Source organism: Mytilus galloprovincialis, chromosome 10, assembly GCF_965363235.1.
Source record: "Mytilus galloprovincialis chromosome 10, xbMytGall1.hap1.1, whole genome shotgun sequence".
Classification (NCBI taxonomy): domain Eukaryota; kingdom Metazoa; phylum Mollusca; class Bivalvia; order Mytilida; family Mytilidae; genus Mytilus; species Mytilus galloprovincialis.
In genome coordinates, this window is record NC_134847.1 from 50,060,839 (window position 1) to 50,132,927 (window position 72,089).

The following is a 72,089-nucleotide window of genomic DNA, read 5'->3' on the forward strand; positions in this document are numbered from 1 at the left end:
ACAGCTCTGAAAAAGAAACATCATGTCGGAGTATGTGCAGTCAAGATCAGCATGTCTCCAATTGTCTACACTGTACGACTAGCCAAACTAAGAAGCCATCACCAATTGACAACACTTACATCTTTGATCAAAGAGTAACACCAAGCGGTATGTCAGAATTGCAGAAAACATCACATAGGAATTCAGACGTGGAAAAAAATGACAGCATAACAAACATAACAAAAGAGAACAGGAAAAACGAGACAAATGATTTTTCACGGAAAACTAACACCTGTACTACATCATCTGAATACGACAATTCTGCTGCTCCTACATGCAAAACACACATTACAAAAACCTGGGAGATCAGAGCCGCTTTAACAACCATCATTATTGCTTTCCAAACTATAGCATTGACAGGACCTTTTGTGGCGTCGTATTGGATAGAGATTTTTTCTAGCGTAGAATTAACATTACAAGCACGACTTTTACTTTTGATCCCATTTCTGATTAACTCGTTTTCAAATCCCTTTATATATGCTTGGAGAATACCCGAAATTAGACAGGAGTTTAGGAGACTTTTCAGATTACTTTATAATGGTTGAATAGCTATACAAAAAGCATATACCTGGATTTATTTCCTCCCTCATTTTTAGAGAACGTTCCACTGCGCTATTCCAATGGTTGTCCGTACATTTCAACCATAGTTTTTGTGTAATTGGTTGATTCAACAATACTTGTTTCAATCTTAGGATTAATCATACAAATTATGTTCCTAAATATGCTGACACCAAGGGCGTAGATTATAGAATAATGTTAATTCCAAAGTGAGAAAGTCTTCAACAAATGAAAAACTAAAAGCAGCGGAGTTTTTTTTTTATATTGTTCATTGTTTATTTCATTGTCGGTTCCTATTGAGACTAAGGTTAAAAGTAACGTGATAGATATTATTTGAATGGCTTCAGCCTATAATATAATAAAAGAGAACATTGATTTATGGTTTGTTATAAAAAAGAGGGTTAACATTGTATGTATTTTTTTTTTTACTAAACTCTGCACTAGGTATAGAAACATTTGCACAGTAATTATGTTACTATGAACCTTATGTACAAAATATATAAATTGATGTGTATCGTTTGTTTAAGCATCCCCTTTTTCTGCCGTTCAATTTCCGTAAGGAACGTTCAATCATTGCTTTAAATAAGTAGTATTCCATATCATCTTCAAGTAAATTTCTAAACAAATATCATGTTACATTCTTACAGCTGTCCCCTAATCTCCAGACTCCAGGCTGTGAATACTGTCATGCTTTTTCAAGATTATTTATTTAATAGAAAATACAACTTTTTTTACTATACCAAAACTTCGGGTTGGCAATCTGAAACGCACATTTTCTTTTTTTCATTTTGAACCAGAGAAGTAGATATAATTGGTACCTTCATTGAACTGTCACTGAATACTTGGTAACAATGGGACTGATGGTCTGGATATTATTACAGAAAAGGAAAATGTGAAAATACTGCATTCAGATTTTTTTTTAACAAAATCGAATAGAGAAAATGAGCCAAAACAAAAAATAAGAATAGAGAATAAAAGTGGTGCTAAAATAAAAAAACAAAGCAGCGAAAAATAACTTGTAAAGTTTATATAATTGAATGACCTCCATCAAGATTTTCGAAGACTTGTAATAAGTCATGCTTTATATTTTATGATTTTCTGTAATAATATGTAATTTGTGTTTGTATTGATGTTGTGGTTCTAGTTTAATTTTGTAATAATTCTCATCGTTTGGATGACATTAAAGTATATATTTGAATTTTATTGGTTTATAATGTTTTTTTTTGTGGCTTTTGTAATACAAACACAGAACAAGTATTTCATCTGACGTACGCGTTTTTAACACAGAGATAAAACAGAACCCAAACAATGCATATCGTCTTTCGACATGCAAGAAATATATACTATAACTTCATTTAAACAAAGGTAAAATCACTAAAAATACTGAACTCCGAGGAAAATTCAAAACGGAAAGTCAAATGATAAAACACATCAACAAAATGGACAACAACTGTCATACTTCTGACTTGGTACAGGAATCCAAATACTTATCGGTGAGGGAAAGAATAAAACAAGAGGTACATTGTAGGCCATACTCACGTCATTACAACTTCAATTGTCTATGTAGATTATTTCACATAAAACAAACAAGGAATGCCATGCAAAGTATACATTTACTATTATTCGTGGTGGTGTCATTGGCATATGTATATATCAGAAATTTTCAAATATTTTAGTACATAAAATCTACATATGTTTATAGTATTTCATGATTTAAAACGAATGTTTACAAATTCAAAAGGCTTTATATTGGAGTAAAGAGAGATGAAAGATACCAAATGATTATAGAAAATCGTAAGTCGATAACAAAGCTACAATGTAATGGCAAATAGAAACGACAGAAAGACAAACAGAAGTACTCAAAACACAACATTGAAAACTATAAACTGAGCAACACAATCCCCATAAAAATACAGCATACCCTACTCTCTTTGAGGTTTTATTCAGGAACAAACTTAGAGAAGTTTGAATATTATAATACATTATTCGAAGGTTGGTCAGAGTTTATTTTTCCAGGTTTTTTTTATTACTGCTGTTTGTCATTTGATCTTTGTATTTTTTTTTGTCATGTTTTGTCAATTTAGTGTCGACTTATGCGTTTGGATTCCCCTTTGGTATATATCTTTTGAACAAATTGTGCCCCTCTACTTGCCGATTTTTTTCATTATTATTATGAGGCTGACTTCATGCTGGAACTTCTTAGGAAGAAAGACAAGAAGTTAGTAATATCCTTTAAGGTGGCACGGTAGTATTTCCTGGCCCATAAGGGATAATGATAGCCTTTTTAGAATTTTCACCACTTTCTAACACTGCAAAAAATTCTACATTCACAGTTAACTGAAGTACTTTCATTTTACTATTCAGAAATGAATTTAAATATGTATCATGACCGTTTACTTTTTTTTGCTATTTTCAAAAACCTAATGCCACTAGTACTTTTAGGTCTTTTATGGTGCAGTGAATACAAAATTTAAAAAAATTCTCAAAAATTCATTTTCATCTGTATGTAAAATTATTTCATATTTTTCTACACCTGATTCATCCCTCAGTTTGGGAAAGTATGTTCAGTCGATACTGTATTTTTTGTCCAATCACACTGTTTAGATACATTTACCTACATATGGTACACAAAAGAGCAACCTAAATTTTGGAATGCAAATACTACCGTGCCACCTTAACTCTACTTTCCGCTATATAGATGATGTTCTTTCACTAAATAATTCAAAATTTGGTGTATATGTGGAACGCATCTATCCCATCGAACTAGAGATAAAGGATACTACAGATACAGTTAAGTCGGCCTCATGTCTTGACTTACATCTAGAAATTGACAATGAGGGTCGGCTGAAAACAAAACTTTACGACAAAAGAGATGATTTCAGCTTTCCAATTGTGAATTTCCCATTTCTAAGTAGAAACATTCCAGCAGCACCTGCATATATGGTATATATCTCCCAATTGATACGATATTCCCGTGCTTGCATTTCCTATCATGAATTTCTTGAAAGAGGGTTGCTGCTCACAAGGAAGCTATTAAACCAAGAGTTCCAAATGGTGCAGTTGAAATCATCCCTTCGTAAATTTTACGGACGCCATCACGAGTTGGTTGACCGTTATGGAATAACTGTTTCACAAATGATATCGGATACGTTCCTTACGTCGTAACTACAATCCCCTTCCCTTTCATGAATGTGACTACCGAATTAGAATATTTACCGGATTTGTTATCACATAAGCAACACGTAGCGCAGGATTTACCCTTCCGGAGCACCTGAGATCACCCCTAGTTTTTGGTGGGGTTCGTGTTGTTTATTCTTTAGTTTTCTATGTTGTGTTATGTGTACTATTGTTTGTCTGTTTGTCTTTTTCATTTTTAGCCATGGCGTTGTTAGTTTATTTTAGATTTATGAGTTTGACTGTCCCTTTGGTATTTTTCGTCCCTCTTTTGCCTTTTCTTAAAAAAATAAAACCGGTCAATCTCAAAGTGAAGAAAAATATAAAAAAAATACATCAATTTCACAGATGTATATGCAGCATGGGTTTTACGCTGATATGTTAACATGATATTTCCCATGTACATGTATCTGCAGTTTCACTGGAAAAGAAATAAAATAATTCATCAAGTGATATCTGCAAGACGACTTATTCAAATTTAATTTAAGAAGGTTTGATGATATGTCAACTTTAACCACATATGGAGTATGCTTTTCTCAACTCATTTGATATCCAAGAGATTGCAGCTGCTAATCAGACTTTACAAAACGTCGTGTCTGAGTAAAACATCAATGATTCAGGGTTTAGTCAAATAACGTTAATTCGAAATACAAAGACCTGATAATTAATCTTATTTTCATTCTACGTCTCAAACAGGTAAGTACATAAATTCATAAAGTATATAATTGTTAAAAATTGATTTAATTGTCAAGCAGACTTCCTGTTCACACCTTATTAATGCATAAAAATACACTGCGGTATACGACTTAATAGGCTATGTTTTGAACAACATTTTACTGCTTTTATTCAAATGTATTACTATTATATTATCCGATTTGTATACTAAGTAATTTTCTTTGGTATTTAATCTCTATGAAAACCATCTAGGTTCGTTCTTTAAATCATACGCTTGTGGTATTATTATTGATGGTATAAAGTTTGCTTTATGATGAGGATTAAGTTATTTTAGTAGCAAATGACGAACGGAAATTACAAACTCTTTAAATCTTCTAAGTTACATGGGGTGGAGATTATTGTATGATTATTAATTCAAGCAAGAGTAATTTTGTGTATTTAGAACAACATCTGTTAACAAGTATTTTGTTCTACTTAAATTATGTTATAATATCATTGGGTACTTTTTTTTGTTTCTTTCTGATATGCGACGTGGCTCTGTAGGACTCGGAGGTGCGATGGGGACACGGAAGTGCGATGGTCACGCTGAAGGGCGATTGTTCACGCCGAAGTGCAATGGTTTATATAGATATAGAACTCGGAGATGCGATGGGACGCTGGAGTGCGATTGTCCACGCCGAAGTGCGATGGTTATATTGAAGCATTATGTGTAATTATAATAAGAGGCATGCTGAATGAAAATTAAAAACAAAAACGCATAGATGCATTAATTAAAACATTAATTAAAGTTTTGGTAAATAATTGTAAATGCTAAAATATAGCTATTCCTAAAAAAATAAAAAAAGTTTGCGTTAATGTAACTTATATATTCGCGCGTTTTAACAAGTTACCATGTATGGAATTGCAGGAAGGAAAAAAAGAATTTGTTGACGAAGGCTTTGTCATAACAAACGAATATAAAAAGTTACAAACGATCCAAGTCCGGAACAGTTTTGGGCAGTGCAGGATGAAGCAAAATATAAGAACAAATCGTGGGGAGCAAAAATAATAAAGAATGCACTAGGACTTCAGATGGGAGAAACCAGTATAAGGAAATATGTGGCAATTTTTTTTATACGACGAAGAGTTGGACAGTATATTTTACAGGAGCTCGACTGTTACTGAATTTCACAGAAAGGTCTTGTCAAAAGGTGAATATTTGGAAGAAATACAAAAAAATCACAAAACTGATCATAGAAAAAGGGATACAGTATTCAAAACTCGGAGGAAGGCTTTTTTCCCAGTAGTTCGAGAAAATTTTCGTTTACTATTTAAGCTAAACATTAAATGCCAGCAGTGTCTTTCGGCAGTTGATTTTCCTAAAACTGAAAGAACAAGAAGGCCAATTCCAGCAACCTATCCAAACAGTAGATGACAAATGGACCTCAAGAAGATGCCTCCGTCACATGGTTACAACTACATATCGTCGCTGGGCTTCTAAAATGTCGTATATGACTTTTTTTGGCAAAAAATACTTTTTGACATCAATGGTCTGGGCGGGAGGAAATCTTTAGTATTACAAAATAGCATGCAGTTAGACCAATCAAAATGTGTGAAATAAGACATATTACTAGCACAATTTACAAAATGTCAGTTGTTTGTAAAGTATGCTTCTAAAATGTTGTATGACAACTTGAAAAGCGTTGTAAAATGGCTTTGGGAAAAATTAATTGTACATTTCTTTATTTCTGTGAAAATAATTTAAGTTCTTAGATAATCCAAAAATGTCAAAGTTTTTATTTCACTGCTATTTACAAAAATGTTCAAGTTCACATACTACATTTTGGAAGCATGCAATTTGCCAAAATTTTCAAAGCCTGTTTTTGAGATATTTTTTCTTGAAAAATTTGTAAATTACAACATTTTAGAAGCCCAGCGACGATATGCAATATTGTAGATTGCTACAGCAGATTTGCATTTGGTCGGTGCATTAAGCACAAGACGGCAAAAGAAGTTGCTACAGTGATTTTACGATTTATATACATTTTTTGGACCACCTAGAATTTTACAAACTGACAATGGACAGGAGTTTAATAATGAAGACTTAACAGAAGTTATGGCAGAATTTAAAACAAGAAAAATTGATGGAAGACCTTACCATCCCCAATCACATGGTAACGTTCTGCATTTATTATTAATTTTTTGAGAGGCATTCATAATGTTTACTGAATAAATGGTGATAGATGGGTAATTAAAATAAGGATTAATTTAAGTTATTTTTAATCATGTTAATAAACAAATTATTTTTTTTATGACTTGATATTAAATAAATTTAAGTACTAATAATATTATTGGTTTTTTTTTTTTGCTCACCTGGCCTAAAGGGCCAAGTGAGCTTTTCTCATCACTTGACGTCCGGCGTCTGTCCTCGTTCGTCGTCGTTAACTTTTACAAAAATCTTCTCCTCTCAAACTACTGGGCCAAATTTATCCAAACTTGGCCACAATCATTATTAGGGTATCTAGTTTAAAAAATGTTTCCGGTTACCCGGCCAACTAACCAAGATAGTCGCCATGGCTAAAAATAGAAAATAGGAGTAAAATGTAGATTTTGGCTCATAACTCTGTAACAAAAGCATTTAGAGCAAATCTGACACGGGGTAAATTGTTTATTAAGTCAATATTTATCTGCCATGAAATTTTCAGATGAATCGGACAACTAGTTGTTAGGTTACTGCCCCTGAATTGTAATTTTATGGAAGTTTTTCCGTTTTTGGTTTTATCTTGAATATTATTATAGATAGAGATAGACTGTAAACAGCAATAATGTTCAGCAAAGTAAGATCTACAAATATGTTAACATGACCAAAATGGTCAGTTGACCCCTTAAGGAGTAAGTGCCCTTTATAGTCATTTTTTTACCATTTTTTCGTAAATTTTTATACATTATTACATTGCAATAAGACGTGTCACGGTACTTGTCTATCCCAAATTCATGTATTTGGTTTTGATGTTATATTTGTTATTCTCGTGGGATTTTGTCTGATGCTTGGTCCGTTTCTGTGTGTGTTAGTTACATTGTAGTGTTGTGTCGTTGTTCTCCTCTTATATTTATGCGTTTCCGTCAGTTTTAGTTTGTTACCCCGATTTTGTTTTTTGTCCATGGATTTATGAGTTTGAACAGCGGTATACTACTGTTGCCCCTATTTGTAATCTTTTACAAAAGTCTTCTCCTCTGAAACTACGTTACTGGGCCAAATTTAACTAAACTTAGGGACAATCTTTATTAGGGTATTTTGTTTTGAAAATGTGTGCGGTGACCCAGCCAACCAATCAAGATGGCCGCCATGGCTAAAAATAGAATGAACAAAGAGGAAAATTGTAGATTTTGGCTTATAACTCTGAAACCAAACCATTTAGAGCAAATCTGTCATTTGATTCGATTATTAAGTTAATGTTTCTACTTATGTCTTTCAGCAAAAAACAGCGAGATCTTCAAAAAGTAACTGAACAGCATGGTGAAGTAAACGGTGAAGTTAAAAAGAAAAATACACAGGATACAGTAAAGGGGAAGAACACAGTTTTAGTTTTGACAGTTTAAAACAAACGGTATGTCGTTTAATAACTGCTTTAAATATTTTTCTCTTATGTAAAAAAGAAAATGTGGTATTATTTCAATGACACAACTCTCCACAAGAGACAAAATGGCACAAAAATGAACAGCTATTAATAATAGGTCACCGTACGTCCTTTAACAATGAGCAAAGCCCATACCGCATAGTTAGTTTTAAAAGGCGTCGAAATAACAAATGTAAAACTTTTTAAACGAGAAAAACTAGCTGCCTAAAGAGGGGGTGGGGGTGGGTGGGGGACGAAAGATACGAAAGGAACATTTAAACTCATAAATCGAAAATAAACTGACAACACCATAGCTAAAAATAAAACAAAAAACAAAAAACAAACAAATATTAGTACACATGACACAGCATAAAAAAACTAATGACTTAGCAACACGAATCCTACCAAACACTGGGGGTTATCATAGGGGCTCCGGAAGGGTAAGCAGATCCTGCTCCCTATGTGGCACCCGTCGTGTTGGGACAGCCACATACATATAGAATGTGGCGGGATAAAACATATAAGAGAGATCCCAACCATGCTTACCTCTAACATCGGACAATCACAGTGTAACAGTACAACTGTTTTTAAGGAGAGTTTTTATAACTCTTGTACTCAAGATTGTTTTTTTTACAAAACGGTGCAAACTAGCTAATTATGTTATGCTTTTAAACTGTGTGTTCATTAGTTATAGTTATAAAGTTTGTTTTTAAAATAAACAAAATATGAAATATTTCTTAAAAACAAAATATTTATGCAAATATGGCCATTTTGGTCTAGTCGCAATTATATATGAATTATACAGCGTTTATAATTATTACTATTTATATAAATGATTTACTTCAGTAACAAGTTAAGAAAAGCAGCACTACACTATAATCTGCGCATACAGATCGGATATCTATTGTACAAGTACCAGGGTGTGCACATATGGACGAGTTATCTATTGCGCCAGTACAAGAGAGACAATTGTCAAATCAGGAGTATATGAAAATATGTGAAGACAGAAACTAGAAAAGATTGTAAGATTTTTTCCATCTTTTATATATCTTTTTGGTTTTAGTTTATCTATTAAAAGTGCATTATCAATTACAAATTTAAATTAAGATTTAAAACTTTTTAAGTATTGCTTAATTTATTATTTTTTACATTTCTTTTATAACATTTTGTTTCCTTATTTTTATATCTAATAAATATGAATAAAACTTTAAAAAATTATAAAACTTTGCATGTTTTCCCACTGAGCATTTATATACATATTTTTATGTAGGCCCCTGTAGAAAGAGGTAGTAACATTTACAATGCAACACCGTTGGCTGACATTACAAACTCACAGATGGTTCGCAACACTGATATGATGCAGGTACTTGATTATTTATTTTTAACTTGCGTATCTTTGTAACAGTATATATAATGGGGAAAATATGCTTAACATTTATAATGAAATAATGTGGATTTATTTATAGACATTGTTTTAAAATTTCAAGTTTCAAGTTTTTTAATTCAACATTAAACTTAGTAGAATACGAAACATTGAAATTTATAGTGCAATAATATATGTATTAGTAATTAATTTTTAATCTTTTTCAGACTGTAGTAAGCCCGTATTGCCGGGAAATATATGCTAAAAGATTTTTAGCCAATGCAATGCAGACCAATTCAAATAAACGGATATATTCTGATTCCAATATTTACACTGACAGAAGTAATTTTATAAGTATACAGTATTATTTTAATTCTGTTATATAAGGCAAAAACATAAAATGAGTTTCACATAGTGTACTATACATACATTGTAGTTATTTAGTTGAAGCATACATAATAATGTAAACACAAAAAATCTATTTGATATTTAATCTGTTGATTTTTTAAAAATTTTTATTGAGAATATAGCATAATAAATTGAATACAACAAAATAATGTACATTTTTAATAAAAACTAATAAGTGCAAAAAGAATTGAAAAAAAAAGAAGAAAATATATTGCAAAAAATATGTCGTTAAAATGTCAAGCAAAACATTATGTGTTTCAAATAATGAATTGCAAGTTATTTTAAAAATGAACTGAAACTAATACATGTACCGTTACTATTTTAACAGAACAGAGAAACATGGATAGGGATTTGTATCCTGTTGAGTTGTTTCCTAGGAAGTCTCAAGTGATTGAAATGCAAACGTTTAATCCAAATATTAATGACACAATAGATTTTAGACCTTAGCGCAGGAACAAATGTATTTTTATCAGGTATTGGAGGAAGGGGATAGTAATGGACATTCAGATGGATGATTATAAAGGGAGAGTGTACACAGAGAAAGACCTTGAGAACCATAAAATCCACTGTTTATCAAAATACTTAATTCATCCGAATTTCCTGTATTAAATATTCATTCATTGCATATTGCATGAATCTATGCACCTAAATTGATATTGTCTTATTTTTTTCTACTTACCTATAGCACATTGCTAAACTCGTAATTATTTCATTTTATTGAAGCAGTTCATAGATATAAGAAGATGTGGAATGAGTGCGAATGACACAACTGTCCATCCAAGCCGCAATTTTTTAAAAGTAAATCATTTCAAGTGAAAATACAGCCTCCAACACAGAGCAAAGGTTCACACAGAACAGCAATGACTAGTGTTAAACAATTCACACGAAAAGTGTGTATCTATATAAAAATATATGTAGCTTTTTAATCATTGTAACAGGCATACCATCGCATGTCAGCGTAGCAATTATTGCACTTTAGCGTATTTGTTAATAATGTATCTTGAAAATGTGACCATCACACTTCAGCGAGTTAACCAACGCACCTCAGCGTGGACCATCGCACTTCAGCGTAACCACCATCGCACGTCAGCGTAGCTATAAACAAGTTAACGTCACAATGTGACCATCGCACTTTGGCATGTTAAACATCGCACTTCAGTGTAACCTCCATCGCACTTCAGCGTAGCTATCAACAAGTTAACGTCACAATGTGACCATCGCACTTCGGCGTGTAAACCATCGCACTTCAGCAAGGACCATCGCACTTCAGCGTGACCATCGCGGTTCGGAGTACCATCGCACTTCCGAGTCCTACACTAATACACGCCGTCATTATGTTATTGTTTCATGGGTAATGCTTTTTTTTAAATATAGTTGTGTCTTGTTATAGTGATAAAGATAATTACTCAACGTAGGCAGCTGCTGTACCTTTTTTTTTAGCATTTATATCTATCATGTATGTTTGCTGTTCACACATCGTTGTCAAAATAATTGAATTGTACACGACTGTCATACAAGTGAGGGGTTTAGCTAGCTATAAAACCAGGTTTAATCCAGCATTTACTACATAGGAAAATGTTTGTACCCTGTCAGGAATATGACAGTTTATCCATTCGATTGATGTGGTTGGGCTTTTGATTTTGCCATCTGATTAAAGACTATACTTTTTAATTCTCCTCCGAGTTCAGTATTTTTGTGATTTTACTTTCTACAACTGTACCTGCATATAGAGGATACTTTTCTCAACTCGATATCCAAGAGTTTTCAGCATCTACTTTTTAGATCATTATGTAACAGACAAATTTGTTGCAAACTCTGCAAACAGATTACTTGGTTATAACTAAGTGAAATATTTGAGATAGTATAACTCAGAATGTATTTTAAAAACTATATGGAAGTTTGGTGCTCCAAACTGTTAAATACTGTGCAGTATTTGGGGTTGCATAATTATTTATGATTATTGCTATAATTTATTGAATGTTTCTATGGTACTTTTTCTCCTCTCTTTTATTGACATTGCAGGTTATTGTTCTGGAGTGGAAAATATTATTCTCCAGACGAGGAACACATAAGTGTATGAAAATCGGCATTTTATGAGGTCAGCCAACGACTTAAAAACTAGAAGAGACACTGAAAATAACGAACAATAATATAAAAACTAACATGTATTCCTTTCTTACAGTTTTGCTTACAATGACTGTCTTTTCTAGAGGTGACGTGAATCAGACATGGATACACAAAAATTCCTAAAATAAAAGATCTTTTCGAGTACTTACAATTTTAGACTCGTTTATCTTGCAATAGTATTCAAACATTTGACTTAACTTTACTTTACGAAAGTATTCCCATTCAAAACTAAATGACAAATTGGGAGAGTTGATCCTGCGTTGTGTCATAAAGAATGGCCAATGCAAGTATCTTGTCTTTTTATTGTTCTTTTCTAAAGACAAATTATCAACTCTTGCCACTGATTTTTTTAGTTTCTACTGACAAAAAAAGATGAGATTTGAGAGTATAAGGAGAAAACCTCCAGTTATTAATTTTTGCGTTTTTCGTTCTACTGTGTTTGGGATTCCATATAGTGGAGTGACAAATCAGGAAAAGTCGCTTAGTTAAGGAGTTTAATGCACCGGAATACCTCACGGCTGAAAATTCACATGAAGATAGAGTAAACATTATACTTTCATTTTAGCCCTGTCGTAGAGTTTTCCCACGGTGCAGTTTGTTGTAAAATCGTGTAAAAGTGAGATTTTCTGATTTTTTTCTTTTTCATTTTCAAACACGAGACGCTTATAATAAATTCCGGAATGAAGATATCATAAAAATATTTGGTATCAGATGAAAGAGTGATGTATCAGCTTTTATTTCACATCAAACTTTAATATCATACGAGCATATAAATTGAAAGAATTGTACGATTTTCAAATGTATGTTACATTTTTGTCAATCTTACCGTCTGTCAAAGTCTATTACATTTCTTATAAATATCACCAATAATAAATTTTCACAAAATATAGTGGAACAACCAATACTTCAGAAGTGTTGATACATACAAGTTTGATTGAACATAAAAATCAACTTTTACGAGCATTTTTATAAAACTCATCACATAGCAGTATTACTACTCAATTTTCACCTCAATGATTCATGTAACGTTCCCCTTTCCTATTTACCCCGATTATATGAAATGCAATGACTTAAATATGAAATTTCTTAAGTTTTATAAAAAAGAATATATATTTGTATCAATAGTTGTGTCGATGTGCTTGAATAAATACAGATGCTAAGTTTTAATAACTTTTGAGCTGCTTTTATTCTTGTTTTTCGAAAATACTAAATTTAAACCACAGTGGAACACATCTGAAAAATTCCGGAAAATTATTGTCGGTGCGAATTCCATTCAATAGTGGGTCTCATTGGGGTCTAAGCGTGACGCGGGATTGCCGATTTTAAGTAAGCGTGACACGTGAAAGTCAAATTATTGTGACTTGAAAACGAGAAAGTCTAGCTGGACACGGGAATTTACATTAAAAAGAGAATTGTTTACGTATACAGTGTAATGAAGCGGGATACAGGAAACTGACAAAACAGTAAGCGGGATCCGGGATCAGAACCCCCAATGAGACCCCCTTAATAAGAACGGGTAAAGTAGCTCAGATCATGTTATTAAGCCTTTACATGTTCAAGAAGAAAACATGATCATGCATTTGAATTAGTGAGAGAGATTCTCAGAAAAAAAACAAGCGTGAAACGATGAATCAACTTTCGTTAAAACACGCTTCATGGCATATTACAATGACTGGCCTGGTATAAAATGTCTATTCTAGAGACAAAATGCATACAACAAGCTAAGCAATTAAGGTATGTTGAGTCATTTGAGCGTGCCAATATTGTTTACTTTTAAATGACGCAAATTATCAGGCAGGGCATCTAGTGGACAGTTTACTCGTAATACATAACTTCAAGGACAAGCCGCCTCGACATTCAGCATGCATTGTTAACTATTTGATGAAATTTAAAAAAATCATTTGCTTCTGATGTTTTAAATTAATCGGGACATGATGTTGCTTTTCAAATACTACTGTACAGCATGTCTACTTCATTAAGTCTACAGGATGATATGTTAGCGAAAGAAAGAAAAAATCATGTTCGTTGTCGTATAGTTTGTACCATTTACATTTGTTTACAGATATTGCATTTTGTGAAAAAAATTATGTGAAAAGCTGTTTATGATCGTTCGAGATTTCAAATTATTTCTATCTTTACAATGAATTCGAACCTCTCTGGTAAATATTTTGCCTGGTTAGTAGATGACATTTTTTTTTCAAATGAATAATGATTACAATGCACTCTCGTTTTGATACTGAACGGAAATGTATACTTAGGCTGAGTGTGTGATATTCCTTTATGAAAAACCAGTACTCCCCTGATAAAAAAATATGGTATTGGTATTGTCCAGTGTCTTTATGTAAAATGGTACAACAGTAATTGGGATTTGGCCAATGACTGCTTTAAAACCATAAAAAAAAAATTGTGGTATTGGATTGCGAATTCGCCACAAAAGACAAAAAATTACACAGTCATTTACAACTATAGGTTGTACATGTTTTAAAATCTCGCGTTTAGCTTCTTCTATCGACACAATTGATTCGCCGCCACCTTTTCTAAGCATGCAACCTTTGACGGCCTTCAACAGTAAGCAAATCCCTTACCGCATAGTCGGCAATAAAGGGCCCGAATTGACAAATATAAAACAATTCACATGAGAAAAAACAACACCGACCTAATTAATGTACAAAATAATAAACGAACAACAAAAATGTGATGATAACCACTGAATAACAGGCTCCTGACTTGGATAAGCCACATACAGAATGTGGCGAGGTTATACATGTCAGCTGGAGCCCACCGCTCCCCTTACATAGGACATTGTATATAAAAAGAATATGTGGTATGATTGCCAATTGAAAAACTCTTCACAAGAGACCAAAATGACACAGATACTCACAACTATAGGTTACCGCACGACCTTCAACAATGAGCAAATACCATACCACATAGTCAGCTTTTAAATGCGTCAAAGAGACAAGTATTTTAAACTGTGGTAGATCCGAATTGTTGTTCAAGTCATTGAATGCAGATCAAATAGGGATTGTAAGAAATTTTTTTGTGCACCTGAAAATAAACATGGGTTGATAAGATAGGAACACTACAACTATATATATATACACTATCGCACTACAATGGTTTTGATTTGGAAGAACATGACGAAATATTTCTAGCGGGATCTTTTCACCATCTATAGACTGTGAAGCAATTTTGTGAAGATTTGTAAGTAACTGAAGTGGCCGATATAAGAACTATTTGTCATTCTAACTGGTTCTTATATTGACACATATTTTGCAGTGAAAATCACTTCCCCGTGTTCACCGCGGATCAAATTATCCCAGAAGCAATGGTCAATCAGTAGATGGTGATCTGAATAAACTCATAAGTATTGTCGGCGCCATACAATGACATCCTCTTTTTTTTCTAGTATTCCGTTACCTTTTCAAATTGATGTGCATATTGATGTCTAGGGAAAGTATATTATAATTATACATTGACAGCAACTTTTGAAGCGTAATATCCATGTGAATATTTATTCACATATATATCGGGCTTTCAAGTTTGCTATATATTTCATTGTTTATAGATATAAGAAGATATGGTATTAGTTCCAATGAGACATGAAGGTCATTTAACCCTTAAAGGCCAAAGTACGGTCTTCAAAACGCAGCCTTGGCTCGCACCGAACAGTAAGGGCTCCAAAAAATTGACTAGTGTTAAACCAATGCATTGGTATAATCTATATAAAAACGAGAAACGAGAAACATTTATGAACCAAATCAACAAACGACAACCTTGTCTGTTATTGTTTTATATAAAATTTAAAAAAAGGGGGGACATATCTTATCGATGTGCAATTGGTCTAGTACCGATTTATTTATTAAAATAAAAACAAACTTCATGTACTATAGTTTCATGAACATGAGGTCTCATTTTTATAGTTCTTACATCCTTTTAAGTCTAAATAATCAGAAAAGAATTTCATAATTTTTTTCCATAACACCATGGACAGAGTGTAAACTTTACAGTTCCTATTTCTCCTCTGTTCTTTATGGTATTTTAACAAAACTTTCCCAAAAATACCTTTATATGTGGCCATATATTATTGCAAAGCTAAATCTTAATTATGAACATTTTTTGTCGATTATTTCCGTAAATAAAGATATTTGTTTCATTTTCGTACATGTTGCAAGCGAGGGTACGTATCACTTATATCTGGTAATCAGACATTAATATGACTAGCTGTATTTGTGGAGCATTCTAAGCGCATGCTTCCATCGAAAAAAAATCTCAGTTAACATGAGAGACTACCGAGAAATTGTCCAAAATGTCTAAAATTTGCAATTTTTTAAAATCCCCCCTTTTGACCTTTAATCGCAATTATCAAAAATCTGCACCACTTTGGCATTCGACGACATGCCTTACTAGAAGGGTATTATATTTATCTTCAAAATAAGACCAAAATTAGCCGTGAGGTATTTCGGTGCATTAAATTTTTAAATTTACCTTAATTGTCACCGTACTAATAACCACATTGCGACTTTTCATTATGTTTGTAGTAACTGCTTTATATCTATAATTAGCTAAAATATGCGATGTCTAAGAACTTTTAGTTTTGTTTTATCTATGTCGTAGCTTACTAGCTGATTTCGAGTATTTTAAAAGCAAACAGCGTAAGAACATATAAAAATCATTTTATCATATTAAATAACAATTCGATTTATTACAATAACAAAATACGATATTAAAACATTAAAACAGTAAATAAAAATTGTTTGTTAACATTTACATCTTAATATCGATCAAATGCTATTGTGGATGTGCATTGTTAACATGATATGCCCTATCGACAAAAACGAGTATACAATCTTGTAACATGTTTAAACATTAACTACGGAAAACACTAAAAAGGAAATTTTTGAAACTGTATTTCTTCAAAATGTACGCCTGACTTAAATTGTTAGGTAGATATGCAAATATATTGAAAAAAATACCAGAGATTGCTTAAATGACAATGAAACCTTTCTTGTATTTCAGTGTCAATGTTGCTAACAAATATTTATGATAATTTATAATTAGTTACAAATATTATAAAAAAAATCCCCCCCCCCAAATTGCATTGAAATAAAAACTTATGGGGTAGATTGGTTAAATAAGTCCAAACCTTATTTGCTGAAAGCCTTGTTACCCCCTTTTTTTACCACACATGCTCGAAATATTTAAACTTTTGACCAAACTTTTTTTTTACCTTCAAATGGTCGAAATATTCAAATGTTGACATTTTTTATTGTAAGGACTTGGGACATTTTACGAAACATCGATTTAACCAATAATTTTGCCTCAAACTAAAATTTGAAAATGGTACAAATTTGAACATCAATCTAAGAAATAAGGGAACTTTCAATGTAAACCAACTAAGAGAAATGAATCAATTTATAGTTTGATTGTTTCTTTACAATATTATTATACTGACCGAAAGGTCTATATATATACTATAAGCCTTAACCTGTACACGCTTGAACATAGAGTCAAAGTCACACATTTCCATTCCTGCTGATGAAAAGAGCTGGAGAAACTTTTCTGTTTTAGATTCACCATAGATAGAACTTAACAATATTTAAATGAAGTAATTTCTTACAGGAACCTTTTTGTGTTGAGTCACCGTAATAATTTGTATGTTTTATTGTTGTTTTAATCATGTCTGTTATTTGTCGTTTTGCTGTTAGAGAATATATCAGGCGTCTTTCAATTGTAAATATATTGTTAACTTTGTAATTTTGTCAAAATTGTGGATAACTGTATAATGTAAGACTAACAGCTGTGTCATTTTTAAACTGTTGATGTTAAAGTGTTTATCCTAAACAGCCTTCTAAACTCTTCTCTAATTTCCGGTATTCTCCAAGCATAAATAAAAGGATTCGATAATGAATTGATCAGAAATGGAAATAAAAGTATAATTCGAATTTGCAGTGTTAGAGGTGTATTCGATAACACTTCTATCCAATACGACGCAACAAAAGGTGATGTTAAAACCACAGTTTGAAAGGCAATAATGAGAGTTGTAAAAAATGCTCGAATCTCCCAAGACTTTTGTAAATGTGTGTTGACATCAGTAGGTATAGCGACATCGTTTGGTGTCGTACAGCTGTCGGTGTTATTTCTAAAATCAATCATTCCATCATTCAAGTTCTCTTCATGCACCCAGTTATCTTTCTTTGGTGATACTTTATTATCGAAGTTTGTGTTAGCTTTCGAATGATCTACATGAATTTCTATATCTCTTATTATACTGACTGAAGTAGCATCTACCCTATTTAGGTTATGCTTAATGTCAACAGAAACGTGTTTCGGTGAAACAGCGGGACTTTGTCCTGTTGTTGAAATAGAGGCCTGCAAATGGCTAGTTATGTTTTTCTCCTCTTTCACAACGCCCATCGGGGCAATTGTTCCTTTAAAATATAATTTCCATATAAGAAAACTAGTGATCGCTGACATTATGAATAATAGAATTATAATAACAGTTATCGGTAAAAGATTAACAATTACGAAAATATAAAAACTGTCCCCATATACAACAGGAGGTCTACAAATATGCATGAATTCGTCATGAGGAGTCAATATCGTTCCACAAAACGAAACTATAAGTATAAGGCACAAAGATCCTCCTATGTATTTGTATTTGTTTTTATCAAATGTGTCAACTATTCCAAAGTTATACGACCTCACAACCAAATACCTTTGTAAACAAAGAAGGAATATCAAACAATAATTTGATTGCAGACCGAATGTAACAATAAATATCTGTAGAAGACACGAGCCTACGTGTTCATGTTTTAATACAGTTCCTAAGGAAAACATTGTTGATGAAATCCCTAAAGTAATATCGCTGAAAAACAACACCAAAATCGTAAGATGATGGAAAGTTTTCTTGAGAGCCTTAAAGCAAACAATGATGTAAGTGATGTCGATTAAAACCGACACTGCTGCTAATGATGTGAATAAAACTGTAACTGTAGTACCAACTTCATCATCCTGAAGTCTGGTATCTGTTTCCTGAAAAATCAAATAAAAACACGTAACTACCATTTTACTTTGCATATATGTCCTAATTCGTATGTATTGCGTGTATTTGCACGTGTGAAAGGTACGTATATACTTTAATGAATGTCATCAACATATAGCTACATATAAGTTTATGCAGTAAATTCCATTTACCTTAAATTCTTGATTCCTGATATTTATCAATATAAAAAGATAGTACATAAGTCAAGATTAATTAACTAAAGGTGTTTTATCGCATATATTTTTTATTTTGCTGTTTAACTTTGGTTCCGAAATTATGGAATACGTTCAACAAAAAAAAACTATTTCCACGGTAACACAGTATTGGAATACGACTTACATTTACTAAATGATTTAATATTTGACTTATTTGTCTACATTAATATTTGTGTTCCAATAGGTCTGTTTTAAATCAGTAAAAGAGGGACGGAAGATACCAGAGGGGGAGTCAAACTCATAGTTTGAAAATAAACTGACAACGCTAAGGCTAAAAATAAAAGACAAAAGACAAATAACAGTACAGAAGACACAACTAAAAACTAAAGACTAAGCAACATGAGCACCACCAACAACTTGGGGTGATCTCAGGTGCTTCGGACGGGTAAGCAGACCCTGCTCCACATGTGGCTCCCGTCGTGTTGCTTATGTAGTTATAAATCTGGTTAATAGTTTTGAGTAACCATCCTTTATCTAGGCAATTAAGATAGAATAGACAAGCTAAACATTGTGCAAACAGGATCGATTTTGTAAGTATATACACAAAAATATCTTTGTTTAAACGTATAATAAACTGAGCGATAGAATATTAAAATAAGAGAACATAGCTTTTTAAAGTGCTGTCTAAAAACAGAAAAAAAAATGGGTCATCGCACTTGCATTTGTTTACTTGCTATATCCTATAAGCTGTATTGCTTTCGGAATAAAGTATTATTATATAGCAAGGTATGTTAAAGAGAATTTTTTTGAAAGGTCGACGTTTGTTCCAAAATTTCATGAAAAGTTCTTTTAGGTAAAGAGTATATCGGGAAACTATGTAGAACTATCAAACAAATGCAAAAAAAAAATGGTTTCACTTATTGAAATTTCCTCGTAAAGATAAATTTGAGTAATCGACCGTGATGATTCAAAGTGTAAATATGTTGAATAAAGAAATAACGTGTCCTTTTATAAAAAAAACCCCACCAAGTTACCATGAGACAAAACTATTAATTAGATCTAAGTCTTTTCTGCATACAAATTGCAAATTTGGGTATGTTTGGAATAGTCTATCTTATTTAAATAACAACGCTGTATTCTGTGAATGACTGTTCAGTACGTGTTGTTATTGTTTGTTGATGATCTGACGTAGTGTTCATATTTAATGATGACAAATCGCAATATTTGGAATTGTTTAAACAATCAGTTAGTTAGAAATTAAGGCACTACATATGCATCAATCTAGTCCTGTCAATTTTTTTGACTGTTTGTACTTACATTCATAGTGTACTAGTAACTCTGCTTTTTTATAAATTCTAATAGCATTTGTCCTGAAAAAAAATGTTATTAATTAGTTCTTGAATAAACTAAATTCAATTTGGGTATTCATCATGTTTTTAAAGCATCTGCAATACTACACATTTTATTCAAAAATGCTTATCTTTTCTGTTTCAGATATATCCCAACATGTAACTTATAAGTTGAAGGATTGTTTATGATGTGGATTATCAGTAATAGTTGAGCTTCATTCGCTTTCTATTGGCTTTTTTTTTTAACTCGAATTGTTATATTTATAAATCAATGAGAAATTTTTATCCGTTATGCATGATGTTCCTATAGAAGTAAAGAGGCTTAGTTTTTCTCGTTTGAATTGTTTTACATTGTCATATCGGGGACTTTTATTGCTGACTATGCGGTATGGGCTTTGCTCATTGTTGAAGGCAGTACGGTGACCTATAGTTGTTAATGTCTGTGTCATTTTGGTCTTTTGTGGATAGTTGTCTCATTGACAATCGTACCACATCTTCTTTTTTTATAAAGATGTACAGATTGTTTTTTTGGAATGGACATTTGTAAAACGACATAAGTAATATGCCAGCATCATGATGTTATATTTGAGTTCGTTTTCAATATTTCAAACAATATTGTTTTTCGATATGATTGTGTTCAAAGAAAGTCGTCAATAAAAAAAAGCTTTGGATAGCAAGTTTCAGATTCTTATTCTCCAATAATAATTTTAGCAAACTGTACATCATACTTAAAGAATCCATAATACATTTTGGACAATGATTTAATTTTGGATGTAATATGTCTTCTTATTGGCCATGAGAATTTAGTTTATAAGTCATTTTATATTATCATGTGACCGTTATGCCATCAACGATTTATTCATGATTTACTACATAAGGATGTTTCCTCCTTTTTTATTTTTTTTATTTTTTACCAGATATTCGGAATCCTCTTGTTTATTCCATGCAGTACTATCAAAAACCTTTTCTCACAATGCCCTACTTTTTCGTTCCATAACTTGATAACATATAGTTTGAAATGTCATTTTTAAAATCTTATATAGTCCATGTTCATTTTTTTTTTATCATTTAAAAAAAAGGAGCCAATGTTAAGTGTGAGAAAAATCTAGAGAGAATTATTTCCCGCTAAATTTTTAATGGCTTTTATCTCAAAAACAAGCACACAAATCCCTAATTTAGTTCTGCTATTTTGGATTCTTTATTTATATTTTATCAATTTATAACAGTCTTTTAAAAGCTTGTTATTTTGATACAGAGTAGCGAACATCCTTAGAAATGGAATTTAGAATTAAACTATGAGGCGTGATTGTAATATGTTTTTCTGTCTTTTCTAAGTTATATTAAACATTTGATGCAAACTTTAATATCCGAAAACCCACGTTATTTGGTGTGTACTACATATTTGATGTTGTTTCAGCATAGACAGTAAAATGTATGACAGTAATACCTTTAACAAAACAATATGATCGAAGTTGCCTTTTTTTCGCAATGAACACTGTCACCATAGCAGCAACTAATAAGTTCAATTATTTTTGTTCTTGCATTGAAAATAAGGTAAAATATTAACATTGTCAACGTAACACAGGTTGAACAGAAATTGTCACAATTTGCTGAAGACACTACTTTGTTTTGATGGGAGTGAAAAATCCAAACAGGAATATCTTTTATATTAGATATAGGAAGATGGGGTATGATTGCCAATGAGACAACTCTCCACCCAACTAACAATTTATAAAAGTAAACCATTATAGGTCAAGGTACGACTTTAAACACTTAGATTTGGCTGACATCTAACATCAATCTATAAAGGGCCCAAAAATTAGACTGGTTTGCAAATTTTATGGACTGAACATCAACTTCACAAACAAGTTAGTAGGTTTGGAAGCTTAACATATAATCGAGTTATATTATGTGCTGACAGAAATCTGTCTCGGGTGTAACTACTTTGAAATAACAAGGTATCAGTTTTGATTTAGATCTCGATAAAATTGAAAAAAAAAATTAATTTGGAAAGAATTGTACAGATTAAAGATACTTTAAATTAATGGACTAAAAGGAATTTAAATGTAATAGGTAGAATAAACTAAATATTTTTAGAGAATGAATGAACGTATTTATAAATACATATATATCTTACCTATACATAGAGTTACGACAGATATTTTAATCAAAGATTATTTTGAGAGAGGTTTAAAAATGCTTCATTTGAATATGTTTAGAACTGCACTTAAATATACAAGGACAAGAAGGATTTTGCAGAGAGATAATACTATCATTGCAAAATATTTTCGTTTCAAATATAGATAAGAAAAAGTTTTTTCAATTGAGGTTTTGATGATATTAGATAAATTTATATGACAATATAAACACATTGTTTTGAAAGATGTACAACGAACCTAGAAAATAATAATTCAAAAATAAAGAAATTTTACTTATGATTCATCTTTATCAAATCCATTGAGGCTAAATGATAACATGAACAAGAATGTGTCCAAAGTACACGGATGCCCCACTCGCACTATCATTTTCCATGTTCAATGGACCGTGAAAATAGGTTAAAAATATAATTAGGCATTAAAATTAGAAAGATCATATCATAGGGAACATTTGTACTAAGTTTCAAGTTGACTGGACTTCAACTTCATCAAAAACTACCTTGACCAAAAACTTTAACCTGAAACTCGCACTTTTATTTTCTATGTTCAGTGGGCCGTGAAATTGGGGTCAAAAGTTTAATTTGTCTTTAAAATTAGAAAGATCATATCATAAGGAACATATGTACTACGTTTCAAGTTGATTGGACTTCAGCTTCATCAAAAACTACCTTGACCAAAAACTTTAACCTGAAGCGGGACAGACGGACGAACGAACGAACGAACGGACGGACGGACGGACGAACGAACGGACGAACGGACGCACAGACCAGAAAACATAATGCCCCTCTACTATCGTAGGTGGGGCATAAAAATGGTCATAAATCAGTAACTTACCAAGACTGATTGAAAAGTTTATACGATTTGTAGATGATCTCATAGACCAAAATGGATGGTATATATGTCAATGTATGTATAATTCTTTTGATCAATTTAAGCAAAACTTTAACATGAACACAAATTTTCTAAAACTAAACTGTGTTATTTCGGCAATGAAAAAAGCATCTACTATAATACATTGGAGAGTAGGATAGTTTTTATAATATATAATAAATAACTGAATTTTAACAATGTTTATGCACTTTGAAAACCTGCAAATGAATACATGCTAATAATATAATTACTTATGACTATACACCAATATTTTTTTTTTAAAAACAAAATATATTGCCATGTTAAGTCTTTGGTCGGTGTTGCAAGCTGCTACGAAGGAAATCTGTATAGTGAATTTAACTAACATTTTTCATCATGACTATGTTACATCTATTTTCTTATTCTTCCTGATAATTATGATTATTTATTCATCTATTTATTTTTATAATTTTTTAACCTTTTTCTTTTGAACTCTATATGTCAAATATATCCAATTATGATGTAAATATGATAATGACATTGCATACATCTTATTATACATGTATTATATTGTATGTATGCCACGCATATGTTTTAATTGTAGGAAAATAAAAAAAAATTTAATAAAAAAACCCATGGATAATTTGAATAACTAAAAAAAAAATGGTAACATAGAAAGTGATTATAAAAAAAACATGGATCGGTATAAAAAAAATTTGAATGCAAACAATGTTATAAGTGCAGTCAGGAGGACAGTATGTGTTTAATTATTGTACGGGGTAACACACAGTTATCAGTTTAATAACGCAACCGCCACAATTGTAAGCATATCAAACGCCAAAAAAAAAAAACGACCAATAAAGTCACAAAAATATTGAGACAATATCAGAAAAGTGAAAATTAAATTACTCGAACCCACAACATATCTAATTGAATTACCTCAGCTGGTTAGAAGGTTGTATGGTCCGAGAAATATAACATTTACATGAGACAAGACATAGCAATTGTCATACTATTGAATACTGTTAATCAGAAATTATTGTGATGTTTTTTTATCGCAAAAAAATACGACATGGCTATCATTGCAATAATTAGATTTTTTTTTTAAATGAATTAAACAGGATTTTTCTCAATATCGCAAAAATTAAAATCGCAATAATAAATGAATGCAATAGTTTCTGAATTTTAAGTACATTTGTACTTCCAAATTATTAATTGCAAAATCCAATGTCTAGCATAAACTACAAACTGAAAACTAGAAAAAAAAAAGAAATTTGCCATTAAATCAGTCTTACCTCAAACAATGTTAAATTCATACACGTTTTGACCAGGCAGTACATGTAAACGTATCTTTTTTTTAACTTTGATTATTGATACTAATTAACAATAATTCTGAACAATCGTATATCTGTATTGACGACGTATGTATTAGCAGGTGAATATAACTAATAATTGTATATAAAGGTGACTATACAAATGAACTGGTAAATTGTTTTTAACACCCTTTTCATCTCATTGCTATATTCAATAGCCAGTGATACAACAGAAATTAACACCTCATTAATATCATGTCATTTTTGTTATTTTGCATGTTTATATTTATTCAATATTAACCGATTTTCAGAAAATGTCTATTTGTGTATGGTACTTACAAAATACCTCGGGAATGTGAAGTCTAAATATTTTTTGTAATATTGATTTTTGTGTTTTTATGCATTCAAATACAGCATTTACGGCTTACATGTACATGAATAAATTATGCATTCCTAGATTAACTGTACACACAAAAAACTTAATGGTTTACTGATGTCCAATTGTCACAAAACTATTACGCCGATTGATTGATTGTTGGTTGCTTATCGTTCAGTGGTCTATTACGACGATATGAATCAATATATAAAATGAGGCATTGACCTGACGTACACAGGGAACAGGACAGGAATAATCGATTTTATTTCGTATGCAGCAAATATCTTGCCATCTGATTGGTCAATTACCCAAGTGTGAATAGCAGTACACCCTTGGTCATCCAGGGATAAAAATATTGCCAAAATTCCGACAAAAATAAAAATTTGCCAAAATTAAGAAAAATAAAATAGGAAAATATTACGCTTCAGAAGAAATACATTTGTTACCTTTGTGTAATCAGGGGTGTAAGTAATCTAACACCGCTGTTGAAAATGTTAATCAGAAATTATTGCAATATTTTTATTATCGCAATAAATTCGACAGAGCTTTAATCGCAATAATTGAATCTCGTATTATGATTTTTTTTGTATGAATTAAACAGGTTTTTTCTCAATATCACAAAAATTAAAATCGCATTTTAGTCTAAAATGACAAAATCGCAATATTATAAAAAGAGGCAAATGTTTCTGTATTTACAGTACTTTAAAATTATTTATTGCGACATTTAAGGTCTAACATAAATTACAGACGGAAAACTAGAAAAAAAAATATTTGCCATTAAATCTTACCTTAAACATATCATTTAACAGTAATTCAGAACAATTGTGTGTCTGTATTGATAAGGTAGGTATTAGCAGGTGAAAAAAAAATTTGAATGCAAACAATGTTATAAGTGCAGTCAGGAGGACAGTATGTATTTAATTATTGTACGGGGTAACACAAAGATATCAGTTTAATAACGCAACCGCCACAATTGTAAGCATATCAAACGCCAAAAAAAAAGACCAATAAAGTCACAAAAATATTGAGACAATATCAGAAAAGTGAAAATTTAATTACTCGAACCCACAAAATATCTAATTGAATTACCTCAGCTGGTTAGAAGGTTGTATGGTCCGAGAAATATAACATTTACATGAGACAAGACATAGCAATTGTCATACTATTAAATACTGTTAATCAGAAATTATTGTGATGTTTTTTATCGCAAAAAAATACGACATGGCTATCATTGCAATAATTAGATTTTTTTTTAGTGAATTTAACAGGATTTTTCTCAATATCGCAAAAATTAAAATCGCATTTTAGTCTAAAATGACAAAATCGCAATATTATAAAAAGAGGCAAATGTTTCTGTATTTACAGTATTTTAAAATTATTTATTGCGACATTTAGGGTCTAACATACATTACAGACGGAAAACTAGAAAAAAAAAGATATTTGCCATTAAATCTTACCTTAAACATATCATTTAACAGTAATTCAAGACAATTGTGTGTCTGTATTGATAACGTAGGTATCAGCAGGTGAATATAACTAAAAATTGTATAGAAAGGTGACTATACAAATGAACTGGTAAATTGTATTTAACACCCTTTTCATCTCATTGCTATACTCAGAACAGAAATTAACACCTCATTAATATCATGTCATTTTTGTTATTTTGCATGTTTATATTTATTCAATATTAACCGATTTTCAGAAAATGTCTATTTGTGTATGGTACTTACAAACTACCTTCGGAATGTGAAGTCTAAATATTTTTTGTAATATTGACTTTTGTGTTTTTATGCATTCAAATACAGCATTTACGGCTTACATGTACATGAATAAATTATGCATTCCTAGATTAACTGTAAACACAAAAAACTTAATGGTTTACTGATGTCCAATTGTCACAAAACTATTACGCCGATTGATTGATTGTTGGTTGCTTATCGTCCAGTGGTCTATTACGACGATATGAATCAATATATTAAATAAGGAATTGACTTGACGTACACAGGGAACAGAACAGGAATAATCGATTTTATTTCTTATGCAGCAAATATCTTGCCATCTGATTTGTTAATTACCCAAGTGTGAATAGCAGTACACCCTTGGTCATCCGGGGATACAAATATTGTTGCCAAAAAAAATAATTGTTGCCAAGAAAAATAAAAATATTGCCAAAAATAAGAAAAATAAAATAGGAAAATATTACGCTTCAGAAGAAATACATTTGTTACCTTTGTGTAATCAGGGGTGTAAGTAATCTAACACCGCTGTTGAAAATGTTAATCAGACATTATTGCAATATTTTTATTATCGCAATAAATTCGACAGAGCTTTAATAGCAATAATTGAATCTCGCATTATGAAATTTTTTGTATGAATTAAACAGGATTTTTCTTAATATCCCAAAAATAAAAATCGCATTTTAGTCTAAAATGACAAAATCGCAATATAATAAAAAGAGGCAAATGTTTCTGTATTCACAGTACTTTAAAATTATTTATTGCGACATTTAGGGTCTAACACAAATTACAGACGGAAAACTAGAAAAAAAAGATATTTGCCATTAAATCTTACCTTAAACATATCATTTAACAGTAATTCCGAACAATTGTGTGTCTGTATTGGTAACGTGGGTATTAGCAGGTGAATATAACTAATAATTGTATAGAAAGGTGACTATACATATGAACTAGTAATTGTTTTTAACACCCTTTTCATGAACTAGTAAATTGTTTTTAACACCCTTTTCATCTCATTGCTATACTCAGAACAGAAATTAACACCTCATTAATATCATGTCATGTTTGTTATTTTGTATGTTTAGCAATGTCTAGCATAAACTACAAACTGAAAACTAGAAAAAAAAAGAAATTTGCCATTAAATCAGTCTTACCTCAAACAATGTTAAATTCATACACGTTTTGACCAGGCAGTACATGTAAACGTATCTTTTTTTCAACTTTGATTATTGATACTAATTAACAATAATTCTGAACAATCGTATATCTGTATTGACGACGTATGTATTAGCAGTTGAATATAACTAATAATTGTATATAAAGGTGACTATACAAATGAACTGGTAAATTGTTTTAACACCCTTTTCATCTCATTGCTATATTCAATACAACAGAAATTAACACCTCATTAATATCATGTCATTTTTGTTATTTTGCATGTTTATATTTATTCAATATTAACCGATTTTCAGAAAATGTCTATTTGTGTATGGTACTTACAAAATACCTTGGGAATGTGAAGTCTAAATATATTTTGTAATATTGATTTTTGTGTTTTTATGTATTCAAATACAGCATTTACGGCTTACATGTACATGAATAAATTATGCATTCCTAGATTAACTGTAAACACAAAAAACTTAATGGTTTACTGATGTCCAATTGTCACAAAACTATTGCGACGATTGATTGATTGTTGGTTGCTTATCGTCCAGTGGTCTATTACGACGATATGAATCAATATATTAAATGAGAAATTGACTTGACGTACACAGGGAACAGGACAGGAATAATCGATTTTATTTCTTATGCAGCAAATTTCTTGCCATCCGATTGGTCAATTACCCAAGTGTAAATAGCAGTACACCCTTGGTCATCCGGGGATAAAAATATTGCCAAAATTCCGAAAAAAATAAAAATTTGCCAAAATTAAGAAAAATAAAATAGGAAAATATTACGCTTCAGAAGAAATACATTTGTTACCTTTGTGTAATCAGGGATGTAAGTAATCTAAAACCGCTGTTGAAAATGTTAATCAGAAATTATTGTAATATTTTTATTATCGCAATAAATTCGACAGAGCTTTAATCGCAATAATTGAATCTCGCATTATGAAATTTTTTGTATGAATTAAACAGGATTTTTCTCAATATCGCAAAAATTAAAATCGCATTTTAGTCTAAAATGACAAAATCGCAATATAATAAAAAGAGGCAAATGTTTCTGTATTTACAGTACTTTAAAATTATTTATTGCGACATTTAAGGTCTAACATAAATTACAGACGGAAAACTAGAAAAAAAAAGATATTTGCCATTAAATCTTACCTTAAACATATCATTTAACAGTAATTCAGAACAATTGTATGTCTGTATGAATTACGTAGGTATTGGCAGGTGAATATAACTAATAATTGTATAGAAAGGTGACTATACAAATGAACTAGTAAATTGTTTTTAACACTCTTTTCATCTCATTGCTATACTCAGAACAGAAATTAACACCTCATTAATATCATGTCATTTTTGTTATTTTGCATGTTTATATTTATTCAATATAAACCGATTTTCAGAAAATGTCGATTTGTGTATGGTACTTACGAAATGCCTTAATAAACTTGTATATTGTTTATCACCCTTTTCATCTCTTTTCTATGCACAGTTGCCTATGATACAACAGAATTTAACACCTAATTAATATCATATCTTTTTTGTCTATATTTATTCGATATAAACTGATTTTCAGAAAATGGTAATTTAGGTATGGTACTAACAACATGCATTGGGAAGGTCCAGTCTAAATTGTTTTTATTAATATTGTTTTGTTGTTGTTTTTATACATTTAAAAATAGTATTTACGGCTTACATGTACATGACTAAATTATGCATTCCTAGATTACATTTAAATGGCATCGTCAGCATGTATAATGGAAGGCGATAAACACTTTAGAATATACACCACCTGCTGGATATTTTTACCTGGGCAAATATCTTATAACGTAACAAGTATGAATGTAAAATTCTCGATATGGTATATTCAGGCGAATATACATGGTATCTCTGGACTGGGGAATTTAAGATATTTTGATCTCATAATGTAACATGTAAATTTATTTGTGCAAAACTTCTTTAAAATGAGTTGACTTTGAGCATATGTTTATTTTCAAAACCAGGGACAAATAACTGATTTCTCAATTTTAGACCAATCTCATTATTTCCAGCAGTGGGCAAAGTATTTGAAAAGAAATTGTATTTAAAAATGTATTTAATCACTTAATTAGTTATATTTCAAATATACAAAATGCGTTTCTGTTTCATATTTGCCTTTTGAGAATACTAATGCAGGAGTTCCACAAGGCTCTGTATTAGGTTCCCTACTATTCCTTATTCATGTATATGACCAGAGACATATAATACAATGTATTATATGTCTCTGATATGACATAGCTGGTAATTTGATAAGTCTAACTCGATTGTGTGCTGATGAAACATCCCTTTCTTATTCAAGAAATAGTCCTAACACAATAGCGAATGTCTTAAATAGCGATTTAGAACAAATTTTAGCATGGTCTAAGAGATTGGTTTATTGATTTTAATCGGAACAAGACAATATGCTATTCTCCTGTACAGTAATTCTTCTCCAGATGATATTAAAATAAGAACTTCAAAATCAAGTAGTAGAATTGGGGTCCGTAGAAATACCGCAAAGGACCTTCTTAGTGCACTAAGAACAAAAATGTGCATTAAGGACCTGATGGAATGATACAACTGTCACAAGGGACATGGCATCAAGAAATAGACTTTGTAAAAATTTCATAATTATGTCTTTTTTTATTGGAGAGTTATTTAAGGTTTTCTCGACACGTGCCTCAATCAGTTGATTGTCACCTGTGTAATCGGTAGAAGTTCATGTTCGCCCAACCTTGACCCGTTTATAATCCGCTTGTATACTGATTAAACATGTATATGGTATTTCAAATTGTTCTGGTTTTTTTTTTCCGTTTGTTTGTTCCTGCCGTGTTTATTCTGTATTTCTGTCTGTTATATTTTTTTTACTTCTAATGTAATGGCGTATTTTCAACTCATATATTTTTTTTTATCCTTTTAATTTTAAAAAGACAAATAATTGTGAACTCTTCCCGGAAAGGTGAGGATGATATTTGGTTGCTTAAGGTCCAGTGGCCAATATTTCATTCATTTTTCTGATGTCAACCAAACCTCACAGCAAGGATTTTAAAAGGATAGAATACTGGCAAATGCAAAAAGATTATTTTGACTATCTTTGAGGCCTTGGTCTCTATATGATGATTTATTATGTTTTAAGGGAGACTAAACTCATGTTCTACAAAAACAAATATATTCAGTTTTAATGAGGGTTTAGTCTAATCTAATTTCTGATGTGATTTACTGAGAATGTATCATTTCTGTTGATAAGAGGCAGCACAAAAACATGTTTATCTTTAACATGTTGTCAGGTTAAATACATATAGGGTTAAACATGTTTAAATTTAAACACTTTCCTTCACGTGTTTAGGAGAGGAACATATTGAGGATAAGAACTTATTTACAAATGCATTACAAGTAAAAATATGTATAGCTTGATGTTTAGGCCCTAAACACATTTTAAGAGTGTAAATATGACTTATTCATTTCCATCTACTTCATTTTAACTTTTGTGGAAAACCATACCACATCTCCTTTCGCTTATTTTTGTTGTATATATTCATATGTTCATACACCACTTTCATTTATTTCCAAATCTTAAAATCATTTATTTCCACAGTTGTCCAGTTCTTTAGCGTCTCTTAAATTAATAATCATGGCAGAACGGGCTCTAGAGTCATATGATTAAGTTAACCAAATTTTTAAGTTCTCCCACATTGTGCATTGTATTTCTTACATCACTATGCTTATTACATTATAAATGAAAATGGTATTCATCTTCAATATATTGTTAAAATAAAGATGAAATTTTTTTTATTCAGTAATAAATTTATCGTTCATAGAAGACACTTATGATTTATATTCTCTTTTTAAAACATAAAAAAGTATTTACCGCTTGAAGTTTTAAAATTTCTATAATACTTTTGTAATCGGGTTTTGAAGAACCCTACGGACGCCACATACTTTCATATGTCTTTCAAGGTATAATGAAAGTAGGTATAGGAAATGAAAGCTCAGGAGCATTTTTTTTTTCTCAATTTGTATCTCAAAATTGACCTCGTTACAAAAAAAGAAGCTTACATATTCAGTTTGCTTAAAAACAAATTTTAACAAAGGCAAAGTAAACACAAAATTCAATTTTTAATTTGTCTTTCATCAACTTGAAATTATACCATGCTAAACCGTTAGACGCATTCAACAAAAACCATTAATAAATCAATTAGTAACGATCAAAAGACAATTTTTATTGGATAAGGTTGATTGAACATGATGATTGGTGGGTGGCAAGACAATTGTTTATTGGATAAGGTTTATTGAACATGATGATTGCCGAGTGGCACGCGCCGATTAAAAAGCATTTTACTTCAAAATTACAATATCTTTTGATACCAAACTTTATAAATATGAGTTATATACTCATATCCTCTAATATCCATGTTCTTTGGGTCTCAAAACATCGTTTTAATGTTCTTAGGGCAAAAGCTTGCTTCTTAGTGTACTAAGAAGTCCTTTGCGGTATTTCTACACACCGGTAGAATTGTCTCCTGTCATAAACATTTAAGTATTACTTTTGATTCCAATGGTAAATTCTATACAATATAGAAAACGTTTTAAAGTGTGCAAGCACAAGATTAAATTTCTAAAAAAAATGAAATATGTATTGACTAGGAATTATCTTATTCGCATACACTTATAAGATCAATTATGTAATATGCACGTGAGTTATGGAATGACTGTACCATAAACAAGATTTCAACAATCTGGAACATGTCGTTCAGTTGGAAGCAGGAAGATTAGTAACTGGGTTGCCTGTGTTTGCTAGTCCGGAAGTTATATATATAATCAGTGGTACAGGCAGACATTTTCTAGTGGACAAAGAAAATCCACAAAAGCTCAATATGTTCTACTCTTCACATAAAGTGGGACTGCCTCTACGATTTAATGCCATTTTTTTTCAGTTAAAGATAGAATATCAGAAAATCCTTTTTTTTTCATATACTACTATCGAATGAAATAGCCTAGTAAACCCTGACATATGTACGTCCAGAAATATGAATATATTTATCTAACTTGACACAGACACAATTGCACGTCAATCTTTATTATTAAGGACAGTTGATTGGATTAAAGTGATGGATTGCCACGCCTATATTAAAAATGAGATCCGATGAACAGACTTCAGATAGCTCCCAGTATTCGAATTTGATAAAAAAAAATATTTATATCTTGTATTGTTTCAATATTAAAAGTGTTGGGTAACGTAGTTGAATTTTAGATTAAATTTGGGAATATAAAAAAGAAGATGTGGTATGATTGCCAATGGGACAACTATCCACAAAAGTGACACAGATATTAACAACTATAGGTCACCGTACGGCCTTCAACAATAAGCAAAGCCCATACGGCATAGTCAGCTATAAAAGGCCCCGATAAGACAATGTAAAACAATTCAAACGAGAAAACTAACGGCCTTATTTATGTAAAACAAAATGAACGAAAAACAAATATGTAACACATAAACAAACGACAACCACTGAATATACAGGCTCTTGACTTGGGACAGGCACATACATAAATAATGAAGTCGTGTTTACATGTATCCCCATTTGTTAGGTTATTCAACATGATGAATAAAAAATTATCAGCTGGTTTTAAGAGTTGCAAATATTAACAAATTAAATTTATGATACAGAATTATTTTTTTATTTGTGTTCCTCAACTGTGTTTGCTAAATATGTTTTCCTCAAATCCCGAAAAGGGAAGAGTTTTTCATACGTGTAAATCCAGAATTCACACAAACGACGTTCATGAATGGTCTGTTCAAGAGTTTAGTTTCACTTTACAAAACATTTCAGACACGTAAATAATATAGGTTATTAGTGCTAGCTTTACAAAGAAAATATCCACTGACATGCATAATATCTAATGCCATGGGTCACACATGGTCTGTCTTATTTTATAGGGATGCCCATGTGGCACATCAAAGTTAAAATTGATTTAACCATTGTACTTAAGAATTGCAACAAATCTTAAATTCACTTGAATACATTAACCTGTTATCTTGTCGACTTTACAGCTAATTTCCTAATGCTTGTAGAGTAAAACTTTGGTAGGCTTGCTTGCTCTGTTTGTATAAAGTTAACATGAATTCAAGCTTGTAAGTAACATTGACATCTTCAAATAATACAGAGGCATATTTTAATCTGTATATATTATATTTAAATTTGATTGGAAATTATCCAAATTACAATTGTAAATGATACAAACTAAGCAATCAAGCTAACCAAAGTCTCGCTTTACATGCATTAGGAAATTAGCTGTAAAGTCAACATAAAGATAGCCGCTATATCCCGAGAACACCACGATGAAATTTGAAAGTTAAACAAATCTTAGTTTTCACGGGAACGAATATTTTGTTAAAACGTTGTAGTGATCAGATCATCAATGACGTAATTTAAAAAATAAGACGACAAGGTCACAAATAGTTCTAGAGGTCTAATAGCAAGACAGTCTCCTCACTCAGCTTGTGGTTATGTGTTGGTGGTGGATAGAGTCACACCGACTTACAATTGACTATTTCTCTGCGGTTACAATTAAAGATCGTTGTCGAAATCAACACTAGGGAGATACCATTAAATTTTTACAGGGTAGGGGTGGAGGAGTTGTGGCCAGGATGAAAAATGTTGTTTTGCATTTTTCTTTCAATGTAATCTCAATGTAAATGTAGTCTTGTTTTTTTTTATTTTACACTCTATTCTGTCCTGCCTTTATTAGTTGTTAATGTATCCTGACTTGTTTTTCATAAGTTCATCATGACTTTTCTTTTTGGCAAGATGGCCATACTGCCTTTTTTCTCTTAACTCCTGTCATGCCTTTTTTTCTTTTCAATTTTCATACGTCAGACAAAGTTCTTCGTGCATGTGACTTTATATATATATAAATATATATATATATATATATCAAAAGGGATAAGAAATGTCTTAATTGATAAGTTCTACATTGCATTTAAAACATCCATTGAAAGAACATTGTATAATTAGAAATCATTGTCCGCTGTTGGAAGTTCAGTTTCGCCATTTTTCGTGCTTGTCATAAGACGAAATTTCCGAGATTTCGATTTTTAAACTCGTTAAATCAAATAACGAACATATTCCATCTCAACCTGAGAACGAGTGGCTCATTTACATTAATTTTATCAATGATTATCGTTTTTGAGCTGTTGTTCTTTCAATGCTATTTATAAACGCCGAGTAAAATTTTAATTGTTTGGTATACAAATTTTTAATTATACATCTTTAAGAATATTTAGAGGACAATGGGACATATCGAAGAATCTTTGAGTTCTGACGAAAATTATAGTGTTTTTCTATCTTTCCACAAAGTATATAAAAGTACCAAGCGTTTTTCTCAACTTTGACAACCTTATTCTGTAACAGATCTTGGCAGTATTTTCCAACGGCAATTTTCAAAGTGCTTAGACAATTCCAGTGCAATATGATGTAATGGTATAGAAAAACCTTGCAGTTTTGTAAGTGTTGACAAAAACATGCTAAATTTTAGAAAATGGCTGTTAAGACTTTACCTATATCTGCCGTCGCCATATTGGGATAGTCGTAATTCCAGTTACGGTTATCAGTTTAATACCAGTGCAGTTGAGAAATATGGTGCAGTTATTCAAATGCAGATGTATACCTCATCAATATTAAACCCAATCCTGCAAGCAGCTGTTGTCATTCTGTTGAGGATAGTATTCACTATTTTTAAGTGCCCTTTTATCAACGAAGCAAGAGAAATATTGTTTTCAAAATTAGAAAGATCTACGTTATCCATTTTGCTTTTATTGGCTGGTGACGGTGACCTTTCATTTCAGCAAAACAAAGACATTTTTGAGTCTGTACAATCGTATATTATTAATTCGTATATTTTAACAAATTTGATTCGTTTAGGGATAGTCACATATTAAACTATATTTTCGAAGGTAGAGAGAAAACGGCGGATAGCAAAAAGCATATTGCACAGAGCATATTGCACGGTTATTTTTAGAATATCTAAAAACCGATTTACTTTGTGACGTCATGTAATGAATTTCATGATATCGTTAAACGTTTTGAAACAAATGATATCTGTGATCGATTATTGAGGGGGAGGACAGGGGTAAGGGAGACAGGGAGAAAGGGGGTAGGAGAAAGGAGAAAGGGGTTGGGAGAAAGGAGAAAGGGGGTAGGAGAAAGGAGAGGGAGGCTGGGAGAAAGGAGAAAAAGTTGGAGAAAGGAGAAAAAAATCAAATATCTCTCCTTTTAAAAAATGATCTAATATTTCAAGAAAAAATATCTCAAAAGGAGATGTTTTATTCTGATGGGAGAAAGGAGAACGGGGGTAGGAGAAAGGAGAAGAGGGGTGGGAGAAGGGAGAAGGGTATACCCCTGTCCTCCCCCTTATTATTTGACGAAAAAAGTCTTCAAATACCTAAGATGTCAAACAAACAAACAAAATAATTAAATAACAACTAAAATAAATATGTTGTTATTGTCAAGGAGACAATATGCTGTATAAAATTCAAACAAAATCAAATGACAATTTTGATACAAATATACATAATGGTCTGAAATTAATAATATAACAAATATAGCCTTTGTTTGAGGTCAATACAGGATATATCGACCCAAAGAAGTATATCGACCTCGGACTTCGTCCTCAGTCAATATACTTTTTTCAGGTCAATATATCCTTGTATCGACCTCATACAAAGGCTATATTTGTATAATATCAGAAATACATGTACACTAAGATTTAGAACATTCAATTAAAATTCGGAATTCCTACTTCCCAACTCTTCACTCTAGTTCAGTTTTATATATTACTCTTATTTTGCCCAAAGACAAGCACAATAACTCCAAAGCGAATTGCGAGAAGTGGTTTCGTATTTCGTTTTAGTTAAAGAAAAAAAATACAAATAGTTTATGTAAAATAACGACTCTCGTACGGTGTCGCGTTTATATCTTTTTAATGCATTGGTGCAATTAGATGCAAACAATAATGACCATAAAATGTCAGGTTTGCGAGATCAGACAGTAACCTAACAACTAAACAATTGAAAACCTAGATATCAATGTTTAACATTCGCCAGCAATGAGCAATTTTCATAAATAAAACATGATTGAGGTGAATACTTTGCGAGTAAAGAAAAAGACACTATCATAGATTTGTTATTAACCCCAGATGCTTGATGGGTTCAAATCAGTATTCAGGAATTACCACTTTTCATTACACCACATTGCAACAGAAATTAGAAAATACATGTAGAGCCTTGAAGTATTTCTCAGACATTGTTATGTTCCTGTTGGCTTTATAAATATTTCGATTTGAGCGTCACTGATGAGCCTTATGTAGACGAAACGCGCGTCTGGCGTACTAAATTATAATCCTGGTACCTTTTGATAACTACTATGTAGCTTTCTTTCTGGCAAACACGGTTTTATAAATGCTGACAGGCACCAACCATAAATGAAAATAATTGGTTTTTTATTTATGGCAAATAAGTAAAATGACCGTTTAATTTAAAATTGTTTAAAATTATTTAGAATAGATTGAAATAGATGGAAATAACGTATTTTAATGTGAAAAGGCTAGACTTTAATTTTTGCCGTAAGGATGTGACTGAGTGGTTTTGTTTACAATTATTTCCCATTATTTTCCTAATGAAAATCTGCAATAATTATTGTATGATCATGTTGTTTGATTTTCACATTATAACAAAACTGAGAATATAACGGATGAATTTATAGTTAGCTGTTTAATGTCCAGTGGCAACTATTAGATGTATCATTAGGAGGACATTTACAATGTTAATATAATAAAATTAGATGTACGTTTCATTATAATACATTATTCTGATTGGATACACTGCAATATTGCCTTATTCCTTAATCAATTACATTACACAATAAAATCTACCATTCATGATGACACGAGGTCCCACAATATAGTGCAGAGGTAAATAAAAACTTTTTTTTTTTTTATTTTTTAACGTGGATAATATACTTTATTGCACTCTATTGCTGTTAACAATTTACTTAGTGTACAGCATTGCACTAAGTATCCCTGATATATTAGTTATTAGGTATCCAGGGAGAATATCTAATAAAAGTAAATTGATGTTACATTACAATGTTACAATATTTTAAATGATTTCATGTTTACCGGAGAATATTTCACTTCCGTCCGATAGTGTTTTTTAATATTAGATAAATGTGCATCGTTTTGCCATCATCATCTTTGTGATTTGGATAAATTTAATTCACAATACTTAGACAGTTTGTCTAATTTAAAAGGTAAGTTGATCATAGTTTTCGTGATGTTTTGAATCATAATAAAAGTGTAACTGTTAACTTATTTGAAACCTGTTGTATTTTAGACTGATGTATCTAAACTACTCGGGTAAACATGATTATACACGACATCAGAGTGCACTACACATAGTTGTCAAAGATAAACACATAAGGTATAAAGTAAAAAAAGAAGACAAAAAAGTGTGTATTATACAATATTGAATGATACATTATTATCTTTTTTTTTAACACGTGGTATTAAAGTACATTAATGTCACCTGACATGCTCAAGTCATGTGACTTAATACTTGGGTCATGTGATCTCAGGGATATTTGTACAAATCCTTGTTATTATTTATGATCATTTATGTAGTTTAGGGTTTTTAAAATCAATTTACTGGTTTTTCTTTTAATTATATTATTGATTTCAACTATAGATTTTATTTCTGCCTTGAATATTTTAAAAATATCTACTTTTGTTCTTCTTGAGTCAGAGATGTAATATGATTTGTAGATAGAAAAAAATATTACAGTCAAAAGAAAGTTAATTTCATAGTAAGCTTCATCATTTATTTTATATCCTACTACAAGATTTTCTATATTAAGGTAAATAAAAACTTGGTAGAAATCGTGTTTTCATGATCCTAGCTTAACAATATATTTATAAGTATTGAATGCTTCTTTTTGTAACTTCATAGGGTTGTAAAAGCGTTGACCGTGCGCAATTTTTTAGAAATACAAAATGTACTTCGGTCAACGCTTTTACACCCCAATGAAGTTACAAAGAGAAGCATTCAATAAATAAATATAAACAAGGACATCATGTGTTAAGCAAACATGTGTATCACGGCACAAGAGATCACCTATAGACCGTATATATCATATGTATATTTAGGGTGGGTTGCTCCGAATAAAGGAGATATAGATACAGGAAAATAAAGAAAAAAAAGAAAAAATTAGAATAGTGTATAACGGGCAAAATAAAGATCAGAGGAAAATGGAATAAGAAAATTAAAGAATAGAGGGAGTGGTCTAGTTTTTTGCCGGACAAATGTTGATGATTATTTAAAGTCAAGTGCATTTATAGGATAAATAATTACATTAGATGTATGTTTCATTATAATACGTTATTCTGATTGGCTAACTAGCAATCTCCTGATATTCCTTAATCAATTGCATTACACAATGCAACTTTTCATTCATGATGACACGAGGTCCCACAATAAAGTGCACAGGTAAATGAAATAAAAACTTGATAAAAGGCGTGTTTTCATGATCCTATAGGTAGAAATGTAATTATAAGTATTGAATGCTTTTTTTTGTAACTTTATAGGGTTGTAAAATCGTTGACCGTGCGCACACTTTTAGTATGAAGAGCTTCCGCGCTTCATACAAAATGTACTTCGGTCAACGCTTTTACACCCCAATAAATTTACAAAAAAAGAGCATTCAATTCTTAAATAATACACCATCGTTTGTACATTGGTAGGGATTTATGTTTAGAGTTGATGAGGCACATATGAGAAATTGTTTTTATTTGAAATTTTTCGAATAATTGTTTTTTTTTCTCTCGTCTGATTTTAAAAGAAGTTAAATTATGAATAAAATATACTACAATTGTCCAACAACAGCATCACTGCCTCCATATATATGTATGGTAACATTTCCTATAGAGGCATTTTGAAACATTGGAAATTTTTATGATCATTATTACTCCATGTTTGACAAATTGTTGTACTATAAAATCATTCTTAATTGTCAATGGCATTTGTTAGCAAGTACTTAACTGTCCCCACACAAGTTCCCATAAATTTTGACGTCGTCATAAAAAATATCTGACGTCACAATGGAAAAGAAAACAATCGATACCGGAAACACCGGAAGTAACTTGCACGAGAAGCACTGGTATGGGATTTTGCACGAGACGCCCCTGATATGGGTTATCAGCCCGGGTGGGAAATTATGGCTTATGTACTTCCGCTCATTACACATATGCAAAAGCTATCATATCAATGCTAAGTATATCATAAATAAAATTAATAGTTCAATCTAATTTTTTCCATAAATCTGATGCAAAGCCTAATACATATATAAATAGGTATAAAGTCATTTTCCCTGGTCATGATAATGGTCAGAATGTAGGAAAGAAAGTCACAGACAAAAAGTCACATGTATATTATGTCATAAACATTGACTCTTGTTTCAAAGAAAAATCTAAAAAAAAAAATGTTAAAAGGAAGACAATATACTTATTTTGAGAAACATCTTTCTGTAATAGGCTTTTAGCGAAAAATCAAAGTATATGTACATGTTTATAATTGTTTTAATCGTCATAATTTTTTATTTGCTGTTAAAAATCCATTAAGATAATTGTTATTTTCTCAAAATTCAATAATCCAATGCCTATTTCTAATGTTAATATAGGCGGAACCATAGAGCCCTGAGGACCCGCCCCCTCCTTCCATTGGAAACATTCGGTTGATTACATATGGAATCACTGAAGCATGAATGTAGCAGGCCATCTCTTAAGGCAGTCAGTAGGACCCCTTTTATGAAAATTGTTTAGATGGTATATTTTCCCCCTGTTGGTCGTTGTAAGAACCGCCGTCACCCGCTGACAGATTTCGATGTTCCGCGGGTCCTCGTCGGGAAACAGAACTTTTTTGAAATTCTCGAAAATTTCTCCCCGGACAGAATGTCAAACAAGAAATTTGTCAGATGTATAGCAGGGACCATCGGGTCGACGGCAGACAGTAGCCGCCCTTGCTTGTTACGCCCTTTGTTTGCTAGATAACCATTGTGTTAATTATTTTAATGGCTCTCTAGTTAACCTATTGACATTTCTGACTCTTTTGGTTCTATATTTCATTGTGTTGAATTGTATCAAATTATTGACCTTAATTAATTTTTGGTCAATAGACTATGTTTGACACTGGACATAAAGCAAACCACAACTAATCGATCATTTCTTTTCTACAAAATCTTACCCCCAGCCCCTTCCACCCCCGTTCCACTCCGACCTCCACCTATATTGAATATTTTCTTCTAAATATTATTTATAAAAAGATAGAAGCTAGTAGCTATAATTCCAAACTGTCAACACAAAGTGGCACTTTGATCTTTAATCTACACTACAGCATTTGAATAACAGTTGATGGAATGACTTGTAAAAACTATGACACTGCATTGAATTGAAAACTTACAGAAGAGAGTTTTTGTATGAAGATTTAGTCTATTTTAAAGCATTTTCTGAGTTTATGCATATTGCAATTTGTTGTTTCTATGGCAACACTATCACTAATAATGCCTGGAATATTATTAATATTTCCTAAATACCCGCATAATGTAAGCAAAGTTGTATACATTAATTGCTAAATGTATCGAAGTTCGGTAAACGAATTTGTAAAAATTAGCACTTATCACATGTATCAGTATTTTTGCAAATGGACAGTTTGTTTCCATGGCACTACATTCAATGACAAATATTGCACAATTGAATATATAATTTTTTTAAATGATTTTATTTGTTCTTTTAAGTTTTTCTTGTATATTTTTCATCATCATGAAAACAGACTGACATTTCTTTATAATCAGCACTTTTATTCAGATTAGAGAAATTGTATTTGTTTCCTTCAAGTGGTTACACCATTATCAATATGCTTTACTAGCAAAATTATTTATGTACACACTGAAACTTAATCAGTGTTTTTCCTACTTTTGTGCAAATTTGAGAAACTAACTGAAACTTTTTCAAAATTGTTTTAAACTTGTGTATCATCATAAAATTGTCTCCATAGCAACACAGTTAAAACTATAATACCATTATATATGAATATGTTTAAAATTTTGATCATTACAATAGTTTCTACAAATTTTATATTTATTTATTTTTCTAACTGCAGAATAAGGTTTTAAATAAATTTGAGAATGGAAATGGGGAATGTGTCAAAGAGACAACAACCCGACCAAATAAAAAACAACAGCAGAGGGTCACCAACAGGTCTTCAATGTAGCGAGAAATTCCCGCACCCGGAGGCGTCCTTCAGCTGGCCCCTAAACAAATATATACTAGTCCAGTGATAATGAACGCCATACTAATTTCCAAATTGTACTCAAGAAACTAAAATTAAAATAATACAAGACTAACAAAGGCCAGAAGCTCCTGACTTGGGACAGGCGCAAAAATGCGGCAGGGTTAAACATGTTTGTGAGATCTCAACCCTCCCCCTATACATCTAACCAATGTAGAAAAGTAAACGCATAACAATACGCACATTAAAATTCAGTTCAAGAGAAGTCCGAGTCTGATGTCAGAAGATGTAACCAAAGAAAATAAACAAAATGACAATAATACATAAATAACAACAGACTACTAGCAGTTAACTGACATGCCAGCTCCAGACTTCAATTAAACTGACTGAAAGATTATGATTTCATCATATGAACATCAGGCACAATCCTTCCCGTTAGGGGTTTAGTATCATACCATCATAACATATATGAGAAGAACATAACCCGTGTCATGCCAACAACTGTTTTTAGAATAAATGTGTTTAGTTCCGATGCAAAAACATTATCAGCGACTCAATATTAACGCCAAAATATGCAATCTTTAATGACTTGACAACAGTATCGTAATTATATCCCTTCTTAATAAGTCTATTCAAAGGTTTTGTAAGTTTCTAAGGTGAATACTGACACCTTTGTGCTTTATAAAGAATATTTCCATAAAACATTGGATGTGAAATACCTGAACGTATTAGAAGTCTGCATGTTGAGCTATATTTACGAATGATGTCTTTATACCGATGATAAAATTTAGTAAATGTTTTGACTAGTTTGTGATATCGAAAACCCTGGTGTAATAATTTTTCAGTAATACATAAATTTCTGTCGTTAAAATCTAAAACATTGTTACATACACGAGCTAATCGTACAAGTTGAGATATATAAACACCGTACGATGGTGACAAGGGAACGTCACCATCTAAAAACGGATAATTAACGATAGGAAATGAAAAATCATCCTTTTTATCATAAATTTTAGTATTCAGCTTTCCATTAGTGATATAGATATCAAGATCGAGAAAAGGGCAGTGGTCATTGTTAGTATTAGCTTTATTTAAAGTAAGTTCAACAGGATAAATTTCATTAATATACATACTGAAGTCGTCATTATTGAGAGCCAAAATATCATCCAAATATCTAAAAGTATTATTAAATTTGTTTATCAGATGTAATTTCGATGGGTCTTTGCTTATTTTTGTCATAAATTGTAACTCATAACAATACAAAAACAGGTCCGCAATAAGTGGTGCACAGTTAGTCCCCATTGGAATTCCGATAATCTGACGATATACGGAATCCCCAAAGCGAACAAAAATGTTATCTAGTAAAAATTCAAGGACATATATAGTATCAAAGCATGTCCAATTAACATAGTTTTTTTGTTTATTGCTACTAAAAAATGACCTAAAAGAGTTTGAACATATATATTCACATTCTGATTTTTTTGAATGCCCATTTAATTAGGTGTGTGAATATTTTCTTAATGAGAATGTGAGGCAATGTGGTATACAGGGTAGAAAAATCAAAACTTTGAACAGATTCAAAATCACCAATATAAGCATGCAATTTATCAAGTACTTCCAACGAGTTCTGGACACTCCAAAAGTAATTTATTTCACTATTTTCGAAGGCCTTATTTGAACAATTTATTATCAGGTTTTTAATTGTACCAAGTGTGCTGGTAAGAAGAATAGACAATTAAGTAGTTGAACAATGGCTTGAAGACGAAATAAATCTATATTTGTAAGGGGTTTTGTGTAGCTTCGAAAGCCAATACATAGTTGGGGCTTTCATTGTATTTGGCTCTGCTTGTAAAGCGGTGGCTAAAAGTTTATGTTTGTTACAGATTTCGTTTTCTGAAAATGGAGTCAGTTGGAATGTTGGTGAATTGGTGATTTCCTTTTTCAGAACCTCAATGTAAAATTTACGTCAAACAATAATAGTATTATAAGCAGCTTTATCGGCCGGGACAAAAACAAATTCCTTGGCTAGTTTATGTTTGATACGAGAAATAGGTTTTCAAAATTTTTCAATTTTGTTTTCTCTGAAAAATTGAAAACTAGGCTTTTTTTATCCATGGTAACAAAAAAAATGAGACATACCTCCTCCCAATGACTTTTTCACATCATTGGTAAGATAAGACTATAGTATTTATGAATTTATGAAAAAAATATTCTGAGCATTCAGATATGACCTTAAAAGGGTATTGTTTACCTAATGCAAACCACATAAAAAGGGGGTGTATTTGACTATGATTGAAAATGAATATGAAAATATCAGTTATTAAATTACATTAACAAAATGCATATATTTGATAAAATCATAAAAAATAGTCATTCTCTTAATCATTTATTATGAAAAATTATGTTTGAAATAGCCTTTTTGCGCTTAAATCCATAGATATCCAGAAGAGGAAAAACCGGTCATCGGTTGCTAAGGCAACCGATGTGTTTAGCAACCCAAATTTTGCATTTTTTTGTTTGTTTCATCAAGACTTGTTAATGTTTGAAGTTTGAAGAAAATCCATGACCATGTGTGACAAGTTTAAATGGTTACAGAGAACCAGTATTTAAAATTATCACACGATTAGATAAGTTTCTTGATATCTTATTTGAATTTGCAGTGATAGATTCTGTTTAATTCTTAATTATCACAGAATTTAATTAGTTCTTGAATAAAGGATTTGGTATTGCGGAGATAGATTATGTTTAATACTTGATTATCACACACTTATACATTTGTATGTATCAAGTCAAGAACATGACAGTTGTTATCCAGACGTTTAATGTGTTTGAGCTTTTGGTTTTTCCATTTAATTCAGTTCAATCTTTTTGTTTTTTAATTCTTAATGAATAAAAGAATACGTTATTTTCACAAATAAAAAATTATTATTCTGGTAATTTTCTCTCTTTTATCTCTGATTTTAATCCACCATTATCAGCATAAAGAAAGGTCTGTACAAAGTCAGGAACATGAAAATTGTTTTCCATTCGTTTGCCGATTTTGGATTTTTGATTTAGCCATTTGAAACGGGACTTTCCGACTTATGATATTTAGCAAAAAAATATGCTTTCGACAATCTTTTTTAAAAGATTTGTTTTTCTCACTTGCAATACTTTTTTTTCTAAGAATAAGAATTATGAAAGACTAATGTGTATTTTATATGGAAAAATGTATATGTAAAATATTTGTTCTGCCAGAAACATAATAATTCAAGAAATATTCAAGGTGGGAAATTGCATAGAAAAACATTTGACAACAGTAATTTAAATTATGATGGAACTATTTTTTATTTTTTTGCATTATAAACAGGATGACCTGCCGCTTATTATTTATGTGTGCCTAGAAACACTTTCCTTGGAGATTTTTATTTAAATCGTCTGATCATTTTTTCCAAAATAGGACATATCGTCTTTGAAGCAAATATATAGATTTATAACCTGACTAGCCATATTTTTTCGAATTTATATGTCTTTATATAACAGAAAAGACATTACCAGCTATGTTATATTCCCATTTTGACGGGATTTGGATTTTGTCAAATTTCTATTATGGTCCCAAAATATTTTTTTCCAATTTGTCATTTTTTTCTTAATTTTGGAAAATTAAGAATTTTTCTGAAATTTTGGCACCATTTTATGTATCCCGTATGAACATGGGGTTGATGCTTTTTACCCCCCTCCCCGGGAAAATAACACATCAGATCGCAGGATTTTCCTGCAAAATAAATATAATCGAATATTTCGGTCCTGCTCCCTTTGTAGGTCAAGTCAGTTCCTCATTTTTTTTAATATTTATTCATATCGTCGTAATAGACCACTGGACGTTAAGCAACCAACAATCAATCAATCGGCGTAATAGTATTTTGACAATTGCACATCAGTAAATCATTAAGTCTTTTAGTTAACAATCAATCTAGGAATGTATAACTCTGGTCATGTAAGCTGTTAATGCTGTATTCAAATGTATAAAAACACAAAAATCAATATTAAAAACATATATTTAGACTTTTCCAATGCATTTTGTAAGTATCATACACAAACAGACGTTTTCTAAAATTAGTTTATATTGAAATTATATCAACATGCAAAATAACAAAAATAACCTGATATTATTTAGATGTTAATTTCTGTTGTATCATTGGCTATTGTGTATAGCAAAGAGATGAAAAGTGTGATAAACAATATACCAGTTTACTCGCATAGTCACTTTTCTATACAATTATTAATTATATTCACCTGCTAATACCTACGTCATCCATATAGATATATAATTGATCAGAATTACTGTTAATTGATATTTTAACTTGAAAGCTATTGGTCACATACATGTACATGGAACCTTAAATACTGGAACAAATACTAAATTGAGTCATTGCCCCTCCCCAGGCTCTTTCCAAAAAATAAAAATATCCTATTTTATGAATGTACTTTTATTCCACATTTAATAAAAAAAAGTAATCATGTTGTTAAACCTACCACTTTCAACTGGGAGAAGTATTTTGTATTCCTTCAGGTTCCTTTGGCTATGAAAAGGCCTCTGACTGTCTGTATGATTTTTGTCTTCATCCTCATGTCAAGTTTCCATTTGTAACTTTTAATTACCCTGTTGAAACTCTATACCAAGTTTGTAACAGTGTGGTGTATAAACTCCGAGTGAAATATAAGTAGTAAACATCCATTCTCTGTGGGATAACACAATATGCAAGTCTGCTTTCTTCAGTTGTTATTTTTTTATTGCAGTAAATTGTACGGAGCGATACTTTTCAGTCCAAAAGCTAATTTCAAATGATATTTAACATCTCTGTAGCACAAACTTAGCTGTAGTTGTGGCTTTAGAGTAACATTAGTAAAGAACACAACTAGAATTTCTTTGATGACAGCTGGATATTGTATGATAAACAACATCGTAAATTTGCCTCCACATGTAGTGAAGCAGAACCGGAAGTGATAAATTGTTTACAAGACACGATGCACTGAACAAAAAACATCAGTAAAAATGATTTATCTATTCAATTTAACGCAATAAACAATGAATCTTTACTAAATTTATCAATTTCTCAACACTGTTGATTGCAGTTTAATAAAAAATTTAAATTTAAAATGAAAATAACTTTTTACTGATAATAGGCTACAAATATAATTTTTTGATATGTTGTTTGGGAGATTCCATATTTTCTGAAATGCAAAATGGTTTACTTCAACTCGCCTGCTCACAGCAGATGTATGTTATAGCATTCATCATATTTCCAATACTTATATAGTGAGAAAAACATGCCCATCTGAATTTTTATTAGAGTATGAATGACATTAACAGTAGGCATTAACAAATATAGTTGAAAATATGTTAATTTTTACTCAAAGTATGTCACATAACCAAATATCTAGCATATTGGTTACATAGGGTAAATCACTTTTTCTTCATATTGCATGATTTTTCGGTGGAGTCATACTTAATAATAAAAGTTGAATAGCAAATTTCAAATTATTTCTTCTAGTGTTCAGTCTGGAATTAATGTAAGACATGCATATTGCAATAAATAATTTTACAGTACTTTGAATACAGAAATAATAGCGTGCACTTATTATATAGCGATTTTGTCATTTTAGACTAAAATGCGATTTTAATTTATGCGATCTTAAGAAAAACTTTGTTTAATACTTACAAAAAACATTTCCTATTAATACGATTAAAGCTCTGTCGAATTTATTGCGAAAATAAAAACATTGCAACAAGGTCTGATTTACAGTTTTTGACTGTCTAACACAAACTATTTCTTGTTGTATGTGACTGTTATCTTACTTGGGGTATCCGACCTTCAACCATCTGAGTTACTTCAATTGAGATATTTTGTGGGGTTCTTGTAATTAATTTATACTTTTCTATTATTTTTTTTTGGGGGGACTTCATTTGTCGTATTAATTCGTCCGATTTTTTTGCAATAGTTTCAGTTGCGTTCTTTGACTGTAAGCTTCTTTGTTACCTCCATAGTATCATAAAATACATCCAATACAAAACTATCCGTCTTATTGTCTTTTAACATTGGTTCCTAAAAATGTTACGTATACCGATCCATGATTTTTTTTTATAATCGCTTTCTTTATTATCAAATCATTGTTTTACAGTTATTCAAATTGCATTATCTTCTAATATTCTTAATTTTGTATTTCATACAAAAAGTCATTTAAAACATATGCATGACATACATACAATTTAAGACATGTCATAATATATATACAATGGCATCATTATCATTACCATAACTCAAAACATTTGAAATTTTTTTTATAAAAGAGACCAAAAGAATTTTTTTTGTATAAAACATGCTCTAGTTATAACCTTAAAAACTTAAGCTTAATGTTACATTGTTAATATATATCAACTGCAGCTTTACAAAATGACAATATTGAAACAAAACTGTTTGAAAATTAGAATCTAAACTTACTGTCAAAATGTTTTTTTTTTGTAATTGACGACTTTGTTGTGACTCAATCATATTGGGAGAAAAATGATGCTTGAAATTTTGAAAACGAACTCAAATATTGTGTCATGATGCTGACAATTTACTTATGTCATCTTGCATTCCAAAACTCCTCGACTGTACATCTTTGTATATTTGTTTTTATATAGAAACATCATGCATATCAGAAAGAACCTTCCAATGGAATACATATATTACAATGTTTGCTACATAAAGCAATAGAAAGGGAAAAAATAAATAAAACAACAGCATGTCTGATAAAAATTAATGAAACCTTCATTGGTAATTAATATCATATAAAAATACTTTGACAGGTTATATTTTAAATATATACCTAAAACAGGAATAATCAGCGATTTTGACGGATTGTTTATTCAAAAGACAATTTGTCAAAATATATTATATTTGGTGTTTTTTTTTTCAGGACAAACGCCATAAGGAATTTCCTCGAAACAGAGCTTCACTATGAATTTAAGTACATATAATTTGTTTTTTTTAAAGGACTAGATTGGTATAAGTCATTCGCGTTCGTATTTAGATAACTAAAACGAATCTCTATATTATATCCTAATGTGTCTTTTAGAGATTTCAGACTCACTGACTTTGCAATTTGTCCTGATTACAAAGGTCATGTTTTTCTCTGACTGTTTATGACGTCTTTACACTAAATCCATTGATAATTACGTTTAAGATGCATGATTTTTTTTTATTATATGCTGTTACTGGCTTTGAAATAACTCTTCTGCGAGTACTCTCATTTCAGTAATTAATGTCTTTTTGTTGTTAAGTTATACAAGTACCCGGCCACGGCCACTCTGTGATTTTGTTAGATGTATTTCTATTTGTATCCATCTGATGAGTTGAGCCTTTTTCAACTGATTTTTATAGTTTGTTCTTATGTTTTACTGTTTACCACTGTCCCAGCTTAGGGGGTGGCTGGGATCCCGCTAACATGTATGTGCCTGTCCCAAGTCAGAAGCCTGAAATTCATTGGTTGTCGTTTGTTAATGTGTTAGATATTTGTTTTTCGTTCAATGTTTGTACATAAATTAGGCCGCGGGTTTTCTCAAATAAATTGTTTTACCTGTGTTATTTCGGGGCCTTTTTAGATGCGGTATAGGCTTTGCTCATGATTTTATACCGTACGGTGACCTATAGTTGATAATTTGTGTGTCATTTAGTATCTTGTGGAAAGTTGTTTCATTGGCAATCCACCACATCTTCTTTTTTATATAGCCTTATGTTTTCGTTTTCATGTCTTTATATAGAATAAAAGGCATTGTCATGTCATATTCCCATTTTGACTGGATATAGATTCTAATGGCGGGTGCTGAATGGATATCCATTAGTAGCAGTCAGACGCTACATTATTTGTTATCTTGGTATTATCAGGGACATTTGTACTTAATTTTACATTGGTGTGGAAATGCATACACTCTGAGGCGCACACGAATGGTGTATGCATTTTCAACAGCGGTGTTAGATTCCAAAGATTACAACGTTATTTCTTCTGAAACGTAATTTTTTCCCATTTTATTTTTCTTATTTTTTATTTTTCGGAATTTTGGCAATTTTTTTTATTTTTCACGGCAACAATTTGATTTTCTTGGCAATAACATTTGTATCCCTTGATGACCAAGGGTGTAGTGCTATTCACACTCGGGTAATTGACCAAGATATTTGCTGCATCAGAAATAAAATCGATTATTCCGGTCCTGACCATTTGTAGGCCAAGTCAGTTCCTTATTTTTTTTTTATTGATTCATATCGTCGGAATAGACCACTGGACGTTAAACAACTAACAATCAATCAATCAGCGTAATAGTTTTGTGACAATTGGTCATCAGTAAACCATTAAGTTTTTTGTGTTTACAGTTAATCTAGGAATGCATAATTTAGTCATGTACATGAAAGCCGTAAATGCTATTTTTAAATGTATAAAAAAAAAAAAAAAACAAGCCAATGACTTAGACTTGACCTTCCCAATGCATTTTGTAAGTACCATACACAAATTACCATTTTCTGAAAATCAGTTTATATCGAATAAATATAGACATTCAAAATAACAAAAAAAGATATGATATTAATTAGGTGTTAATTTTTGTTGTATCATTAGCAACTGTGCATAGAAAAGAGATGCAAAGGGTGATAAACAATATACAATTTTATTTGTATAGTCTCCTTTCTATACAATTATTAATTATGTTCACCTGCTAATACCCACGTCATTCATACAGACATACAAATGTTCGGAATTACTGTTAAATGATATGTTGAAGTTAAGATTTAATGGCAAATTTCATTTTTTTCTAGTTTTCCGTCTGTAATTTATGTTAGACCTTAAATGTCGCAATAAATAATTTTAAAGTACTGTAAAAACAGAAATATTTCCCTTTTTTTTTTATTATATTGCGATTTTGTCATTTTAGACTAAAATGCGATTTTAATTTTTGCGATATTGTAAAAAATCCTGTTTAATTCATACAAAAAAATTTTATAATGCGAGATTCAATTATTGTGACTAAAGCTCTGTCGAATTTATTGCGATAATAAAAATATTGTAATAATTTCTGATTAACATTTTCAACAGCGGTGTTAGATTTCTTACACCCCTGATTACACAAAGGTAACAAATGTATTTTTTCTGAAGCGTAATATACATTTTGTATTTCTATTTTATTCTTCTTAATTTTGGCAAATTTTTATTTTTTTCGGAATTTTGGCAATTTTTTTATTTTTCACTGCAACATTTTTTTTTTGGCTACACTATTTGTATCCCCGGATGACGAAGGGCGTAGTGCTATTCACACTTGGGTAATTGACCAATCAGATGGCAAGATATTTGATGCATAAGAAATAAAATCGATTATTCCTGTCCTGTGCTATGTGTACGTCAAGTCAATTCCTCATTTTATATATTGATTCATATCGTCGTAATAGACCACTGGACGATGAGCAACCAACAATCAATCAATCGACGTAATAGTTTTGTGACAATTGGACATCAGTAAAAAATAAAGTTTTTTGTGTTTACAGTTAATCTAGGAATGCATAATTTAGGTATGTACATGTAAGCCGTAAATGCTGTATTTGATTTCACATTCCCCAGGCATTTTGTAAGTACCATACACAAATAGACATTTTCTGAAAATCGTTTTATATTGATTAAATATAAACATACAAAAGAACAAAAATGACATGATATTAATGAGATGTTAATTTCTGTTGTATCATTGGCTATTGAGTATAGCAATGAGATGAAACGGGTGTTAAAAACAATTTACCAGTTCATTTGTATAGTCACCTTTCTATACAATTATTAGTTATATTCACCTGCTAATACCTACGTCATTCATACAGACATACAATTGTTCGGAATTACTGCTAATTGGTATCAATAATCAAAGTTGAAAAAAAGATATGTTTACATATACTGCCTGGTCAAAACGTGTATGAATTTAACATTGTTTGAAGTAAGACTGATTTAATGGCAAATTTCTTTTTTTTTCTTCTAGTTTTCAGTTTGTAGTTTATGTTGACCTTGGATTTTGCAATTAATAATTTTGAAGTACTTAAAATATCTGAACTATTGCGTGCATTTATTATTGCGATTTTAATTGTTGCGATATTGAGAAAAATCCTGTTTTATTCATACAAAAAAATTCTAATTATTGCAATGATAGCCATGTCGTTTTTTTTGCGATAAAAAACATCACAATAATTTCTGATTAACATTATTTAATAGTCTGACACTTGCTATGTCTTGTCTCATGTAAATGTTATATTTCTCGGACCATACAACCTTCTAACCACCTGAGGTAATTCAATTATATATTTTGTGGGTTCGAGTAATTCAATTTTTACTTTTCTGATATTAACTCAATATTTGTGTGACTTTATTGGTCGTTTTTTGGGCGTTTGATATGCTTACAATTGTGTCGGTTGCGTTATTAAACTGATAACTTTGTGTTACCCCGTACAATAATTAAATACATACTGTCCTTCTGACATAACTAATAACATTGTTTGCATTCAAATGTTATGTATACCGATCCATGTTTTTTTATATTCACTTTCTATGTTACCATATTTGTTTAGTTATTCAAATTATACATGGGTTTTTTATTCAATTGTTTTTATTTCCTACAATTAAAACACATGCGTGGCATATATACAATATAATACATGTATCATAAGATATATGCAATGTCATTATCATATTTACATCATAATTGGATATATTTGATATATAGAGTTCAAAAGAAAAAAGTAAAAAAATTATAAAAATAAATAGATGAATAAATAATCATAATTATCAGAAAGAATAAGAAAATAAATGTAAAAGAGGGACGAACGATACCAAAGGGACAGTCAAACTCATAAATCGAAAATAAACTGACAACGCCATGGCTAACAATGAAAAAGACAAACAGACAAACAATAGTACACATGACACAACATAGAAAACTAAAGAATAAACAACACGAACCCCACCAAAAACTAGGGGTGATCTAACATAGTCATGATGAAAAATATTAGTTAAATTCACTATACTGATTTCTTTCGAAGCAGCTAGCAACACCGACCAAAGACTTAACATGGCAATATATTTTGTTATTAAAACAATATTGGTGTATAGTCATAAGAAATTACATTATTAGCATGTATCCAATAGCAGGTTTTCAAAATGCATATACATTGTTAAAATTCAGTTATTTATAATATATTATAACAGATATCCTACTCTCCAATGTATCATAGTAGATGCCTTTTTTACTGCCGAAATGACACAGTTTAATTTTAGAAAATGTGTGTTCATGTTAAAGTTTTACTTAAATTGGTCAAAAGAATTATACATGCATTGACATATATACCATCCATTTTGGTCTATGAGATCATCTACAAATCGTATAAACTTTTCAATAAGTCTTGGTAAGTTACTGATTTATGACCATTTTTCATGTTATCATTTAGACATAATGGATTTAATAAAGATGAATCAAAAGTAAAATTTCTCTATTTTTGAATTATCATTTTCTAGATTCGTATTACATCTTTCAAAACAATGTGTGTTTATATTGTCATATAAATTTGTCTAATATCATCAAAACCTCAATTGAAAAAACTTTTTCTTATCTATATTTGAAACGAAAATATTTGCAATAATAGTACTATAGCTCTGCAAAATCCTTCTTGTCCTTGTTGATTTAAGTGCTGTTCTAAACATATTCAAATGAAGCATTTTTAAACCTCTCTCAAAATAATCTTTGATTAAAATATCTTTCGTAACGCTATGTATAGGCAAGATATATAAAAATTATGTACTTATAGATACGTTCATTTATTCTCTAAACAATATTTAGCTTATTTTTCCTATTACATTTAAATTCCTATTAGTCTATTAATTTAAAGTATCTTTAATCTGTACAATTCTATTTATTCAATTTTATCGAGATCTACATCAAAACTGATACCTTGTAATTTCAAAGTAGTTACCCCCGAGACAGATTTCTGTCAGCACATAATATAACTCGAATATATGTTAAGCTCCCAAAACCTACTAACTTTTTTGTGAAGTTGATGTTCAGTCCATAAAATTTGCAAACCAAAAGTCTAATGTTTGGGCCCTGTATAGCTTGCTGTTCGATGTGAGCCAAGGCTCAGTGTTTAAGGCCGTACCTTGACCAATAATGGTTTACTTTTATAAATTGTTAGTTGGGTGGAGAGTTGTCTCATTGGCACTCATACCCCATCTTCCTATGTCTAAATATAAAAGAGATTCCTGCTGGGATTTTTCACTCCCATCTAAACAAAGTAGTGTCTTCAGCAAATTTTGACAATTTCTGTTCAACTTGTGTTGCGTTGACAATGTCAATATTTTATCTTATTTTCAATGCAAGAACAAAAATAATTGAACTACTTAGTCATTATTTGCTGCTATGTTGACAGTGCTCATTGCGAAAAAAGGCAACTTCGATCATATTGTTTTGTTAAAGGTATTACTGTCATACATTTTACTGTCTATGCGGAAACAACATCAAATATGTAGTTCACACCAAATAACGTGGGTTTTCAGATATTAAGGTAGATTCATGGTATACCGCCATCTTGGATTGCACAATCGCAGTACAAAATCGGTCTAATTATTTGCCTAAATCTGAAAATTTGGAGACAGATTTGCAATTCATTGGTTATACTGTTTTTTCTATTTGAAGACAAATTGTTAATTAATCGTGTTATTCAAAATATTTTAACAAATATCAATTGTTTTGATATAAAAAAATGTTTTTTTCAAATGAGCCATTTAAGGGGAAATAACTCTTTTAGTACAAAATTTATACTGGGCTAATAGGGAAATTTTTTATTTTTACTTGTAGCAAGAAAACAAGTTAGGTGACACCATGTTTTCTTTTTATTTTCTTAAAACATATTATGAAACCTTTCTTCTCACAATTTATTTCAAAATTCTATCTCATAGAATTTTTTTTATGCACACTAATGTGTTTTTTCATGAACAAACTAACCAAATTTTGGCAATTTTCAACGACCCATAGCTTTAAAAATAGCACGGTGACCCATACTTTTTATTAAATTTTTGAAAAGAGCATAATAAAATCTTCATTTTGGCAAATTATGAAAAAATTCTGTCTCAAAAAATATATACTTGTGATCTACCTTAAAGTTTGCATCAGATGTTTAATATTACTTAGAAAAGACAGAAAATTATATTACAATCACGCCTCATAGTTTAATTCTAAATTCCATTTTTAAGGATGTTCGCTACTCTGTATCAAAATAATTCGATTTAAAGGGCTTGACCGTTAAATCGCGTTATCAGAGGAAGGCAAGACTTGCGACAGTTCAGGCACAGGTCAATGTAATGCGCATGTCTTAATTCGATTACACGGCATATCAATTTTAACAGCTAAAGCACTCCTCACAATATTTTGAATGCACGGTCTGCTAGGAAGTAACTGAATTTATCTAAAGTCAGATTGTTGAGTTTATTGTACGCATAATTAATGTAAACCCACCCATCCCTCCTCTTTTATTTATAAATACAGCAATTCGAGCTAAAAAAAAAAAAACAATAGAAAGCGAAATAAGTTCAACCATTACTGACAATCCATATCATAAAAAATCCTTCAACTTATAAGTTACATTTTGAGATATATCTAAAACAGAAAAGATAAGCATTTTTGAATAAAATGTGAAGTATTGCAGATGAATACCAAAATTGAATCTAGTTTATTCAAGAACGAATTGATAACAATTTTTTTTCAGGACAAAGACTATTAAAATTCATAAAAAAAGCAGAGTTACTAGTACACTATGAATGTAAGTACAAACAGTCAAAAAAAATTACAGGACTAGATTGATGCATATGTAGTGCCTTAACTAACTAATTGTTTAAACAATTCCAAATATTGCAATTTGTCATCATTACATATGAACACTACGTCAGATCATCAACAAAAAATAACAACATGTACTGAACAGTCATTCACATAAAACAGCTTTGTTATTTAAATAAAATAGACTATTCCAAACATACAAAAATTTGCAATTTGTATGTAGAAAAGACTTAGATCTAACTAATAGTTTTGTCTCATGGTAACTTGGTGGTTTTTTTTTTATTAAAGGACACGTTATTTCTTTATTCAATATGTTTACACTTTGAATCATCATGGTCGATTACTCAAATTTATCTTTACGAGGAAATTTCAATAAGTGAAACCATTTTTTTTTTTGCATTTGTTTGATAGTTCTACATAGTTGCCCGATATACTCTTTACCTAAAGGAACTTTTCTTGGATTTTTGGGACCAACGTCGACCTTAAAAAAAAATTTTCTTTTACATATCTTGCGATGTAGCAAGAAATCAAATGCAAGTGCGATGACGAATTTTTTTCTGTTTTTAGACAGCACTTTAAAAAGCTATGTTCTCTTATTTTAATATTCCATCGCTCAATTTACTATACGTTTAAACAAAGATGATTTTAGTGTATATACTTACAAAATCAATCTGTTTGCCCAATCTATAGCTTGCCTTTTCTATCTTAATTGCCTAGATAAAGGATGGCTGCTCAAAACTTTTTACCAGATTTGTAACTACATAAGCAACACAACGGGAGCAGAGTCTGCTTACCCTTCTGGAGCACCTGAGATCACCCCCAGTTGTTAGTGGTGTTCATGTTGCTTATTCTTTAGTTTTCTATGTTGTGACTTCTGTACTGCTATTTGTCTTTTGTCTTTTTTTTAGCCTTGCGTTGTCAGTTTATTTTCAAGCTATGAGTTTGACTCCCCTCTGGTATCTTCCGTCCCTCTTTTACGGATTTAAAACAGACCTATTGGTACACAAATATTAATGTAGACATATAAGTCAAATATTAAATCATTTAGTAAATGTAAGTCGTATTACAATACTGTGTTACCATGGAAATAATTTTTTGTTGTTGAACGTATTCCATAATTTCGGAACCTAAGTTAAACAGTAAAATACAAAATATATGCGATAAAACAACTTTAGGTAATTAATCATGATTTATATACTACCTTTTTATATAGATACATCTCAGAAATCAAGAATTTAAGGTAAATGAAATTTACTGCATGTACTTATATGTATCTATATGTTGATGACATGAATTAAAATATAAACTTACCTTTGACACGTGCAAACACACGCATTACATACGAATTAGGACATATATGCAAAGTAAAATGGTAGTTACATGTTTTTTATTTGATTTTTCAGGAAACAGATACCACACTTCAGGATGATGAAGTTGGTACTACAGTTACAGTTTTATTCACGTCATTAGCAGCAGCGTCGGTTTTAATCGACATCACTTACATCATTGTTTGCTTTAAGGCTCTTAAGAAAACTTTCCATCATCTTACGATTTTGGTGTTGTTTTTCAGCGATATTACTTTAGGGATTTCATCAACAATGTTTTCGTTATTAAAACATGAACACGTAGGCTCGTGTCTTCTACAGATATTTATTGTTACATTCGGTCTGCAATCAAATTATTGTTTGATATTTCTTCTTTGTTTACAAAGGTATTTGGTGGTGAGGTCGTATAACTTTGGAATAGTTGACACATTTGATAAAAACAAATACAAATACATAGGAGGATCTTTGTGCCTTGTACTTATAGTTTCGTTTTGTGGAACGATATTGCCTCCTCATGACGAATTCATGCATATTTGTAGACCTCCTGTTGTATATGGGGACAGTTTTTATATTTTCGTAATTGTTAATCTTTTACCGATAACTGTTATTATATTTCTATTATTCTTAATGTCAGCGATCACTAGTTTTCTTATATGGAAATTATATTTTAAAGGAACAATTGCCCAGATGGGCGTTGTGAAAGAGAAGAAAAACATAACTAGCCATTTGCAGGCCTCTATTTCAACAACAGGACAAAGTCCCGCTGTTTCACCGAAACACGTTTCTGTTGACATTAAGCATAACCTAAATAGGGCAGATGCTACTTCAGTCAGTATAATAAGAGATATAGAAATTCATGTAGATCATTTGAAAGCTAACACAAACTTCGATAATAAAGTATCACCAAAGAAAGATAACTGGGTACATGAAGAGAACTTGAATGGAGAAATGATTGATTTTAGAAATAACACCGACAACTGTACGACACCAAACGATGTCGCTATACCTATTGATGTCAACACACATTTACAAAAGTCTTGGGAGATTCGAGCATTTTTTACAACTCTCATTATTGCCTTTCAAACTGTGGTTTTAACATCACCTTTTGTTGCGTCGTATTGGATAGAAGTGTTATCGAATACACCTCTAACACTGCAAATTCGAATTATACTTCTATTTCCATTTCTGATCAATTCATTATCGAATCCTTTTATTTATGCTTGGAGAATACCGGAAATTAAAGAAGAGTTTAGAAGGCTGTTTAGGAAAAACTCTTTATCATCAAAAGTTTAAAATGACACAGCTGTTATTCTTACATTATACAGTTATCAACAACTTTGACAAAATTACAAAGTTAACAACATATTTACAATTGAAAGACGCCTGAGATATTCTCAAACAGCAAAACGACAAATAACAGACATGATTAAAACAACAATAAAACATACAAATTATTACGGTGACTCAACACAAAAAGGTTCCTGTAAGAAATGAGTTCATTTAAATATTGTTAAGTTCGATCTATGCTGAATCTAAAACAGAAAAGTTACTCCAGCTAATTTCCTCAGAAGGAAGAGAAATGTGTGACTTTGACCCTATGTTTAAGCATGTACAGATTAAGGCTTATAGTATATTTATAAACCTTTCGGTCAGTATACAGGTATAATAATATTGTAAAGAAACAATCAAACTATAAATTGATTCATTTATCTTAGTTGGTTTAAATTGAAAGTTCCCTTATTTCTTAGATTGATGTTCAAAGTTGTAGCATTTTCCAATTTTAGTTTGAGGTAAAATTATTGGTTAAGCTGGGGTCACACATTCACGATTTTTACTGCCGTCCTTGATAGAACCATTCCCGATTAAAATTTGTCAAAAGTCTGATCAAGATCCTGTGAATCGTGGATGGAAATTTGATTTGTATCTTTCGCCAGGTAAAATTCGACCGAGTCTGTCACGACTGCGTCCCGATTCTACCGAATGTAATCCGACAGAGATCAGATAGTGTCAAAACAGTGAACCGACGCTGACGGAAGTTATCCGTTCGAAAACTGTCGGCATAATCGGGATGATCAGGTACTGTCGGAATGTAATCCTATCACGGTCCGCTCTATCGCATTGCAAACAGCTTTGTCTTGTCTCAGTCGTATTGTATTCTGTTATTGTCGGGACTTCTCAAGATCATTCCCGTTCCACAGGACACCGTCCCGAATACACAGAACATTGTTTGGAATTCGATCCGATACAGCAGAATCTGTCACGACATAGGCACGATTGTAATCCGACTAGACAAAATCGGCTGAGTTTCCCCGAATGTTACGGGACGCACCTAACTGTCGGGGTGCTTTGCCGAACTATTCGGACCCTTCCCGACCAGTAGGAATCTGTTACGAACTAAAACGACTGCATTCAGACAATAATAGGACATTCCAGATAATTGAGGATACTAATACGACTTTTTCACTTTTCGTGTCGTATCGCTGTCTGATCTCAAACGGGAGCAATAATCGGCAATGTGTGAACCCCACATTAAATTGATGTTTTGTAAAATGGCCCAAGTCATTACACTAAAATATGTAAAAATTTGAATATTTCGACCATTTGAAGGTAAAAAAAAAAAGATTGGTCAAAATTTTAAATGTTTCGAGCATGTGTGTGAAAAAAAAGGGGTAACAAGGCTTTCAGCAAATAAGGTTTGGACTTCTTTAACCAATCTACCCCATAAGTTTTTATTTCAAAGCAGTGGTGGGGGGGTGGGGGGTCGGAATCTTTTTTTATAATATTTGTAACTTATAAATTATCATTAATATTTGTTAGCAACATTGACACTAAAATACAAGAAAGGTTTCATTGTCATTTAAGCAATCTCTGGTAGTTTTTTGCAATATATTTTGCATATCTACCTAACAATTAAAGTCAGGCGTACATTTTGAAGAAATACAGTTTCACAAATTTCCTTTTTAGTGTTTTCCATAGTTAATGTTTAAACATGTTACAAGATTGTATATTCGTTTTTGTCGATAGGGCATATCATGTTAACAATGCACATCCACAATAGCATTTGATCGATATTAAGATGTAAATGTTAACAAGAAAATTATAATTTACTGTTTTAATATTTTAACATCGTATTTTGTTATTGTAATAAATCGAATTGTTATTCAATATGATAATAAAGTAATTGAAATAATTTTTACATATTCTTACGTTGTTTGCTTTTGAAATACTCAAAATCAGCTAGTTAGCTACGACATTGATGAAACAAAACTAAAAGTTGTTAGACATCTCATATTTTAGCTAATTATAGATATAAAGCAATTACTACAAACATAATGAAAAGTCACAATGTGGTTATAAAATCCCAAACACAGTAAAACGAAAAACGCAAAAATAAATAAGTGGTGGTTTTTTCCTGATACTCTCAAATCTCCTCTTTTTTTTGTTAGTAGAAACTAAAAAAATCAGTGGCAAGAGTTGATAATTTGTATTTAGAAAGAGCAATAAAAAGACAAGATACTTGTATCTCATTGGCCATTCTTTATGACACAACGCAGGATCAACTCTTCCAATTTGTCTTTTAGTTTTGAATGGGAATACTTTCGTAAAGTAAAGTTAAGTCAAATGTTTGAATACTATTGCAAGATAAAAGAGTCTAAAATTGTAAGTACTAGAAAAGATCTTTAGGAATTTTTGTGTATCCATGTCTGATTCACGCCACCTCTAGAAAAGACATGCATTGTAAGTAAAACTGTAAGAAAGGAATACATGTTAGTTTTTATATTATTGTTCGTTATTTTCAGTGTCTCTATTAGTTTTAAAGTCGTTGGCTGACCTCCTAAAATGCCGATTTTCATACACTTATGTGTTCCACGTCTGGGGAATATTTTCCACTCCAGAACAATAACCTGCAAGGTCAATAAAAGAGGGTCGAAAAAGTACCATAGAAACATTTAATAAATTATAGCAATAATAATAAAGAATTATGCAACCAAACTTCCATATAGTTTTTAAAATACATTCTTTGTTATACTATCTCAAATATTGCACTTAGTTATAACCAAGTAATCTGTATGCAGAGTTTGCAACAAATTTGTCCGTTACATAAAGATCTAAAAAGTAGAAGCTGAAAACTCTTGGATATCGTTTGAGTTGAGAAAAGTATACTCTATATGCAGGTACAGTTGTAGAAAGTAAAATCACAAAAATACTGAACTCGGAGGAGAATTAAACAAGTATAGTCTCTAATCAAATGGTAAAATCAAAAGCCCAAACACATCAATCGAATGGATAAACTGTCATATTCCTGACATGGTACAGACATTTTCCTATGTAGTAAATGCTGGTTTAAACCTGGTTTTATAGCTAGCTAAACCCCTCACATGTATGACAGTCGTGTACAATTCAATTATTTTGACAACGATGTGTGAATAAACAAACATACATGATAGATATAAATGCTAAAAATAGGGGTACAGCAGCCTACGTTTAGTAATTATCTTTATCACTATAACAAGACACAAATATATATATATAAAAAAAGCACTACCCATGACACAATAACATAATGATGGCGTGTAAAAGTGTAGGACTCGAAGGTGCGATGGTACTCCGAACCGCGATGGTCACGCTGAAGTGCGATGGTCCTCGCTGAAGTGCGATGGTTTACACGCCGAAGTGCGATGGTCACATTGTGACGTTAACTTGTTGATAGCTACGCTGAAGTGCGATGGAGGTTACACTGAAGTGCGATGTTTAACATGCCGAAGTGCGATGGTCACATTGTGACGTTAACTTGTTGATAGCTAAGCTGAAGTGCGATGGAGGTTACGCTTAATTAAGTGCGATGTTTAACATGCCGAAGTGCGGTGGTCACATTGTGTCACCAACTTGTTAATAGCTACGCTGACGTGCGATGGTGGTTACGCTGAAGTGCGATGGTTCACGTTGAGGTGCGTTGGTTAACTCGATGAAGTGCGATGGTCACAATTTCAAGATAAATTATTAACAAATACGCTAAAGTGCAATAATTGCTACGCTGACGTGCGATGGTGGTTACGCTGAAGTGCGATGGTTCACGTTGAGGTGCGTTGGTTAACTCGATGAAGTGCGATGGTCACAATTTCAAGATAAATTATTAACAAATACGCTAAAGTGCAATAATTGCTACGCTGTTATAGTGTGATGGTATGCCTGCTACAATGATTAAAAGCTAAATATATTTTTATATAAATACACAACTGTATTTTTTTTTCGTGTGAATTGTTTAACACTAGTCATTGCTGTTCTGTGTGAACCTATGCTCTGTGTTGAAAGTGTAACTCGCACTCATTCCACATCTTCTTATATCTATCAACTGCTTCAATAAAATGAAATAATTAAGATTTTAGCAATGTGCTATAGGTAAGTAGAAAAAAATAAGACAATATCAATTTAAGTAATTAGATTCATGCAATATGCAATGAATTAATATTTAATTCAGGAAATTCGGCCGATAATGATAAACAATGGATTTTATGGTTCTCAAGTCTTTCTATGTGTACATTCTCCCTTTAGAATCATCCATTTGAATGTCCGTTACTATCCCTTTCCTTCAATACCCTGACATACATACATTTGTTCCTGCGCTAAATGCTGCATTTGGTCTAAAATATATTGTGTCATTAATATTTGTATAAATTGTATTCAATTTATTATGCTATATTCTCAATAAAATTAAAATACAAAATCAACATATTAAATATTAAATAGATTTTTTGTGTTTACATAATTATGTATGCTTCAACTAAATAACTACAATGTATGTATAGTACACTATGTGAAACTCATTTTATGTTTTTGCCTTATTTAACAGACTTAAAATAATACTGTATTTTATAAAATTACTTCAGTGTAAATATTGCAAAGTTTTATAATTTTTTTATTCATATTTATTAGATATAAAAATAAGGAAACAAAATGTTTTAAAAGAAATGTAAAAAATGTTAAATTAAGCAATATTTATTAACGTTTTAAATCTTAATTAAGATTTGTAATTGATAATGCACTTTTAATAGATAAAATAATATAAAAGTGGAAAAAATCTTACAATCTTTTCTAGTTTCTGTCTTCACATATTTTCATATGCTTCTGATTTGACAATTATTGTCTCTCTTGTACTGGCGCAATGGATAACTCGTCCATATGTGCACACGCTGGTATTTATACAATAGATATCCGATCTGTATGCGCAGATTGTAGTGTAGTGCTGCTTTTCTTAACTTGTTCCTGTAGTAAATCATTTATATAAATAGTAATTATTATAAACGCTGTATTCATATATAATTGCGACTAGACCAAAATGGCCATATTTGCATAAATATTTTGTTTTTAAGAAATATTTCATTTGTTTTATTCTAAGGACAAACTTTATAACTATAACTTATGAACACATAGTTTAAAAGCATAACATAATTAGCTAGTTTGCACCGTTTTGTAAAACATCAATCTTGAGTACAAGAATTATATAAAACTCTCCTTAAAAACAGTTGTACTGTTCAACTGTGATTGTCCGATGTTAGAGGTACATGTATGCATGGTTGGGATCTCTCTTACATGTTTAATTCCACCAAAACGACAAGTTCCACATATGGAGCAGGATCTGCTTACCCTTCCGGAGACCCTGAGATAACCCCCCAGTGTTTGGCAGGATTCGTGTTGCTTAGTCTTTAGTTTTTTTATGTTGTGTCATGTATACTATGTTTTTTGTTTTATTTTTAGCCATGGTTTTGTCAGTATATTATCGATTTATGAGTTTAAATGTTCCTTTCGTATCTTTCGCCCCTCCTCTTTAGGCAGTTATTTTTTCTCGTTTAAAAAGTTTTACATTTGTTATTTCGACGCCTTTTAAAGCTAACTAGGAGGTATGGATTTGCTCATTGTTAAAGGTCGTACGGTGACCTATTATTAATAGCTGTTCATTTTTGTGCCATTTTGGTCTCTTGTGGAGAGTTGTCTCATTGAAAATCATACCACATTTTCTTTTTTCATATAAGAGAAAAATATTTAAAGCAGTTATTAAACGACATACCGTTTGTTTTAAACTGTCAAAACTAAAACTATGTTATTCTCGTTTACTGTATCCTGTGTATTTTTCTTCTTAACTTCACCGTTTACTTCACCATTTAATTCATGCTGTTTGAAGATCTGGCTGTTTTTGTTGAAAGACATAAGTAAAACATTAACTTTATAATCGAATCAAATTCGTGTATATACTCATTAAAAACGAATACACATTTTAAAAGAGGGACGAAAGATACCAAAGGGACAGTCAAACTCATAAAACTAAAACAAACTGATAACGCCCTGGCTAAAAATGAAAAAGAGAAACAGAAAAACAATAGTACACATGACACAACATAGCAAACTAAAGAATAAACAACACGAACCCCACCAAAAACTAGGGTTGATATTAGGTGCTCCGGAAGGGTAAGTAGATCCTGCTCTAAATGTGGCACCCGTCGTGTTGCTTATGTGATTACAAATCCGGTAAATAGTCTAATTCGGTAGGTCACATTAATGAAAGGGAAGGGGATTGTAGTTACGACGTAAGGAACATATCCGATATCATTTGTGAAACGGATATTCCATAACGGTCAACCAACTCGTGATTGCGTTCGTAAAATTTACGAAGGGATGATTTCAACTTCACCATTTGGAATTCTTGGTTTCATAGCTTTAACCGAGTTTCCACCTTAAAAAAATATTTTGCTTTTAAAAGTCCTTTTTTTGACCTCTTAAAATTATCTCGATTTTGTTTATTGATGAAGAAATACGGATCAACTATAAAAGTTTTTTTTAACTAAACATAATGTTTTTTAATCAAATTGTAAAAAACAGATTAATGTCCGTTTTTAAAATAATACCAGATATGAAATATTGTTATAAGAGAAAAAAAAATTACACGTTTAAAGAGCCGTGATTGTAGTTGTTTACCGAATAAAACAAGAATACAATTATACCTGAGTATATTCATGGACTGCTTTATTTTCTGCTGTTAATTTTTCCGTCTCAACATTGTCTTCTACGTCAAGGTGTGCACTATCCAGAAAAGGTTTTTCTTCTAATGTTAAATTGCATATTGGTACCTAATATTAAAAGATTTATAGGACAATTATTAAAAATAAAAGTAATACGGCTCTAAACATGTATGAAATATTTGCAACTGGACTTTTTTTATTATACAACATTAGCGAACCAAAAGTGTAAATTGTTTAAATTTTAAAACATAAAAATGCATAAGCCTTATGGATGTCATATATTATTCCTTATTAATACACTTATAAATATGTATTAAATACTTGCTACTGGACGTTTTTTTATACCAATATATAATTGTTTAAATATGAAATGAACATTTGCCACTGTACATGAAAAAAAAACACCCTCTTTCTGCATAAAGTTATTATAAATCTAATGATGTTTAAAATGTGCAAACCATATATATTTAATGTGGTATAAAATTCATATAAAAATGCTTGAAAACTAAAATATTGTAAAAGAAATATAATATAATATCATTATTTTACCTGATCTTCTAAAGCAACACAGAAATTTGGTGTTTTGTAAAATCTCTGATATGGAATTAAAGGTTTTGTAGACTTATTTACTCTGCTGTTGTACTTGTCATAAAACTCTTCTAGCAGACTGGGCCTGTCCCGACTATCAACAAAAGCTGTTTTAAAGTAGGCGACAATTGTTCAGTTGAACCTTTCAACTCGACCTTTTAATAAAAGCATACTTATATCTTACGGTGTCATTAATATTTGAAAACCACATTAAAACATCATTTTATTTGAAATATATTTTAATTGATGAATTCGTGTGCCTTTGTTTTGTCCTATGTTCATTTGCCAACAGTACGTTTTTTAACATAAACTAGAGGCTCTTAAGAGCCTGTGTCGCTCACCTTGGTCTATGTGCATATTAAACAGAGGACACAGATGGATTCATGACAAAATTGCGTTTTGGTGATGATGATGATGATGATGATGATGATGATGATGATGTGTTTTTCTCTATCTATAATAAACTTGTCCCATTAGTTACAGAGGAAAATATTTTGTAATATTTACGAAAAAAATAACCAAATTAATGAAATTTGTAAAAATTGACTATAAAGGGCAATAACTCATTAAGGGGTCAACTGACCATCTTGGTCTTGTTGACTTATTTGTAGATCTTACTTTGCTGAACATAATTGCTATTTATAGTTTATCTCTATCTAAAACAGTTTTCAAGGTTATAACCAAAAACGGCAAAAATTCTTTAAAAATTACCAACTAGGGGCAGCAACCCAACAACCAGTTGTCACATTCATCTGAAAATTTTACGGCAGATAGATATTGACTTGATAAACAAATTTACCTTTTTGACAGATTTGCTCTAAATGGTTTGGTTTCAGAGTTATAAGCCAAAATCTACATCTTTCCCCTCTGTTTTATTTTTAGCCATGGTGGCCATCTTGATTGGTTGGCTGGGTCACCGCACACATTTTTAAAACTAAATACCCTAATAAAGATTGTCCCTAAGTTTGGTTAAATTTGGTCCAATAGTTTCAGAGGAGAAGATTTTTGTAAAAGATTACAAAATTTTACGAAAAATTGGTAAAACATGACTATGAAGGGCAATAACTCCTTAAGGGGTCAACTGACCAGTTTGGTCATGTTGACTTATTTGTAAATCTTACTTTGCTGAACATAATTGCTATTTACAGTTTATCTCTATCTATAACAGTTTTCAAGGTTATAACCAAAAACGGCAAAAATTCTTTAAAAATTACCAACTAAGGGCAGCAACCCAACAACCAGTTGTCACATTCATCTGAAAATTTTACGGCAGATAGATATTGACTTGATAAACAAATTAACCTTGACAGATTTTCTCTAAATGGTTTGGTTTCAGAGTTATAAGCCAAAATCTACATCTTTCCCCTCTGTTTTATTTTTAGCCATGGTGGCCATCTTGATTGGTTGGCTGGGTCACCGCACACATTTTTAAAACTAAATACCCTAATAAAGATTGTCCCTAAGTTTGGTTAAATTTGGTCCAGTAGTTTCAGAGGAGAAGATTTTTGTAAAAGATTACAAAATTTTACGAAAAATTGGTAAAACATGACTATGAAGGGCAATAACTCCTTAAGGGGTCAAATGACCATTTTGGTCATGTGAACATATTTGTAAATCTTACTTTGCTGAACATTATTGCTGTTTACAGTCTTTCTCTATCTATACTAATATTCAAGATAATAACCAAAAACGGAAAATTTTTCCATAAAATTACCAATTCAGGGGCAGTAATCCAACAACTAGTTGTCCGATTCATCTCAAAATTTCATGGCAGATACATATTGACTTAATAAACAATTTGAGTCCATGTCAGATTTGCTCTAAATGGTTTGGTTTCAGAGTTATGAGTCAAAATCTACATTTTACCCCTATGTTTTATTTTTATGATATCAAGTCATAAAAAAAATATTTTTAGTTTATATGAAACTATATTAAACTAATTTATTTATTAAAATTTTTTAATTACCCATCTATCACCATTTATTCAGTAAACATTATGAATGCCTCTCAAAAAATTTATAGTAAATGCAGACCATTACCATGTGATTGGGGATGGTAAGGTCTTCCATCAATTTTTCTTGTTTTAAATTCTGCCATAACTTCTGTTCTACATTTTTAAACTCCTTTCCATTGTCAGTTTGTAAAATTCTTGGTGGTCCAAAAATGTATATAAATTGTAAAATCACTGTAGCCACTTCTTTTGCCGTCTTTTGCTTATAGAAGGGTGCCAAATCAACAAATTTTATCGATTTGACTTAATGGAATAGCACACGGCTATATTTTAAATCTTTGGAAAACAAGCCTCATCGAAATAGCGTTGTCGTCGTTTTGTGCCGTGGTAACTTTTTTTTTAATCGGGGTCAAAGGTCAAGCAAAAATTCAAGAAAAATGCATAGTCACATTTAGATAGCTTGTTTATCCTAAATATATCCGTTTAGAGCAAAATAAAAATTACCAATTCATAGAAAAAGATCTTTTATATCTACATTTAGAACTTATTTTATACTTTTATCGCTAAAAATAACTTTAGATTGACCTTTTTACATAGTGGGTGCAAATTAGAAATTTTCAACCAGCTGTTAAATAACAGTAACCTTAACTTATTTCAATATCTAAATTTGAATTGTTTGTATTCAATTCTTTACAAGTAATATATAAAGATGTTTTTTAGATCTTAACTTTAATCATTTGTCGAAAACAAAATGTGTTTTTCCACGTCTTTTGATAGTAAGGTCTTCGTCAATTTTTAGGAAAATATCAAATTTCTGTTATTGGGTGTGAAAGAGTATATATAAATGATTTGTTTCGAAATTAACGTCAAACTTGGTTGAATATAAAGGTTTGGGTATAGTTTTGCTTTACAGAAGTAAAAAATACTGCATACGGAGAGACAAAAAGGGGGATCAAAGTTACGAAAACAAAACGTCTATAAGAAACAGACAAATCACCACACCCTACATATACAGATGACTAAATGAACAACAATTGACTATAATGTTTACATGTATTCCAAAAAATATATTAAGGGAGAGGGTTATGTACAGGACCGATGTATTTTACAAACAATTGCAAACAAAAAAGGCATGAGAAACCAAAGGGACATTAAAACAAGCAGACAACAGCATGGCAAAAAAACGAAAACAAGAACGAATGCAAATAGAAAATTGTGATCGAGACAAATATCACCTACTTTGTTCTATGGTCGCCTGTAGTTAAAACCCACCAACCACGCCATGGTCAGTGAACATTGCAGAGGTTTTTTTTTAAATCATTTTTTAAAAATATCTTTCGGAATCACCACTAGATAGATTATTACTATATTTCCAATGATTTCAAAATTGAGTAGATGTTTTATTTATTGTTTAGAAAATACTATGGACTGCTTAATTTTCATTCGATAGCTTACAATGATTTATTAGGTAATTCAGAAAAATGAAATCTTGTACATCGTCGTCTTCCTTTCTAACTGCAACCAGGCGAGTATTTACATTTTGACCGTATGCCATTTGCCTGACATGAGCATAAATACATGATAGATTTTGTTCGAACCCTTTGAAAACACCGATTTTCCCCTTTTTACAAGAATAAACCAAATCTTGCAGAATTTCGGAGGACATCTAACCTTTGAGATAGACAGAACCAAGTTATTATTCATTTCCCATTCAAACTGAGAAGAGAAGGTTAGGGTAGTTTTGCTATATGGGAAGACATCAAATTTACTATTGTCTATAACTACTGTCGGTGGTTAATATACATCAAATTTACGTCTGGAGTGAAGCTCTTATTACATATTGTTAAAAAGTAGATTCACAAGTAGGAAGTTTGACAAGGGAGGAAGTTTACATTGTAGCCAATTTTACGCTCAATTTGTTAAGGTCACAATGATCTATTTTAAGTTTTGACTTGAGATCGTGCAACCTAACAACAAGATCTCGAGCTGCATCTATAGATTCATCGATGTCACAATTTGAAAAGTTTGACAAATCGGTGAAATCATCTTAGTTGTTCTTCAAGACTAAAAAAAACAGTGCGCTTACCGATCCTAAACAGGGCCGATAACGTTGTATCGCACCATTTTGTGACTTTATCATTATACTAACCGTGATTCCTTTCACAACAAACTCTTTGTCTACATGAATAGGAAGTCAAATCATGAGAGCATCTACTTCATCAGGCTTGGAAAATAATTCTTAAAACCTGAATACTCCTTTTGAGCTGATTTACAGTACTTGGGAGTGATGGTTTGCACTGACTCTAAGAAACTTTTTCCAGTCAGGAATTTGACGACCTTCTATATATGGCATAAAACACTTTTACAGACGCACAAGAACTTGATTCAGCTAATAAAATAACTGCAGTTGTGTCTGCTAGTGTAGGATTTATAGTAATAGTGGTACAAGATTTTGAAATCATCAGTACAAAGATGGTCTAGATCTGAAGCATCATGCAATAAGCTAAAATCTTTCCGTGCTCCCATAGCCTCGATAACAATTTTGTGTGTTAGTTCTTCGCTTATTTATAAGCAATTCAGTAGAAGAACCCTGACATATAACACTTATCCCATTGTATTTCAGTCCTACTTCGTTTTGGGCTTGATGGGACTGTGAATGTGTGCCATATTCCGGGTCTGATACGTGACCGAACGATTTGATTTGTATATTACAATTATATCAAACCTATCTCTTCAAAAAAACAATTAAAGTTATAAAAAAAACAACACCAAAAAATATTTCCAATTACAAAACAACGCTCTTCAAACTAACTGGACTATTCTATTCCAATTATACAAATCAGCCATACAACAAGCAAAAAAGAGAAATGAAGTAAGTGACAATTGTTCTAGTTTCTAAAAATTTAAAATACCTATACTTAAATTATATAAATCTTTTCGGCTGTCGTTATATGATAACTTTAAATTTTAAGCTAAATGATAGGTATCGTTTAAACAAACAAAATACAACGCAATAATTTTATTTTTCGTGTTGAAGATGGCCTGTATGATGAGGTGTCTTTGGGTACCCTAAGAAACCACAAAATTTGAAAAAGCTTACGACGACATTCATGATTGGAAAATATAATGATTTTCCTATAGTTTGCATATAAATATAGCCGTGTGTTATCCGTAAACTTAAACTCGTTAACTTGTTTGTTTTATGTGAAATAATCTACATAGACAATTGAAGTTGTAATGACGTGAGTATGGCCTACAAGCTATTTTTCACTGCTTTTTTTTTTTTTTTTTTTTTAGCACCACTTTTATTCTCTATTCTTATTTTTTGTTTTGGCTCATTTTCTCGATTCGATTTTGTTAAAAAAAAATCTGTATGCAGTATTTTCACATTTTCCTTCTCTGTAATAATATCCAGACCATCAGTTGTCCCATTGTTACCAAGTATTCAATGACAGTTCAATGAAGGAACCAATTATATCTACTTCTCTGGTTCAAAATGAAAAGAGAAAATGTGCGTTTCGGATTTCCAACCCGAAGTTTAGGTATAGTATAAAATGTTGTATTTTCTGTTAAATAAATAATCTTAAAAATCTTAAAAAAGCATGACAGGTTTTTCACAGCCTGGAGTCTGGAGATTAGGGGACAGCTGTAATAATTTAACATGATATTTGTTTAGAAATAAACTTGAAGATGATATGGAATCCTACTTATTTAAAGCAACGGTTAAACTTTCCTTAGTGAAATTGAACGACATAAAAAAGGGTTGCTTAAACAAACGATACACATCAATTTATATATTTTGTACATAAGGTTCATAGTAACATAATTACTGTGCAAATGTTTCTAAACCTAGTGCAGATTTTAGTAACAAAAAAAGTACATACAATGTTAACCCC

The 72,089-nt window shown here is 31.2% G+C and overlaps 1 long non-coding RNA gene across 1 annotated transcript; it reads right to left on the reverse strand.

Moving 5' to 3' along the window:
• Positions 1-18,834: 18,834 nt before the first annotated feature.
• Positions 18,835-24,912, reverse strand: LOC143049217 (uncharacterized). The gene is made up of 3 exons (XR_012970131.1): positions 24,790-24,912; positions 20,458-20,510; positions 18,835-18,975 (listed from the first exon to the last, which is right to left on the reverse strand). It is a non-coding gene; the product is annotated as an uncharacterized LOC143049217 (long non-coding RNA).
• Positions 24,913-72,089: the final 47,177 nt, after the last annotated feature.